Raw genomic sequence first — 72,089 nt, 5'->3', positions numbered from 1 at the left:
CCTCGCACTCTCCATCCAGTGCACCTCCATAGCCCAGCACGTCCTGTGCCTGCTCCCCGCACTATTCCTCCAGTGCGCAGCCATAACCGGTACAGCCAGAGTCTTCAGCGGCGGTCTGCAACCCAGAGTCTTCAGCGGCAGTCTGCAACCCAGAGCCTTCAGCGGCGGTCTGCAACCCAGAGCCTTCAGCGGCGGCCTTCAGCCCAGAGTCTTCAGCAGCGGTTGGCGGTCCAAAGCCTCCGGCGATGATCCATGGTTTGGTTCCTCCGGACATACAGAAGCGGGGGGATCAGCGGGCGGTGGGGGTACTATGCCCAGAACCAGAGCCGCCGCCATAGACATTAGTCACCCACCCTACCATCCCTTTGTGTTTTGTGTTTGTTTTTTTGGGGGGGATTTTGCATTTGGAGTCTGCACCTTTGGGGGGGGGGTACTGTCACGTCCTGTCCCTAGTAAGATGTCATTTTCTATAGTAGAGTAGGGCAAGGCGTGACAGGGGGTGTTTTGGGTTGTTCTATGTTTTCTATTTCTATGTTTAAGTTCTAGTTTGTCTATTTCTATGTTGGGATTGTTTGGGGTTGATCTCTAATTGGAGGCAGCTGATCCTCATTACCTCTGATTAGAGATCATATTTAAGTAGGGGTTTTTCTCATTGTTGTTTGTGGGTTATTATCTTTTGAGTAGTGTGTTTTTCTCTCTGCGTCACGGTTTGTTGTTTTTTGCATATTCAAGTATTTGGTGTTTTGCAACATTTCACAATAAATATAAGATGTGGAACTACGAACCCGCTGCATCCTTCGAACAGCCGTGACAGTTTCGAGGCTGACGTTTGGCAACTCGAACCTTCAGCTCCCTCCACAGATTTTCTATGGGATTAAGGTCTGGAGACTGGCTAGGCCACTCCAGGACCTTAACGTGCTTCTTCTTGAGCCACTCCTTTGTTGCCTTGGCCATGTGTTTTGGGTCATTGTCATGCTGGAATACCCATCCTCGACCCATTTTCAATGCCCTGGCTGAGGGAAGGAGGTTCTCACCCAAGATTTGACGGTACATGGCCCCGTCCATCGTCCCTTTGATGCGGTGAAGTTGTCCTGTCCCCTTAGCATAAAAACACCCCCAAAGCATGTTTACACCTCCATGTTTGACGGTGGAGATGGTGTTCTTGGGGTCATAGGCAGCATTCCTCCTCCTCCAAACACGGCGAGTTGAGTTGATGTCAAAGAGCTCCATTTTGGTCTCATCTGACCACAACACCTTCACCCAGTTGTCTTCTGAATCATTTAGATGTCCATTGGCAAACTTCACACAGCATGTATATGTGCTTTCTTGAGCAGGGAGACCTTGCGGGCGCTGCAGGATTTCAGTCCTTCACGGCGTAGTGTGTTACCAATTGTTTTCTTGGTGACTATGGTCCCAGCTGCCTTGAGATCATTGACAAGATCCTCCCGTGTAGTTCTGGGCTGATTCCTCACCGTTCTCATGATCATTGCAACTCCACGAGGTGAGATCTTGCATGGAGCCCCAGGCCGAGGGAGATTGACAGTTCTTTTGTGTTTCATCCATTTGCGAATAATCGCACCAAATGTTGTCACCTTCTCACCAAGCTGCTTGGCGATGGTCTTGTAGCCCATTCCAGCCTTGTGTAGGTCTACAATCTTGTCCCTGACATCCTTGGAGAGCTCTTTGGTCTTGGCCATGGTGGAGAGTTTGGAATCTGATTGATTGCTTCTGTGGACAGGTGTCTTTTATACAGGTAACAAGCTGAGATTAGGAGCACTCCCTTTAAGAGTGCACTCCTAATCTCAGCTCGTTACCTGTATAAAAGACACCTGGGAGCCAGAAATCTTTCTGATTGAGAGGGGGTCAAATACTTATTTCCTTCATTAAAATGCAAATCAATTTATAACATTTTTGACATGCGTTTTCCTGGATTTTTTGTTGTTGTTATTCTGTCTCTCACTGTTCAAATAAACCTACCATTAAAATTATAGACTGATCATTTCTTTGTCAGTGGGCAAACATACAAAATCAGCAGGGGATCAAATACTTTTCCCCCTCACTGTATGGGCTGACACTACACTAAAATAGATTCTCATAAGAAGGCAGGGATGAGGAGAGTGATTTGTGATGATTCTACTGATTTATATTTTTCAGTTTGGAGAGCAAAAGAGCCTATCAATCAAACCTGTAGGATGCATTTCAATTGTGTCATATTTTCTTTTCAGGCTGTAAAGCATCTCAAATGACAATTGGAGACATTTTAAGGTAACCAAAGGTGTCTCTCCTATGCCATGTCTCTGTCATTGTGTCTCTAGTCACAGAGCTAATTGTGGGGGCACCCGAGCCAATTAAAAACAAACTCCATAAACTTCTGCTGATTGCAGCAGGTGGCATATTGCAATAATGGAGTAGGTGACAGGCCAAGAAGGTCATATGGAAATGAAATACCACTGCACACTTATAGTTCCCAGAGACACAAAACAAAACAAATCAAAAGGCAACAGCAACTCTCTTAGACACCCATATGAATATTCCATTTTGACCATTGTGCTGCTATGGATCCTGTCTCTATCTCTTTCTCTCTCTCTCTCTCTCTCTACACAGTATTCTTTATTGGCTACAGGGAACTGAACCTGGAGGCTGTGGACCAAAGGCATCATGGAAAAAGCAAGGCTGCACTTCTCGCACACAAACCCCAAGGGCTCCAAGTCCCTGGAGAATTGTAGAATGCTGGGGAAAGGAGGGTACATTACATAAGTGCAGTTGCGGCTAAATATATTGGCAACCTTAGACTTTTCTTAAATAACCTCACTTGGGATTTGAACTCACAACCTCTCAGTTGCCAGTGACCTGAATTTCCTGCCAGACCACTGGTTTTGTGGGTTTGATTAAGATTGTTAAAAGATTAGAACCAATAGACATTGTGATTTGTCCCTATGGGGGTACACTTTTGGGTGCCACGTAGAACACTTAGATACTTTTTTTATCCTGTAGGGGAACAATTTGGGATATACACAGAACCCTGTCATGAAAAACCCTCTGGTTACAGAGTTATGCAATTTGTCCCTGTGGGGGAACCCTTATGTGTGCCATGTAGAACCCTTTGATTTGTCCCTGTAGGGGAACCCTTTTGAGTTTTATTTAGAACCCGATCATTAAGAACCCTCTGGTTCCAGGTAGAAGTAATAACAGCTTCTATTGTTATGCTCATAGGATACTTCATATGTGCTTATGGCACACAGTTAAAAATGACCTGTAAAATGACGTGTTGTTTACCTTACATGCACTGCACTTTGTTTGAAATGAAGGTCAGGGCAATGTGCTGGTGGGGGCTCATTAGCATATTTGGGGCCATGGTCTAAAATATGTTGTATTAGTGCCAACCATTAGTGGAAGTGTTGAACCACTTTAATTTTATTGTTATGTTGATGAAGGTTGAGGGCTACAGCGAGGCGCAACGGTGGTATGTACTGGGAGTTGCTGGTGCTGCTGCTGCTGCACATTTGTCCACGCCCAGTGCATACCACCATTGCTCCTCGCCTTTGCCCTCGACCTTCATCAACATAACAATATGCTGAAAGGTGCATACACTGCCACCTATGGTACTGGAACAGAACAGCTACCACTAACATAGATTTAGTGTAGTATGATTTGATCTTTGTCCTGTATTGAAGCTTTGCCTGTTTGATGCTTCATCAGTGGGGGTAGCCAGATTTCTTATAAGCGTCCGGATTAGTATCCCACTCATTGAAAGCGGCAGCTCTAGCCTTTAGCGCAGTGCGGATATTTCCTGTAATCCACGGCTTCACTGTGGGACAACGTTGTCGATTCACTTGTTAATGAAGCCGTTGACTGATGTGGTATATTCCTCAATGTGTCACGTCCTGGCCAGTATAAGGGTTAATTGGTATTGTAGTTTGGTCAGGACGTGGCAGAGGGTATTTGTTTTATGTGGTTAGGGGTGGTGTGTTTGTTGTAGGGCAGTTGATTTGGGTATTCCGGGGTTTTTGGGCACTGTTTGATTTTCATGTATTCTATGTTTACTCTAGTGTGTCTGTTTCCATGTTTGGGTTCATTGGGGTTGGGACTCTCAATTGAAGGCAGGTGTTGTCTATTTGCCTTTGATTGAGAGTCCCATATATGAGGGTGTGTTTGTCTTTTGTGGGAGATTGATTTTGCACTGCGTTTTTGGATAGCCTGCAAAACTGTTACCGTTGTAAGTACTGTTTATTGTTTTTTTTGGTTCAAGTGGATGCTTTACATGTTTTCTTAATAAACATGAGTGTCCACAATCCCGCTGCATTTTGGTCTTTTCCTCAACACGACGAAATCTGTGACACAATGCCACCGGATGAATCCCGGAAAATGTTCAAGTCTGTGCTAGCGAAACAGTCCTGTAGCTTAGCATCCGTTTCATCAGACCTCTTCCGTATTGAGCACATCACTGTTACTTTTTGTTTGAGTTTTTGCTTGTAAGCAGGAATCAGGAGGATAGAGTTATGGTCAGATTTGCCAAATGGAGGGCGAGGGAGAGCTTTTTATGCGTCTCTGTGTGGAGTAAAATTGATCTAGAGTTTTTTTGTCTCTAGTTGCACAGGTGTGTCGTGACTATCATTAATGTGATGACTGCAATTCATCGAATAATGACCAACTATGTTTAATTATTACTTGATTAAATGAATCATGTAACAATTAACTCATTAGGAATTTGGGGCACCACGGCAAAAGTTTATTTAATGAGTTACAGTTTCCCGGATTAACTCAAGAATATATCGATATCATGCCAGTCATCAATTAATCATTTCCTGATATCAGTCTCATTCTGAACGTCATTGACTTCGTAAATCTGCACGAACCCTAACCTGAGTGATGAATCAGCGATACACAAATTGGCTTAATTATTTATTTACTAACTAAATAATCAAAGATATACATTAACACGCACACACACACACACACGGTACAGATTATTGATTGCTAACATAATGCAATGAAAAGGCCCTAGTGGACTAACCCGATATGACGGCTTGTTACACAATGGAAAGTGGGTGGGGAAAGATAAAGAGCGGGAGAGACAAAGAGAGTGGACTTATCGCACATACATTTGTATATGGGAAGTAGTTCGATGCAAGTCTCTGGTTGTCCACCAGAGATCACAATGTCCTTCTTAGTTGTAGGCTGCTTTTGTTCTGGAGTGTTCTTAGAATGGATACATCAGATGTACCACACGGTGATGATAGGGCTCTATCTTCCCTCCCGTCTTGGTCAATTGTCCTAGGCTACTTTACATGCAGACCTGCAGACGGTGCATGTTTTGTTGTAGTCTTCAACTTCTTCACTCGTCGAGAGTTTCAGAGGGTCTTACCATTTTCTGGTCTTGTAGTTTTAACCATTTCAACGTGTGGACCACGTCCTCACGTTCTCTGGTCTGTATTTAAATTCTCAGCGAGTCCTTATAAGCACTCTGGCCTGAAAGGCGGTTCCATCATGTAGACACAAACTCTGACCTCATTAGGGGCGTGGCTTAGTTAGTGCGCAACAGACATGAAAAAACATTATCTCATTAGAAGACTAAAATCAAATTTCTATCTTTTCACAAATAGTTTCATATTTAATCATGTAACTTTTAAAACATTTAGATGTAAATCTGATATGTACCGTATGAAAGCTCTTAAAGTTATAATGTTCCCGTTATAATGTCTTTCTGATAATTTCAATCACAAAATAGACATTCATTTCCCATTTCTCATCATTATCAACATTCAGAAGATTGAATATATTGTCCCGGTGTCCATTGTTTGATGTTGAAGTTCTTGGGCGGTAAACTCTTCATAAGGCATACAGACATTCCGATCACCCAAACTAGGCCCCAAAGGGAATTTTCTGCTGCCTATGGTTTACGATCAAGTGAGGTGCCATAAAACCCCTACATCCATCCCTCTCCCCCTCTGTGGGAGAAAGAGAGCGCTGTAGAGCTGATCCACTGTAACCTGATCATTTGGATCCTCACAGGAGATTCATGACAGGTGACATGCTGGTAGAAATTAGGTCAAATGTATTTCAGTTTTCCTGCGTTATAGTCACCGACCAGTAGGACCACCGCCTCTGGGTGAACATTTTCTTGTTTGATTATGGCCCTATACCAGCCTTTCTTAAAGTATGGGTCGCGACCTATTAATGGTGGGTCACGATGTGTTAGAGTAAATGTAAAATGATTTCATGAATTACTGGAATATTTTTGGCCAAGTCCAACAGCGCTCTGTGTTCAGTGCACTCTCTGCTTAGCGGTGTCAGTTTGGCAGGTGCATGAGTGGGAGGGAGATAGCCGTGTGATTTGCGGATTACCAGATCTTTTTTCTGCAGTTTTCTTGAAGACCACTCCGCGACTCAAACGCTGCAGCGCTGTCATTCAGCCAATGACTTATCATTCCCACTTGCCGCTGCCTAAGTTGACTGAGCTCAACCGCCATGAAAAGCAAATACAGTGATGAGTTTCTCTCTCTTTCATACAAACTTTGAGAAATAACGAGGAGCGCCCACAATGTGTTTTGTGTGGGGAAGTGCTTAGTAATGAGTCTCTCAAAATGAACAAATTACAGTTTTTCTCAATTGCTAAAACACTAAAACACATTGGCTGAACAAAGTTCTCAGTTGCCTGGACTCATTTAGCTAATTATGCAGTCTGTTGTCAATACCTTAAACCATTTCACATGGTAAAACACAATTTGCAGATCTCACTTAGACTTTTCAGCAAAACTCTAAACACATTCTCATTCTCAAAACACATTCTGCACTCTAATGCACATGTCATCCATACTGGTAAACACAAGTGGCAACAATCAAATACAAAGAGAGAACACATGTCATTGATTGAACACAACCACTCAAAATTGATTTAACCTGTTTCAAATGATGCGACACAACCAATATAAGCCAGTTCAGAGAGCAGACAGGTTGTTGAAGGTGGGAAGGAGAAAGTCTGAGAATGGATAGAAGAAACAATGTGAGAGGACGAGGACGAGTGCCTATGCGAGGTGGGCGACGAGGAGGAAGAGGAGGAGGAGGGCAAGAAAGAGGAAGAGAAGGACGAAGAGGAAGAGGAAGATAAAGAATGGAAATATCTGATGAAATTCGAGCAACAGTTATAGACCATGTTCTTGTCCATGGACTGACAATGAGGGAAGCAGGACTTAGAGTGCAACCCAATTTGAGCCGATTTTCTGTGTTCACCATATTAAGGACATTCAGAGAAGAGAACAGGTACAGTATACTACTGTATTTTTGTAATTGCAAATTTACTGTACTACACTATATGCAGCTGTTTCAATAGACATTTGTAAAGTTAATCACTGTATGTGTTGTACTGCATGAATATGATTTGTAACTGCACAACTACTTTTTGTAGAATTGCAAGGCTGCCACATGCAGGTAGAAGGACAGCTATATTCACTTGGGAGCGAGACCGTTATAGTTGGCATGGTCCTTCAAGATAATGCAATACAACTCAGAGAAATCCAGGAACGAGTGATACAAGCCAACACACACTTCCAGGGAATCGACAGTGTGAGCGTTTCCACAATTGACCGTGTCCTCCATCGTAACAGGATGCGAATGAAACAAGTATACAGAGTACCTTTTGAGCGCAACTCACCAAGGGTGAAAGAATTGCGAGCTCAGTATGTGCAAGTAAGTGTACATTCAGAAGCATTTACTGTAATCCAGATTGTCTACAGTACTAACACATACTATGTGAATGACATTACTCTTCAGTACATACAATGTATGTGAATCAGAAGTGCATACAGTAGGCCTAATTGTACTCTACAGTATAGCACTGTCTCTATACGACTTACAAAAGTATATTGTATTTCTACACACACAATATTTGACGTGGAATCCTTGGACAGACCCCATGAGTTCATCTTTGTCGATGAAGCAGGCTTCAATCTAACAAAGAGGAGAAGGAGAGGCCGAAACATGATTGGACAGCGGGCCATTGTTGAAGTCCCTGGTCAACGAGGTGGCAATGTCACAATCTGTGCTGCTATCAGCAACCATGGTGTTCTACATCACCATGTTACACTCGGGCCATATAACACCCAGCACCTTCGAAGATTTAGTGCCAATCTAAGAAATATTTTATTTGAGCAGCAGGTTCAAGAGCAGCAGGGTCAAGAGCTAAATGAGAATCCCATTCCCACCTATGTGATAGTGTGGGACAATGTCAGTTTCCACCGAGCTGCTCAGGTAAGGGAATGGTTTAACATCAATGGGCAGTTTATGAACTTGTACCTCCCTCCATACTCGCCTTTCCTGAATCCGATTGAGAAGTTTTTCTCCTCTTGGAGATGGCAAGTGTATGATAGACAACCCTACACCAGAGTAAATCTGCTGCAAGCCATGGATTTAGCCTGTGGTGATACAGGTGAGGAATCATGTCAGGGCTGGATACGGCACACAAGAGGCTTCTTCCCCCGTTGCCTCAGGAGGGACAATCTTGCTTGTGATGTCGACGAAGTGCCTCTGGCCTGACCCAGCCCAAAGACAAGAAGACGCACATCGATCACATGTTTACTCCTTTGATTTTTGTCCCTTTTAGTATTGTATACTGTAGTACAGTGCATTGTAGGCTGTATACTGTACAATGGACAAGTTGTATGGCCCTGAACATTGTGCTTTCCATTTATTAACAGTACTGACTGCTCAATAGATTTTGACTGGTTGCAGGTTCATATCAACAAAGAACAAGAATTACAGTATCACAGAGACAAAGGACAAGTTTGTGAGATGCAGGGTACAGTACTGTATAAATAGGGGTACAAGGAGGAGGAAGAACAAAAAACAAAATTGCAAAGAGCAAAGCAGAGTAGTAATTTCTGATAAATTTTGAGCTACTATGATAGAACATGTTTTCGTTCATCAAAGGACAATGATGGAAAAATATGAATATTTTTTTAGATTACAAATTTACTTCTCCCTGAGATTTGTATGTCTTGAACAATGTGTTTTCTATTTTTCGGTGTATTGTTTACTGACTGCTTGAGAGTGTATATCATTTTGATCACTTTGTTTATGATTTGAGAGCAGTGTCTGATTTTGAACACAGGTAAAACTGTTTTGAGGCGAATGTTTCATTTTGCGAGAGGAGTCAGAGGTTATGTAAATAGCGCTTGGAGATGAGGTTTTGTGTTTAATGTTTTCAGGAAATGGAGCAAGGTTTCAGAAATTGTGTTTTAGCGATTGAGAAAAAAATGTAAAATGGCACGTCCTGACCAAACATCCACAGCATGACCAGTGTTTCCATGTTCTCGCAAAATTGGGCACTTTGAAAACGATGTCATGGGGGAAAATTGCACCGCGCCCGTCATGGCATTTCTCTTAAAAAAATGTGATATATAATGAACTATGAGTGAGTGAGTGAGTGAGTGAGTGAGTGAGTGAGTGAGTGAGTGAGTGAGTGAGTGAGTGGGGCCAGAGGGGTGTGTGCATTGAGAGCACTGGTTAAGAGAATGCTGCAGCAGAGGCAGCTGTGTCAAGGAGTAGTAGCAGCACATCGTGACAACTTTTTACCATTTGTTGGTAGGCTATTTAGATTGGTCATTATGGAGACACTCTTTTTCCATATAACATTAACGCGCTAGAACCGATAACGGCAACAAATCATTGGAAAATTACTTTTGGCGCACTAGAGCTCTTTAGATAAATTCGCTCTGAAATGAGGTGTTGGCCTTTTCAGGGGCTGTAGGCTACCTGCATCTAGCTCAGCAAACCATGGCAAAGTTGAATTACAATTTTAAACCCAGATTTTAGTCAGTATGCCTAGCCTATGTCTACTGAAATAAGTCAATCTAGCAATGAGACAATTCATAACGGTTTGTTGTCTTAACATCGGGCACAATTACCAGAAAATAACCTAACATTCGTTTTTGGAAGTTTATTCAAGTGTTTCTTGCACAGAGATTGAGATCCTCTGTCCAACTTTTATCTATAGTTATGCACATTTATTTAAGCAATAAGGCCAGAGGAGGTGTGATACATGGCCAATATAACCACGGCTAAGGGCTGTTCTTATGCATGACACAACGCAGAGTTTCTGGACACAGCCCTTAGCCGTGGTCTATTGGCCATATATCACAAACCCCCGAGGTGCCTTATTGCTATTATATACTGGTTACCAACGTAATTAGAGCAGTAAAAATAAATGTTTTGTCATATCCGTGGTATACGGTCTAATATACCACAGCTGTCAGCCAATCAGCATTCAGGGCTCCACCCACCCAGTTTATAATTACAATTATAAACTGGGTGGTTTGAGCCCTGAATGCTGGGAATGACAAAAAAAAAACACTTTTTACTATTCTAATTACATTGTTAACCAGTTTATAATAGCAATAAGGCTCCTCAGGGTTTTGTGGTATATGGCCAATATACCATGGCTAAGAGCTGTGTCCAGGCACTCTGTGTTGGGTGGTGCGTAAGAACAGCCCTTAGCCGTGGTATATTGGCCACATACCACACCTCCTTATTGTTTAATCATTGCACTTAAAACAAGTTAAATCAACATCCATTGAGAAAAAAAAATCTGGAGAGTTTAAGGGCGATTTATCTTTTGTTTTGCAACATATTCTTAACCATACAAGAATTATTACTTTGATGGAAAAACAAATTTTGCTTCTTAGCCTACGTCGTTAAAAATCATCTAGATATTCGTTAATTTGCTCGATAACATTATGGAAAAAGGGTTTCATGGATAAATGTGGCAACTCCTCTCTTGCTGTGATTTTTTTTTGGGGGGGGGCTAGATTTCAGGCCTTGTGTGCAACTTTTCAGAGGTCATTGGTCTAGAAATTTTAGCTGGACCTGGCAACACTGAGCATGACAGTAAACCCAGAGAGTTCTTTCAGAACAGGGCAGAATGCTTCAGGAAACAGTGCTTTGACAGTGGAAAAGTAAGTCAGCTAGCAAGGCATTGTTGTCATTTTATAGCAGGTGATGATCAGCAGAAATAAGGGAGTACTCTCTCATAGCAGTAGATGTTTCTCTTTCAAACAATCCCCTTGTACACAGATAATAGCTAGCTAGCTAGCTAAAGTTAGGCAAAGCAAGCTAGGTAACTACTGATAGTGCTGCCCTAAGTAACAGTACATATGAAGATGAAACATGATTAGGCCTATTGTTGAAATTATTGTTGAAAACAAGTCTAGGTTGGAACTATTGCTGTTAAAATACAAGTAAAAAAATGTATTCTGAAGTGGAATAAACAGATTGAAGCGAGATGCTTTTTGAGGAAAACCCACTCACACAGTTCTGGAACTCATCTACAGCAGGAAGTGGTATCCTGCCTGACTGAGAAAGCAATAGTTGTTCTGATCCAGTTTGGCAACACATACCTATGAGTCAGGGTTCTCAACTCTGGCATACTTAAAAAACAAATACAGAAACAGACTCCGTGCTGAGCATGACCTCAGGGTTGCACTGTCAACAAATGAGCCCAGAATAGAAATGCTTGTTGAAGCTTCAACCAGCCACACACCTCTCATTAGAGCTTTGTGTGTGTTTTCTGGTTTTCATCTGTGTGATGTGATCAATCAGTTTATTTCAGTTCAGAATGAAAATGATCTATTTTATTTTAACAGTTCCAACCTAGACAGTGTTTTAATGGGGAAAAAATAAACATGAATAGCTATTTATATTTAATTTAATTGTTATTTGACTGTATTGCATTTGTTTTAGGCTGGCATAAGGGCAATTAAATGTACCGATATTTACGTGTAGTTACATGTTTTCATAAGCTTGGGTCCCAGGAAAACACAGAATTTATATTTTGGGTCCCACGATGAAAAAGTTGAAGAACCCCTGCCCTATACAGCTCATTGAGTGCGGTCTTAGTGCCAGTATCAGTTTGTGGGGGTAAATAGACAGCTACAAAATATAGATGAATACTCTCTTTATCACATTTCAGGGAAGACCCAGATGCTGACAGTGTCGAAGTAACAAAAGGTTATTACTAGAACAGGGGTAGGCAAAATGACACATGAAAGGGTGATGTATATGGAGGGTACGGGGCAACAGAAGACGAACAGCAGAGGGGCTAATGATTTTGGAGATGGGAAAGGGCCGATAAACCGGGGGGAAAGTTTGCAGGACTCCACCCGGAGGAGCAGATCACAGGTGGCCAGCCATACCTTCTGCTTGAGATGATACTGGGGAAACAGGGTCCGGTGGCGGTCCGCTTGTCATCAATACCTGGAGGTCAGTCTTGAGAAAATACGACCGGGCTCTCTTCCAGGTACGGCGACAGCGGCGGACAAACATCTGGGCCAAGAGTATGCCGACCTCTTCCTCTTAACCCGGAAACAGCTGGGGCTGATAACCCATGGAACACTCAAAGGGCAAGAGACACGTGGCAGAGCAGGGAAGGGTGTTGTGGCCGTTTTTGACCGACACTAGTTGCTTGCTCCAGGTGGTGGGGTTGGCGGAGACCAGTGTCATGACGTTGCCCTCTTTGGGTTTTCTATGCACCATCCCCCTACCTCTGTCTCCCACACCCAGGCTGCTGTGGTCAGAAGAGGTCGTAAATTCCTATGAGAAGATCCTGCTTCATGGCCCCAGTATAGAGAGAGAGAGTGAGTTTTCATAGACCAAACAAAGGAATTCTTCTACCTCACAGAACTTGACAACTGAACAATATTCAGGTTCTGGAGAAGGTATAAAAGATCGGTGAAGAATCCAGCTACGAACTGGTCCGTTTGGTACAATTTTGTGACACTCATGAGAGACAATACGGCCACATTACCATAATCATGTTTATAGAAGAGTCTCAGGTATGAGCCTTACATTTAAATGGTTGTATAAAATGAATGAATAAGGATGGAACTGTTTGTGAAATTGTGTAATGTGATTTTGGACTGTTTAATGAAGGAAACTCCAATTCCCTTTGGAGTCTTAACTAAATTCGAGGACCGCCCATGAGCACAGTTATGGTCTGGCGTCATGGGACAGGCCCTTTTCTGCTCTTCTGAATAAAACCCCCACCGAGGTTTTCTATCACCAGACCGAGCTTACCTCAATTACGAGATGGCTAAAGGTTGGAGACCAGCTTACCTCTTGCTAAACTTTTAACCATACCACGTGGTTAAACTCTTAGACTATCGATACCAACAGAATAAGAACAAGTCTTTGATATTAATTACTAATCTGCAGCTAGGAATTCGGTATCATTGAACGTGAAGACCGACAACCGCCGAAAACAGCTATTCTATAACGACATGAATAAATGTCACTCTGAACTATCCATTCTAACCACGACAGAGAGAGAGAGGGCGGACAGACTCTCCAACAGAAACAAACTTTTCAACAGAGATCCCGACAACACTGAGCGTAAATATATATATTGATTGCAGTTGTTCCCGAATGAGTGAGCGTTCATGTGCAAAGGATTAGCATTTCAATTGTTATAATTATCAACTCTGTAGTGCCTTCTCAGTTGACCCCTCTTTTGTCTAACAAGCCGCCATGCCGGTTTAGCCCACTAGGGCACATTCCTCTATCATTTCTTTGTAACGATATCTACTGTTTGTTATGCATTTCTGTGAATTACTTAGTTAGTAAATAAATGATTTTAAGACAATTGATGTATGGATGACTCATAGTGAAGACTGTGTTCGTGCAGATAACCAACAATTTACGACGTTTAGAATGAGACTGACATGAGGTAAATAATACGTCATTAATCAGAAGACTAATTGTTCAGATAGTAAAATATCTGAAAGTTATATTACGAAAATTATAACTTTGTAATCTGAATATTTTCATTGGTGCCCCGACTTCCTAGTTAATTACAGTTACATGATTAATCAGGTTAATCGCGTAATAATAATTACAGAGAGTTATTTGATAAATATGTCTTCAGTTTTAATGATGCCAAAGACACGACACCAGGCAGCAAAGAGTAGTCTCCAGGTCTTGGTTGGCTCGCTCCGACTGGCCATTGGACTGAGGGTGGAAACCGGAGGACAGGCTGGCCGACGACCCAATGAGTGTGCCTTCCAGAACTAGGACGAGAACTGAGGACCCCGGTCAGAGACCATGTCCACTGGGAGTCCGTGCATCCGTAAGACGTGCTGCACCATGAGCTGGTCCGTCTCTTTGGTGGAGGGTAGCTTGGGAGAGGAACGAAGTGGGCGGCTTTGGAAAACCAGTCCACAACTGTCAGGATGGCGGTGTTGCCATCAGATGGGGGAAGACCCGTGACAAAGTTCAGGAATATGTGAGACCAGGGACGGTGAGGAACAGGCAGAAGTTGGAGTAGACCAGTCGGAGCTTGCAGTGGTGTCTTGTTCTGCGCACAAATCGTGCAGGAGGTGATGAACGCGGAGACATCAGGAATTATGGTAGGCCACCAAAAGCATTGTCGCACAAAGGCCAGGGTCTGACGGGAGCCTGGGTGGCAGGCAAGCCTGGAGGAGTGCGCCCACTCCAGGACCGAGGAGTTGACAGTGTCCGGAACAAACAGCCGGTTTGTTCTGGACACCGAACCCCCCCCCCCCCCCGGGGTTCGGCTGGGAACTCTGCGCCTCCCGGACCTGCTTCCCTATTCCCCAACTGAGTGCCGTCACCAAGCACGAGGTGGGAAGGATGGTCTCGGATTCCGGGGGTGTAGCCGTGGGGCTGACAGTGCATCCGGCTTGAGATTCTTGGATCCCGGTTGGGATGAGAGGGAGAAGTTGAACCAGGTGGAAAACAGAGCCCACCTAGCTTGCCTGGAATTGAGCCGCTTGGTGGTGCAGAGATATTCCAAGTTCTTGTGGTCTGTCCACATAATGAACTGATGTTCTGCCCCCTCCAGCCAGTGCCTCCACTCCTCCAACGCCATCTTCACAGCGAGATGCTCACAATTCCCCACATCGTAATTCCTCTCCGTGACAATGGCAGAAGAAGGCACAGGGATGTAACTTCAGGTCCAGGGCCGAAAGCTGGGACAGAACTGCCACCACTCCAACATCCGATGCATCGGCCCCCACCACAAACTGGCGGGACGTGTCAGGATGAACTTGTTTGAGGTCCCGGAATGCCCGGTCAGCAGCTGGGTACCATGTGAAAGGAACCTTCAGAGAGGTGAGTTCAGACAGGGGGGAAGCTAGGGTGCTGGCTTCCCCCCTGCCTGGAGCGGCTTGAAGGCTGAGGAGATGATTGGTAGCGGGTAGAGGTTCTTCACTGTGATGTCATTGAGGCCCCGTTAGTTGATGCCAGTGAAGCTGCCAGTATGTTACCGGCAGTTAATTGCCAGTGAGTTACTAGCAGTTAATTGCCAGTGAGTTACTAGCAGTTACTGGTTATTAAGTTAGTCTGAATTATACAATAACTTACTGAGAGTTGATTGGTAGTTAGGTAACCAAATTTCACAGTAACTTCCAGACAAGTTCAATTAAGTTACTGTGAAATGCTCAACGAATTCTTATCAGTGCAGCTCTTTAAAATAGCATGCCCAACATAACCATCAACCACTTAAACTGATACAACACTTCCACTGATGGTTGGCACAATCATATATTATTAGATCATGCCCCTAAACATGCAAATGCACCCCACCTACATTTAAAAAGCGCAGTGACCTTATGTTTAAAATATTTGCCAAAATGTTTTACCATTATACTAGATTGTCCACACATGTGCCCTAAAAGGAACCGACCAGTACCATGTGAGTTCCTATGTGTACCTCTGAAGGTACCTTATGTGTACCTTTGAACTTTTTGTACCACGGTGAACAACACTGTACCCTAACTGTACCCTAATTTTGAGAATGTGTAGATATACACTGAGTGTATTAAACATTAGGAACAGCTGCTCTTTCCATGACATAGACTGACCAGGTGAATCCAGTTAAAAACTGTAGTCTATTATTGATGTCACTTAAATCCACTTATATTGGTGTAGATGAAGGGGATGAGACAGGTTAAAGAAGAATGTTTAAGCCTTGAGTCAATAGAGACATGGATTGTGTATGTGTGCTGTTCAGAGGGTGAATGGGCAAGACAAAATATTTAAGTGCCTTTGAACGGGGTATGGTAGTACATTACCAGTCAAAAGTTTGGACACACCTACTCATTCAAGGGTTTCTGTATTTTACTATTTTCTACTCTGTAGAATTATAGTGAAGACATTAAAACTATGAAATAATACATATGGAATCATGTAGTAACCAAAGCTGTCATCAAGGCAAAGGGTGTCTACTTTCAAGAATCTCAAATATAACATCTATTTAGATTTAACAATTTTTTGGTTACAACATTATTCCATATGTTTTCTTTCATAGTTTCGATGTCTACAATGTAGAAAATAGTACAAATAAAGAAAAATCCTTTAATGAGTAAATGTGTCCAAACTTTTGACTGGTAATGTAGCTGCCAAGCTCACCGGTTTGGGTGTGTCAAGAACTGCAACACTGCTGGGTTTTTCACACTCAACAGTTTCCAGTGTGTATCAAGAATGGTCCTCCACCCAAAGGACATCGAGCCAACTTGACACAACTGTGGGAAACATTGGAGTCAACATGGTCCAGCTGTCACGCCCTGACCTTAGAGAGACATTTATTTTCCTCTAGTTTGGTTAGGTCAGGGTGTGATGTGGGGTGGGCAATCTAGTTCGCCTATTTCTTTGTGTTGAGCCGAGTATGGTTCCTAATCAGAGGCAGCTTTCTATCGTTGTCTCTGATTAGGACTCATACTTAGGCAGCCTTTTGTTTCCACCTTTAGTTGTGGGATCTTGTTTTTGTGTAGCTGCCTTTGAGGAGCCCCAGAACGTCACGGTTTCCTCCTGTTTTGTTGTTTTGGTGAGTTTTATTTTCATTAAAAAGATGTGTAATTCCATGCACGCTGCGCCTTAGTTTATTTATGATCGGGAGTTCGAAGATAGCGATCTTGACACCAGTGCCCCTGTAGAATGCTTTTGACACCTTGTAGAGTCCATGCCTTGATGAATTGAGGCTGTTCTGAGGGTAAAAGGGAGTGCAACTCAATATTAGGAAGGTGTACCTAATGTTTTATACACTCTGTGTATGTTCTTGCTAATAAAGCTGTACCTAGTGGCACTACTGAAACATTAATGCACTTCTCCCCAAAATCTGACAATTATTTACTTGATTCTGGACAACTTTTAGCAAAGTGCAGAAATGTATTCGTGCCTTTAAATCTGTGGCCAATCTGTCATGCCCACAGACCTTGTGGGGTAGCAGGAAATTCAGTTAATTAGGAACCAAGAAGTTGTGAGTTCAAATCCCAAGTGAGCTATATGCTCTAGTAACCAGCATTCAGCAACAAAGTCTCCTATTCAGGGCTCAAGCTGTTACCAAAACAAATGTTTTTGTGAAAAAAGTTACCTGAATGTCAACAGCATGCTAATTTAAATGATGGCCAGTCATTACTAGCCTGGTTCTGTATGGAATACAGGTACATTATGGGACATAGGTCAGGTCATATGGGACACGGGTCAGGTCATTCGTGCGACCAAATCATGTGCTGGTTCCATCAACCGAAAAGGTTGGTAGCATCAGTGGAAAAAGTTTGTCTAGAGCCCTGCTTTTAAACCAACAACACCTTAATTCAGCTAACAATAACATTTCATGGCAGAAAAGGAAAACCTGGTGGATCACAGCAGTAAAGAACCCTTCCTGATATGCAAAATACAATTGTTACACACATCACCCTCACCCCTGACAAAGAACCCCTCAATAAATAAAGAATAATTGGGGGGGTATGCTGGTCCAGCATGGTCTTCTAGCTGGTCAAGCTGGTCTGCAAAACCACACTCATGATTATCATAGTTCCCAGCATGCTCTATACACAAAGATAAATAATCTAAAATGTTCTAAACTAATTCAAACTGTTATTTAGATTTATTGCACCAGCTACTAAAACGATTGTTCCTGTTTCAATGGTTTACATACAGTAGTCTCATTTATTCATCTTTCTAACTCTGGTAGTAATTCTGAATGCAGATTGTAGAATGCATATTGTGGGTGAATAAAAGTTAAAATTGTTGGATATCTACACTCAGGCTGGATTCCAATAGGATTTTGACATCACCTTGCAAATTGGCATAATGACTTTATGCTGGTTTTGCAGGATTCAGATTAAATGATGGATTGCCTGTGTTACCACAGAAGGGGTTCATTTTTGTCTGTCCCATTCCCAGCTAGTTTACAAAGTGCTTTGTCGTCAGTACCTGCGACTGCTGGGTAGGGTAACCTCCATGATAATGTTATTTATTTTTATTGCATATGGTCCCGTGCTGGGTGCCACCCGGTTGCTAGGATGCATTTTACCACCTAAACCAATTGAGGCTCGTTGTAACAACATTACCTCAAAATGGTGCTGCCAATCGGGGTACGTCACTGATTGCCGGAGTTCTTGTACCCAGAGTGGGCTTGCAAACTTTTTGACCCGTGACCCCCAAAAAGGAGTGGTACAAAACCTGTGACCTCCGCTCACACACATGCACGCGCGAACATGCTCGCACAATTGCTGCACAAATATAGCCTGTCATTACAGATATAAATGGTGATGCACTTTCAAAATGCAAGCTAGTATACAGAAATAAACTGCGTTGTATACCTGCATTTGGAGCTGAAAGTCATTCATGTTAGCTGACATATCAACTAGGGTTGTATCATGTCACTTCTCTGCAGTCCAGAGCAAGCTAAATCATATGGCCTACTTGTAGAGGTGGTTGCAGGATCAGTTGGAAAGTATGTTCTGTCTGCATCGCACCATCACTTTGGAGGGCAGCCTGCCTGGAGAGTGCTCATTGCCAGCCGGGTAGCCCTGTTCTTCCTCACAAATATCTTAATAAATTCGCTAGACTGTTACACCTTCATCCCATAATATTGAAGGCAGTGCTATGTTAAAGCTGCTTATCTTTAGACGTATAGGCCTAGTTTGGGTGGCTACTGGCTACTGGCTATCTGAAAATGATCAGGCAAAACTGGAGGAAAGGAAGTTCTTTCTGGTGTAGATATGCGTGCCCACCCAATTCTGATGACTGGTCATTGGTCAACAATCAAGAATTGCACATTGTTGTTTCTGAAGCATGGATATGAAATGAACTACAACTTGAGGGCAGTTGGTTCAGAACAATAACAAATTAAAATATATATATATATATATACTGCTCAAAAATAAAGGGAACACTTAAACAACACAATGTAACTCCAAGTCAATCACACTTCTGTGAAATCAAAATGTCCACTTAGGAAGCAACACTGATTGACAATAAATTGCACATGCTGTTGTGCAAATGGAATAGACAACAGGTGGAAATTATAGGCCATTAGCAAGACACCCCCAATAAAGGAGTGGTTCTGCAGGTGGGGACCACAGACCACTTCTCAGTTCCTATGCTTCCTGGCTGATGTTTTGGTCACTTTTGAATGCTGGCGGTGCTTTCACTCTAGTGGTAGCATGAGACGGAGTCTACAACCCACACAAGTGGCTCAGGTAGTGCAGCTCATCCAGGATGGCACATCAATGCGAGCTGTGGCAAGAAGGTTTGCTGTGTCTGTCAGCGTAGTGTCCAGAGCATGGAGGCGCTACCAGGAGACAGGCCAGTACATCAGGGGACGTGGAGGAGGCCGTAGGAGGGCAACAACCCAGCAGCAGGACCGCTACCTCCGCCTTTGTGCAAGGAGGAGCAGGAGAAGCACTGCCAGAGCCCTGCAAAATGACCTCCAGCAGGCCACAAATGTGCATGTGTCTGCTCAAACGGTCAGAAACAGACTCCATGAGGGTGGTATGAGGGCCCGACGTCCACAGGTGGGGGTTGTGCTTACAGCCCAACACCGTGCAGGACGTTTGGCATTTGCCAGAGAACACCAAGATTGGCAAATTATCCGTATCCATAGCCAGCCCTGTGCTCTTCACAGATGAAAGCAGGTTCACACTGAGCACGTGACAGACGTGACAGTCTGGAGACGCCGTGGAGAACGTTCTGCTGCCTGCAACATCCTCCAGCATGACCGGTTTGGCAGTGGGTCAGTCATGGTGTGGGGTGGCATTTCTTTGGGGGGCCTCACAGCCCTCCATGTGCTCACCAGAGGTAGCCTGACTGCCATTAGGTACCGAGATGAGATCCTCAGACTCCTTGTGCGGTTCCTCCTAATGCAAGACACTGCTAGACCTCATGTGGCTGGAGTGTGTCAGCAGTTCCTGCAAGAGGAAGGCATTGATGCTATGGACTGGCCCGCCCGTTCCCCAGACCTGAATCCAATTGAGCACATCTGGGACATCATGTCTCGCATCATGTCAGAGCCCCAAGTCCAATGGGTATACCCTCTGGTGTGTTGATGTTAATGTGTTGATGTTCTCCGTATCCATAGCCAGAATGATTTTGCAGTGTATGGTGATGGAACAGGTTTCCTGTTATATTCATCAGAGGTGTTGGGAGGGTGAAGTCTGTGAATCCCCAAAATAGTAATTACACAGATGCTTAACAAAACATGCACACAACAGTATTCATACTTTGGTTTTAGTGGTGAATGTGAATGAACAAAAACTGAAAATGGGATTTTCATTGACGAGGTAAGGGAGGAGGATGGTTCATGTGCTCTGCATTACATACCAATACCAATTGACATACCTTTGTATGCCTCCTCGTCTGTATACCTGCAGGCACAGACACAAAAGTGAGCAGTTCAGTCATCTGCACCCAATACAGCTAGCCTTCAACATATTATTATAGCATACATATTCTTACCTCTTTGTTGATTTGATATCCATTGAATTTGTGTCCATTTCTTTTATTTAACCTTTATTTAACTAGGCAAGTCAGTTAAGAACAAATTCTTATTTACAATGACGGCCTACCCCGGCCAAACCCGGACGACACTGGGCCAATTGTGCGCCGCCCTATGGGACTCCCAATCACGGCCGGATGTGATACAGCCTGGATACGAACCAGGGACTGTAGTGACGCCTCTTGCACTGAGATGTAGTGCCTTAGACAGCTGCACCCCTCATAAAACAATATCAATTTAGATCATACAAGGGACAAACCTTACCTTAAATTGAGATCTCTCATTTTTTTTGTTAAGCGTCTGCACCTGCTGTCCTTTCAAATTCAAATCCAAATGTTTCAGTTGGGCAGTTAGATTCCTGCATGAACCCCCAACAACTAAGGAAGTCTCTCGATGAACCCCACCTTCTATGGGGTTCTTGGAAGAACCTTTTGGGGGCAATTTTCAGTGCCAAGAACCCTTAGGTTCTTCAAAGAACTTTGTTCTTGCATAATCGCATTTGCCGTCACTTTCGAAAAAGTGTTTTCCCGCTAATTGATTGCATTTTGGAACATTCACTCTAATAGCCTACTGCCGTGTGTGCATTGCTGCGCTTATAATGTGAAGAAATAGCCTAATAGTTTATCAACATTTTAAGCTAAACCTTATGATCTGTTGTATAAGCTTTTTTTTTATTGACTCTAATGTTCGTATTCATTTGGGATCTATCGCATCCCACACTGTCCCAGAGTATGTTTGGAACATTTATTTATTGCACAGAAGGACAAGTTGACAAATAGAATAGGTAAACTTTTGTACTATGGGGATAGTAGATTGACATAGGCTAGTGCTTTTGCTGTTCGTTAGGGCTAATCATTTTGTTGGCTGACGAAAGGTAAACGTGGACAGTTCTAACATCTTCAATATGCGCCTCAGAATTCGATGAGGGACGCGTAGTTGCGTCACTGATGTGTCTGTCTTCATTCACTTGTAGCCTACTTCTTAGCTGAGATGCCTGTGAGAAGGACCCGATCACTTGACAGGTATTGGCTACGTCTGAGAGAGCCATGTGAGGAAGAGGTGCTTCGGAGCAAGGTAGCCAGGAATTATAATGATTATTTTCAGCCCAAGGGCACAAAGGCCACTTTGGCCGCAAAAGGCATTCATTTTTTTAGGGGGCATTACGGCCACACAAGGGGGATGCCACTGAGAAATTCGAGGCCTGGTGAGAATATTATCAAGTGCTGGTCAAATTGTGAATGAGAGACTGAGGAAGTGTGTGCAGCTTGCAACTTTTTTCAAATCATCATCAGAGCCTCATCATTCAGCCTTAGAATGTATTACGAATCAAAACATATTGCCCAATATTTGTATCACAACTGAAGTTGCATATATGCATATTGGAGGACCAGTTTCATAACCGCTCAACACAGAAAAGCCGCATGTGTGCACTTCCTATGAAATCGTTTGGAGAAAATATCCTTTCTATTTTTAAGCTCTGTTCAATTGTATTCTTCATATTATAAAATAATATAAAAAACAATGCCACAGAATTCTAAGCAAATCTTGTCTGCTAAATGAACTAGTGTAGCCCACAGCCATATGGCATAGCCAGATCAGGACCTAACATAAGGGTTACTCATAGTTCTACTCTGTTCTTCTGAAATAGACAACATTTTCTTCATATCATGCTTCTTTAGACCTGTCTAAAATAAATAATGGATATATTGTGATGGTGTAGGCTACATTAAATTGAATTATTTGACTTTTTAAAATGTAAATGTTCCAAAGGTCTGCATCAGTGGCTTGTAGGCTATGCGTGGAGGCCAGGAGATGCTAAATGTGTTTATGTTAATTAACGGTCAATTACCGTGAGACCGACAGTTATTTGCTTGACAATCACCGGTTGATTAAATGTCCTGACCGCACAACATAACAAATACTTCAGCACACAACAAGTCTGTCCATTGTGTTGCTTCAAGCACAGACAGTATAGGGGGAATAGTGAACAATTATGGGCACTAGCCTTGTGAGTGTTGGTTCCAATGACAAATCCAATGTGCCACTATATGAGGAATCTCATTAAAGTCGAGGATGCTTGAACAAATAGCACAGACCACCCAACTTACCTCAGTAATTAGAGAGTATTATGGAGTGCTGAGTAAAGTGTTCAGTTCCGTATGAAGCTATATAAGATTAATACAGTCATATTGCAGCTGTAAAACACGGCGAGATGAAGACGGCTGAGAAAGGTTCATCTAATTATGTTGACAGGGTCGTAATGAAAAGACAGCCAGCATGAGATTCTTCCAGATTGGAGGTTTGAATTCAAAGTCCACTTAAATTGATCTGTCACTGGACATTCGAAGTATGTCGAATGCAATTGAAGGGCTTTATTTTTGACTGCCTTTCAGTCAATTGAGTGTAATTGCGTAATTTATGTTATGTTTTTCCATGCGCAGCAGCAGGTGAGAACATTTAATGAGAGCTGAATCACACCTCGAAACCAGCATCACTTCATTCATATGGGATCATCCTTTTGATAGCCTTTTGATTCTGGGGGTTTGCAGCCGGAAAACGTCATGCTCTGAAACGTGTAAATGTTGCACACAAGGACGTGCTCCATCCACAAGCATTGCACATAGACTTGTGTACAGGAAATCAATAGCATTCATCTGTGACTGGGGGGGATGAAGCCATTAGAGAGAATGTACACTGGGGAAAGCTTCTCACTTATGGGCAATTACTATACTGCTGGCTCCATAGCATTGCTCTGAATCGACTGAAGCCTCATATCATGATGGCCACTGAATTATTTTCCATTACAGGCAATGACACCAGTTGAGAGCTGTGAGAGGTACTAGCATGTGTATGGTATGCAGCATGTAGAAGCGCTATCCCCTAAGGGACAACCATTGTGCCTTGACCTTCACTGCCAAATTCTCTTCCAAAATGGCTTTTCCCTCATACACAGGCAAAGTCCCTTCTAAATCTCTAAAATCACAATACAAAACCAAAAGCCTTTGGCTCAGTGGTGTAGATAGTTTGAGTATATTCATTCTTGCTCAGAGATAAACCTGAAGAAATGCGGAATATTTTTGCCTGCCTATGCAAGCAAACAGTATTTCAACCACATTAAATATGTACCCAAGATACACTGAGGGCTTATCAGAAATCTTTTTCTCAGCTTTTAATTTCCTTAAAACCGGTCAAACTGATGACATTTGGACATTTTGCACAGGACCAATCTTTCCACTGTTTTGGAGTTATTGCATAATCTCCCCAGTTCCTAAATGAAACCGACAACTTTACCGGTGTTAACTAGATTACTAATGCATTAATTCTATCAATGTAAGACATTACTCTGGTGAACACTACTTTATAGTCTTCTGGGGCAGCAAGTTATGACAGAAGAGAAGCTGCATGTATCTAACTATAGCTGACAAACAAATGCCCTACCAAATGTCGGAAATTACAATATGGCCCACCAAATGTCGGAAATTAGAATATGGCCCACCAAATGTCGGAAATTATAAGCAGAAATGTGTCTAAATTAGGGGTGAAAGTAGCCAGTAGACTATACAGTCCAGTACAGAGTATCAGCAAAATACATTTTTATGGAATTATGCTGGATCCAACTGCGCACGTAGCCTACTTTTTGAAGTGATTTGTTTGACAATCAGATGAAAACATCATCACACAACTCCCATGATATGCGAAACTGAGCCGGCGCAATACGGCAAAATGTGAACGGGATAAGATGTTTACATGCCACAATACCCCATCTAAGATCAGCATATCCCAGGCATCATATCCAGGTTTCTCATAACCGGGATTCAAGCTTTTTCGGGTTATTGTAAACAGTATATGATGTTTATATGAGACAACTCAAAGACAGAATACTTCAGTATCCTGAATAATAGCGGGATATTGGTGTGCATGTAAACGTGGTCACTGTAACTTGTCAGCCATAGTCAGACCAGGCAGGTTTAATAAAGGCTGAATGAAAAACAATTCCCTGGTGGATCTCAATTACCGTGTGCCAGCAGGACTCATTAACACACATACTGTATATCCATGAATTTACACACCCCTCGCCACGATTACTGAACCTGCTTGGCCACAAATGATATGCAAAGCCCAAAAGCCTTGACATTAAATAAGTGATTCCATTTGACCTTTTTGACAGTAAATGAGAACTCTTGTCCAAGACAGTGACATGGCCAGCTTCTTCTTTGATTCAAGTATCAGAATATTCTCTGGGTATGTCTTGAGTTCTTGTCAGCGTGAAGCAATTCCACTAGGTGGCCCTAGTATCAACCAGGTTGTGATTAAAAAGCAATTGCTAAACCTTATCATAATGACTGGAACCAGGTAAAGGTAAAGGCACCTATTTTGCAACAATTTATTTTGTTAAAATGCTTCCTTTTTTTGCTAGTATGCTAGGCTAGCTAATGCTAAAGCAGCCCACTGGATTCCACAACACTTCCGGCAGCAACTAACCCCAATGCTAGGGACACATTTTCATGTAATCCACAAAAAACAATGTTTTTCTTATACTGGTGTTGTGATATCCGTTTGATCCGTTGATATCCGTTTGATCCGTAATGCAATCAAACAGGCAAAACGTTAGTATAGAGACAAAGTGGAGTCGCAATTCAACGTCTCAGACACGAGACGCATGTGGCAGGGACTACAGACAATCAGGGACGAAAAAGGGAAAACCAGCCACGTCGCGGACACTGATGTCTTGCTTCCGGGCAAGCTAAACACCTTCTTCGCCCGCTTTGAAGATAACACAGTGCCACCGACGCAGCACCCTACCAAGGACTGTGGGCTCTCCTTCGCCGTGGTCGACGTGAGTAAGACATTTAAGAGGGTTAACCCTCGCAAGGCTGAAGGCCCAGACGGCATCCCTAGCCGCGTCCTCAGAGCATGCGTAGACCAGCTGGCCGGAGTGTTTACAGACATTTTCAAATATTCAATCTCTCCCTATCCCAGTCTGCTATCCCCACATACTTCAAGATGTCCACCATTTTTCCCGTACCAAAGAAAGCAAAGGTAACTGAACTAAATGACTATCACCCGTAGCACTCACTTCTGTCATCATGAAGTGCTTTAAGAAACTAGTCAAGGATCATATCACCTCCACCTTACCTGACACCCTAGACCCACTTCAATTTGTTTACCGCCCCAATAGATCCACAGACGATGCAATCGCCATTGCACTGCACACTGCCCTATCCCATCTGGACAAGAGGAATACCTATATAAGAATGCTGGTCATTGACTATAGCTCAGCATTCAATACCTTAGTACCCTCCAAGCTCACCATTAAGCTTGAGGCCCTGGGTCTGAACCCCGCCCTGTGCAACTGGGTTCTGGACTTCCGACCTTCACCGAGGTGGTGAAGGTAGGAAACAACACCTCCACTTTACTGATCCTCGACACTGGGGCCCCAAAAGGATGTGTACTCAGCCCTCTCCTGTACTCCCTGTTCACCCATAACTGCGTGGCCACACACGCCTCCAACTCAATCATCAAGTTTGCAAATGACACAACATTAGTAGGCCTGATTACCAACAATGACAGCCTACAGGGAGAAGGTGAGGGTGCCAGGAAAATAGGAGCTGATCGTGGACTTCAGGAAACAGCAGAGGGAGCACGCCCCTATCCACATTGATGGTACCGCAGTGGAGCAGGTGAAAAGCTTCAAGTTCCTCACTGACGATCTGAAATGGACCACCCACACAGACAGTGTGGAGAAGAAGGAGCAACAGCGCCTCTTCAACCTCAGGTGGCTGAAGAAATTTGGCTTGGCACCTAAAACCTTCACAAACTTTTACAGGTGGACAATTGAGAGCATCCTGTCAGGCTGTATCATCGCCAGGTACAGCAACTGCACCACCCATAACCGCAGGGCTCTCCAGAAGGTGGTGCGGTCTGCCCAACTCATCAGCGGGGGCAAACTCCCTCCCCTCCCTGACACTTTCAGCACCCAATGTCACAGGAAGGCCAAAACGATCACCAAGGACCCGAGCCAATGCCTGTTCACCCTGCTATCATCCCGAAGGCAAAGTCAGTACAGGTGCATCAAAGCTGGGACCTGAGAGACTGAAAAAAAGTTTCTATCTCAAGGCCATTAGACTGCTAAACAGCAATCACTAACTCAGAGAGGCTGCTGCCTACACTGAGACCCAATCACTAGCCACTTTAATAAATAGATCACTAGTCACTTCAACTTCTTGGTGACAGGGGGCAGTATTCAGAAATTCAGATTAATAACATGCCCAAATTAAACTGCCTGCTACTCAGGCCCAGAAGGTAGGATATGCATATTATTAGTAGATTTGGATAGATTTGGATAGACAACATTCAAACAGTTTCTAAAACTGTTTGAATGATGTCTGTGAGTATAACAGAACTCATTTGGCAGGCAAACACCTGAGAAGAAATCCAACCAGGAAGTGGGTTGTAGTTTTTCAACTGATTGTCTTTCCAAACTACAGTGTCTGTGGGGTCATTTTGCACTTCCTAAGGCTTCCACTAGATGTCAAGTCTTTAGAACCTTGTTTCATGCTTCTACTGTTACTGGGCAGAGAATAAGAGCTGTCTCAAGCCAGGGACCAGTGAGTTGTTTACTGCGCCCTCACGCAGGCGCGCCGTTCTTCTTTTTCCTCTGTAATGAATACGCTATTGTCCGGTTGGAATATTATCGAAGATTTATGTTAAAAAGACCCTAAGGATTGATTGTAAACATCATTTGACATGTTTCTGCGAACGGTAATGGAACTATTTGACTTTTCGTCTCAGGTTTTGCGCTCATGCATTATGCCTTTGGATTAGTGATCTGAATGAGCAAACAAAACGGAGGTATTTGGACATAAGTATGGAGTTTATCGAACAAAACAAACATTTCTTGTGGGAGTCCTGGGAGTGCATTCCGACGAAGATCAGCAAAGGTAAGTGAAGATTTATAATACTATTTCTGAGTTTAGTTGACTCCAGAACGTGGCGGGTAACTGTATAGCTTGCTTTGATGGCTGAGCTCTGTACTCAGAATATTGAACAATGTGCTTTTGCCGTAAAGCTATTTTGAAATCTGACACAGCGGTTGCATTAAGGAGAAATGTATCTATAATTCTTTCAATAACTGTTGTAAATTTTATCAACGTTTATGATGAGTATTTTTGTAAATTGATGTGCTCATTCACCGGGAGTTTTGGAGGCAATACATTTTCTGAACAGCACGCACCAATGTAAAATGGGGTTTATGGATATAAATAATAACTTTATCAAACAAAACATACATGTATTGTGTAACATTGAGTCCTGGGAGTGTCATCTGATGAAGATCATCAAAGGTTAGTGATTCATTTTAGCTGTATTTCTGTTTTTGTCAAATCAAATCAAATCAAATCAAATCAAATTTATTTATATAGCCCTTCGTACATCAGCTGAAATCTCAAAGTGCTGTACAGAAACCCAGCCTAAAACCCCAAACAGCAAGCAATGCATGTGAAAGAAGCACGGTGGCTGGGAAAAACTCCCTAGGAAAAACTCCTGAGAAAGGCCAAAAACCTAGGAAGAAACCTAGAGAGGAACCAGGCTATGAGGGGTGGCCAGTCCTCTTCTGGCTGTGCCGGGTGGATATTATAACAGAACATAGTCAAGATGTTAAAATGTTCGTAAATGACCAGCATGGTCAAATAATAATAATCATAGTAATTGTCGAGGGTGCAACAAGCACGTCCGGTGAACAGGTCAGGGTTCCGTAGCCGCAGGCAGAACAGTTGAAACTGGAGCAGCAGCATGGCCAGGTGGACTGGGGACAGCAAGGAGTCATCATGCCAGGTAGTCCTAGGGCTCAGGTCCTCCGAGAGAAAGAAAGAAAGAAAGAAAGAAAGAGAGAATTAGAGAGAGCATATTTACATTCACACAGGACACCGGATAAGACAAGAGAATACTCCAGATGTAACAGACTGACCCTAGCCCCCCGACACATAAACTACTGCAGCATAAATACTGGAGGCTGAGACAGGAGGGATCAGAAGACACTGTGGCCCCATCCGATGATACCCCCGGACAGGGCCAAACAGGCAGGATATAACCCCACCCACTTTGCCAAAGCACAGCCCCCCACACCACTAGAGGGATATCTACAACCACCAACTTACCGTCCGAAGACAAGGCCGAGTATAGCCCACAAAGATGTCCGCCACGGCACAACCCAAGGGGGGGGCGCCAACCCAGACAGGAAGACCACGTCAGTGGCTCAACCTACTCAAGTGACGCACCCCTCCCATGGACGGCATGGAAGAACACCAGTAAGTCAGTGACTCAGCCCCTGTAAAAGGGTTAGAGGCAGAGAATCCCAGTGGGAAGAGGGGAACCGACAAGGCAGAGACAGCAAGGGCGGTTCGTTGCTCCAGCCTTTCCGTTCACCTTCACACTCCTGGGCCAGACTATACTTAATCATAGGACCTACTGAAGAGATAAGTCTTCAGTAAAGACTTAAAGGTTGAGACTGAGTCTGCGTCTCTCACATGGGTAGGCAGACCATTCCATAAAAATGGAGCTCTATAGGAGAAAGCCCTACCTCCAGCCGTTTGCTTAGAAATTCTAGGGACAATTAGGAGGCCTGCGTCTTGTGACCGTAGCGTACGTGTAGGTATGTACGGCAGGACCAAATCGGAAAGATAGGTAGGAGCAAGCCCATGTAATGCTTTGTAGGTTAGCAGTAAAACCTTGAAATCAGCCCTTGCCTTAACAGGAAGCCAGTGTAGGGAAGCTAGCACTGGAGTAATATGATCAAATTTTTTGGTTCTAGTCAGGATTCTAGCAGCCGTATTTAGCACTAACTGAAGTTTGTTTAGTGCTTTATCCGGGTAGCCGGAAAGTAGAGCATTGCAGTAGTCGAGCCTAGAAGTAACAAAAGCATGGATTAATTTTTCTGCGTCATTTTTGGACAGAAAGTTTCTGATTTTTGCAATGTTTCGTAGATGGAAAAAAGCTGTCCTTGAAGCAGTCTTGATATGTTCTTCAAAAGAGAGATCAGGGTCCAGAGTAACGCCGAGGTCCTTCACAGTTTTATTTGAGACGACTGTACAACCATCCAGATTAATTGTCAGATTCAACAGAAGATCTCTTTGTTTCTTGGGACCTAGGACAAGCATCTCTGTTTTGTCCGAGTTTAAAAGTAGAAAATTTGCAGCCATCCACTTCCTTATGTCTGAAACACAGGCTTCTAGCGAGAGCAATTTTGGGGCTTCACCATGTTTCATTGAAATGTACAGCTGTGTGTCGTCCGCATAGCAGTGAAATTTAACATTATGTTTTCGAATGACATCCCCAAGAGGTAAAATATATAGTGAAAACAATAGTGGTCCTAGAACGGAACCTTGAGGAACACCGAAATTTACAATTGATTTGTCAGAGGACGAACCATTCACAGAGACAAACTGATATCTTTCCGACAGATAAGATCTAAACCAGGCCAGAACTTGTCCATGTAGACCAATTTGGGTTTCCAATCTCTCCAAAAGAATGTGGTGATCGATGGTATCAAAAGCGGCACTAAGATCTAGGAGCATGAGGACAGATGCAGAGCCTCGGTCTGACGTCATTAAAAGGTCATTTACCACCTTCACAAGTGCAGTCTCAGTGCTATGATGGGGTCTAAAACCAGACTGAAGCGTTTCGTATACATTGTTTGTCTTCAGGAAGGCAGTGAGTTGCTGCGCAACAACTTTTTCTAAAATTTTTGAGAGGAATGGAAGATTCGATATAGGCCGATAGTTTTTTATAATTTCTGGGTCAAGATTCGGCTTTTTCAAGAGAGGCTTTATTACTGCCACTTTTAGTGAGCTTGGTACACATCCGGTGGATAGAGAGCCGTTTATTATGTTCAACATAGGAGGGCCAAGCACAGGAAGCAGCTCTTTCAGTAGTTTAGTTGGAATAGGGTCCAGTATGCAGCTTGAGGGTTTGGAGGCCATGATTATTTTCATCATTGTGTCAAGAGATATAGTACTAAAACACTTTAGTATCTCCCTTGAGCCAAGGTCCTGGCAGAGTTGTGCAGACTCTGGACAATGAAGCCCTGGAGGAATACCCAGATTTAAAGAGGAGTCCGTAATTTGCTTTCTAATGATCATGATCTTTTCCTCAAAAAAGTTCATAAATTTATTACTGCTGAAGTGAAAGCCATCCTCCATTTGCGAATGCTGCTTTTTAGTTAGCTTTGCGACAGTGTCAAAAAGAAATTTTGGATTGTTCTTATTTTCCTCAATTAAGTTGGAAAAATAGGATGATCGTGCAGCAGTGAGGGCTCTTCGATACTGCACGGTACTGTCTTTCCAAGCTAGTCGGAAGACTTCCAGTTTAGTGTGGCGCCATTTCCGTTCCAATTTTCTGGAAGCTTGCTTCAGAGCTCGTGTATTTTCTGTATACCAGGGAGCTAGTTTCTTATGACAGATGTTTTTAATTTTTAGGGGTGCAACTGCATCTAGGGTATTGCGCAAGGTTGAATTGAGTTCCTCGGTTAGGTGGTTAACTGATTCTTGTCCTCTGACGTCCTTGGGTAGGCAGAGGGAGTCTGGAAGGGCATCAAGGAATCTTTGGGTTGTCTGAGAATTTATAGCACGACTTTTAATCTTCCTTGGTTGGGGTCTGAGCAGATTATTTGTTGCAATTGTAAACGCAATAAAATGGTGGTCCGATAATCCAGGATTATGAGGAAAAACATTAAGATCCACAACATTTATTCCATGGGACAAAACTAGGTCCAGAGTATGACTGTGGCAGTGAGTAGGTCCAGAAACATGTTGGACAAAACCCACTGAGTCGATGATGGCTCCGAAAGCCTTTTGGAGTGGGTCTGTGGACTTTTCCATGTGAATGTTAAAGTCACCAAAAATTAGAATATTATCTGCTATGACTACAAGATCCGATAGGAATTCAGGGAACTCAGTAAGGAACACTGCATATGGCCCAGGAGGCCTGTAAACAGTAGCTATAAAAAGTGATTGAGTAGGCTGCATAGATTTCATGACTAGAAGCTCAAAAGACGAAAACGGCATTGTTTGTTTTTTTGTAAATTGAAATTTGCTATCGTAAATGTTAGCAACACCTCCGCCTTTGCCGGATGCACGGGGGGTTTGGTCACTAGTGTAACCAGGGGGTGAGGCCTCATTTAACACAGTAAATTCATCAGGCTTAAGCCATGTTTCAGTCAGGCCAATCACATCAAGATTATGATCAGTGATTAGTTCATTGACTATAACTGCCTTGGAAGTGAGGGATCTAACATTAAGTAACCCAATTTTGAGATGTGAAGTATCACAATCTCTTTCAATAATGGCAGGAATGGAGGAGGTCTTTATACTAGTAAGATTACTGAAGCGAACACCGCCATTTTTAATTTTGCCCAACCAAGATCGAGGCACAGACACGGTCTCAATGGGGAAAGCTGAGCTGACTACGCTAACTGTGCTAGTGGCAGACTCCACTAAGCTGGCAGGCTGGCTAACAGCCTGTTGCCTGGCCTGCACCCTATTTCATTGTGGAGCTAGAGGAGTTAGAGCCCTGTCTATGTTCGTAGATAAGATGAGAGCACCCCTCCAGCTAGGATGGAGTCCGTCACTCCTCAGCAGGCCAGGCTTGGTCCTGTTTGTGGGTGAATCCCAGAAAGAGGGCCAGTTATCTACAAATTCTATCTTTTGGGAGGGGCAGAAAACAGTTTTCATCCAGCGATTGAGTTGTGAGACTCTGCTGTAGAGCTCATCACTCCCCCTAACTGGGAGGGGGCCAGAGACAATTACTCGATGCCGACACATCTTTCTAGCTGATTTACACGCTGAAGCTATATTGCGCTTGGTGACCTCTGACTGTTTCATCCTAACATCGTTGGTGCCGACGTGGATAACAATATCTCTATACTCTCTACACTCGCCAGTTTTAGCTTTAGCCAGCACCGTCTTTAGATTAGCCTTAACGTCGGTAGCCCTGCCCCCTGGTAAACAGTGTATGATCGCTGGATGATTAGTTTTAAGTCTAATACTGCGGGTAATGGAGTCGCCAATGACTAGGGTTTTCAATTTGTCAGAGCTAATGGTGGGAGCCGTCGGCGTCTCAGACCCCACAGCGGGAGGAGCAGAGACCAGAGAAGTCTCGGCCTCCGACTCCGACTCGCTTAACGGGGAGAACCGGTTGAAAGTTTCTGTCGGCTGAATAAGCGACACCGGTTGAGCATTCCTACAGCGTTTCCCTCCAGAAGCCATGAGAAAGATGTCCGGCTGCGGGGACCGTGCGAGGGGGTTTATACTAACGTTACTATCTGTACTTGCTGGTGGCACAGACGCTGTTTCATCCTTTCCTACACTGAAATGACCCTTGCCTAACGATTGCGTCTGAAGCTGGGCTTGCAGCACAGCTATCCTTGCCGTAAGGCGATCGTTCTCCTGTATATTATGAGTACAACGACTGCAATTAGAAGGCATCATGTTAATGTTACTTAGCTTCGGCTGTTTGAAGTCCTGACGAACCATGTCCAGATAAAACCTCCGGGGTAGGAAAGTTGAATGAAAAAAAAAGTTGAGTGAGGGAAAAAGTAAAAATATACGGTAATGAAAAAGTAAAAACCGTCAGGTAGCAAAGTAAAAACGCACAACAGCGTAAACAAGTCTGCAAGTTTTGTGACCCCTTTCCTTGCTTGGAAAATGGCTGTGTGGTTTTTCTTGTTTAGGCGCTGTCCTAACATAATCTATTGTTATGCTTTCGCCGTAAAGCCTTTTTGAAATCGGACAATGTGGTTGGATTAATGAGAAGATTATCTTTAAAATGGGATATAATAGTTGTATGTTTGAGAAATTTGAATTATGAGATTTTTGTTGTTTTTAATTTGCCGCCCTGCTATTTCACTGGCTGTTGAATAGTGTGTCCCGCGGGTGGGACGCTAGCGTCCCACATGTCCCAGTTAAACAATGTCACTTTAAATAATGCCACTTTAATAATGTTTACATATATTACATTACTCATATCATATGTCTATACTGTATTTTATACCATCTATTGCACCTTGCCAAAGCCGCTCGGCCATCGCTCATCCATATATTTATATGTACATATTCTCATTCACCCCTTTAGATTTGTGTGTATTAGGTAGATGTTGGGGAATTGTTAGATAACTTGTTAAATATTACTGTATTGTCGGAACTAGAAGCACAAGCATTTTGCTTCACTCGCATTAACATCTACTAACCATGTGAATGTGACCAATAAATTTGATTTGATTTTGATCAGACTGTTAAATAGCCATCTGTAGCACCTTAGAGGCTGCTGCCCTATATACATAGACTTGAAATCACTGGCCACTTTAAAAATGGAACACTAGTCACTTTAATAATGTTCACATATTTTGCATTAATCATCTCATATGTATATACTGTATTCTATTTTATTCTACTGTATCTTAGTCTATGCCGCTATGACATTGTTCGTCCAAATATTTACATTTTCTTAATTACATTCCTTTACTTTAGATGTGTGTGTATTGTGTGTACTGTTGTGAAATTGTTAGATATTACTTGTTAGATATTACTGCACTGTTGGAGCTAGAAACACAAGAATTTCGCTACTCCCGCAATAACATCTGCTAAACATATCTATGTGATATTTTGGGCCATTGAAGGAGAATCAGGTAGTGTCTACTAACACAAGATGGCGCCAAAAGAGAAGGTCTATATCTTATGAGATCCAACCCGACTTCGCTATTTAGTGACTTATTTTGTGCTTATCTTTACTTTTTTGTATATCAGATCATTTACTATCCTCAATTTCGACTTACTCCAGCTGTTCCCTTGTTCACACCGGACCATACTCCTTTGTTACATGGGCTACCAAAATGTTGCAGGTGTAGACGAAGTCGATGGGCTGGAGTACTGGTCTGAGATGAAGAGAAAAATCGACCGGCACTCCCCTCCATTTTATTGGCAAATGTCCAGTCACTCGAGAATAAGATGGATGAGTTTCGTTTGAAAGTCTCCTTTCAACCTCTTCCCCCTCAAGAGGCTGAAAAGATTTGGCATTGGCCCTTGGATACTGAAAAAGTTATTCAGCTGCACAATCGAGAGCATCTTGACTGGCTGCATCCCCGCTTGATATGGCAAATGCACCGCCCTCAACCGCACAGCACAACAGAGGGTGGTGCGGACAGCCCAATACATCTAGGACCTCTATTTTAGGCGGTGTCAGAGGAAGGCCTGAAAAATTGCGAAAGATTTCAGCCACCCAAGCCATAGACTATTCACTCTACTAGAATCTGTCAAATAGTACCCGAAAAGTATATCTTGGACCAACAGGCTCAGCGACAGCTTCTACCCCCAAGCCATAAGATAGAGCAGGCAAGCTAGTTGTTTACATGCATGATGGACAAACAAGTGTAGCCTATGGTGCAAGATGTGACTGAAATTTTTCAGGTTGGGAGAGAGCAAGAGAGGGTTGAGGAGGAGGCTTGAAGCGCTGGTTATCTTGTTATGACATGCAATATATAAATTAGGTCCACAGAATTATACCTAGGAGGAGAGGATTCTATGGAGGAACTTTGAATGTCCTTTGAGCTAGCTAGCTAAAAAGCTTGTGTGTGCAGAGCGGCACTAGAATTAAAAACATGTCTTACCTTTTTGTAGTTAATAAATCCAACATTAAATGTGATAACTAGGCCTGTAGTATCCTTAACTAGCAATGAAAGAGTTAATCAAACATCTCAGGGCAGGTAGCCTAAACAGGCACAGACAAAGATTTTCAGCTTGCAGGCAGACACAATGAGTGTCTGAGTGATAAATTAAGGGCTTTACATAGTTGCTTTGTTGCATTTCAATGTGGGACAAAAAAGAAAATGCCTGGAACACAAAAGGACGTTATTAACTGGATCCCATGCTTTTAAAACAACAGTTCTGTGGATCACTTTCATTCTAGGTTCCGTTTTTATTCCTTGATAAATGTTTTCTGGTTCCAACCTCTGACTGGTACTGGTACTCCTTGTATATAGCTTAATTCTTGTGTATTTTGTTACTATTTGAAATGTTCTTATATTTTTTACTCTGCATCGTTGGGAAGGGCTTGTAAGTTGTCACGGTTGTCGTATGGATCAGACCAAAATGCAGCGGGAATATGTATACTCATCTTCTTTTTATTTTGAAGAAGGAAAAACAAATAAATACGTATACAAAATAGAACAAAACGAAACAGTCCTGTCAGGTGCACAAACACTAAACAAGGAACAACTACCCACAAAATCCCACAGAAAAACACCCCTCTTAAATAGGACCTTCAATTAGAAGCAACTAGGAGCAGCTGCTTCCAATTGAAGGTCAACCCCATAAACTAAACATAGAACTAGACAAACATAGAAATATACTAACATAGAACATAGCCCAACAAACCCCAAAACACTCTAAACAAACACACCCCTGCCACGTCCTGACCAAACTACAATAACAAATAATACCTTTACTGGTCAGGACGTGACAGTAAGTATGCATTTCACAAGTCTACAAACGTTGTATTCGGTGCATGTGACAAATACATTTTAATTTGATTTAATTTAATGTGGCCAGATTTTGGGGAGTAACAAATAACAAAATGTTTCGGTTTTTTTTGTGACCAACTTTTTTTTTGTGAGGGACTCAGATCACAGACAACCAATAATATTCAAAAAGCACATAGACAAAGAATCGAAAGATAGTATAAAATAAAAACTTGCATTCAAGACTAAACAACAAACATCACAATTTTTAAAAATTATAATCATGAATTAAGAAGTCAATAATTGTTCTGTTCGTCAATTTCCCCTTTCTCTCCCCCTTCTCTGTAGGTGTGAACCATTCCTACTCCCCCACTCCCTCTATCCACCCCCCTCCCTTCCTAAAATGTCTCCCCTCTCCTTCCCTCCCTCCCTTCCTACCTGCCTGCCCCCATGGGCTGATAATGTGGACATATCTATGCATAAAACAAAACACATCATAGATAACTCATCTTATGTTTTTATATTTGTTTGTGGAACCAAGGTTAACCTGGTTCTGAAAACATAGAGAGACTGAATACATTGGACTGAGCTCATGCATTAATAACCCTCAACTCAATATGCAAATAAATTCCTCTTACCCAATACTCTTTTGTGTCTTCGTAATATATGAGAAACCAGTGGAAAGGACAAAAGGAAACCAGATCCTTCCTCATGGGCCCTATACTGTAACGGTTAACCCAATCAATACCCACAGAGAGACAGTATAGTCTCATGTACATGCTCTGGAGCTGGATGGACGACTAATGAAGTGTGAAGAGATTTGGATTAATCCACACAGAAATAGTTTCAAAATGTGTGTGAAAATAACATGCAGGGAAATATACATCTATGTGGCCAAGAGTGAAAATATCTAGGTACATTTTTTTTTCTCCCCCATCAACATAAAGGACATAATATAAAAAAATGAGACCTTAGTTGATGTAACATAGCCATGGTTTTAAACCTGGAGCAATCTGAATTAGCTAGAAAGACGAGCGTATTTTAGAATGTGTAAATATGTTTCTCTGTGGGAATGGGGAATACATAGAAAACATACAGTGCCTTCAGAAAGTATTCATACCCCTTATTCTATATTTCTTTGTGTTACAGCGTGAATTCAAAATGTATTAATATTTTTTTTTCAGCCAGTACCCCATACACACAGTACCCCATAATGACAGTGAAAACATGTTTTTAGAGATTTTTGCTAATTTATTGAAGATGAAATACTGAAATATCTCATTTACATAAATATTCACACCCCTGAGATGATACTTTATAGAAGCACCTTTGGCAGCGATTACAGCTGTGAGTCTTTTTGGGTAAGTCTCTAAGTGCTTTCCACACCTGGACTGCACATTATTCTTTTCAAAATTCTTCAATCTCTGTCAAATTGGTTGTTGATCATTGCTAGACAACCCTTTTTAGGTCTTGCCATAGATTTTCAAGTAGATTTAAGTCAAAACTGTGGCTTGGCCACTCAGGAACATTCACTGTCTTCTTGGTAAGCAACTCCAGTGTAGATTTGGCCTTGTGTTTTAGGTTATTGTCTTGCTGAAAGGGGAATTTGTCTCCCAGTGTCTGGTGGAAGGCTTACTGAACCATGTTTTCCTCTAGGATTTTGACTCCATTCTGTTTATGTTTTATCCTGAAGAACTCCCCAGTCCTTAACGATTACAAGCATACCCATAACATGATGCAGCCACTACTACACTTGAAAATATGGAGAGTGCTACTCAGTGATATGTTGTATTGGATTTGCCCCAAACATAACATTCAGGGGAAAAAATCTTGTTTTGTCACATTTTTTGCAGTATTACTTTAGTGTCTTGTTGAAAACAGGATGCATTTTTTTAAATATTTTTTCCCTGTACTGTACAGGCTTCCTTCTTTTCACTCCATCAATTAGATACGTTTTGTGTAGTAAGTACAATTTGTTGATCCATCCTCATTTTTCTCCTATCACAGCCATTCAACTCTGTAACTGTTTTAAAGTCACCATTGACCTCATGGTGAAATCCCTGAGCGATTTCCTTCCTCTCCATCATCTGAGTTAGGAAGGACGCCTGTATCTTTGTAGTGACTGATGTATTGTTACACCATTCAAAGTTTAATTAATAACTTCACCATGCTCAAAGGGATATTCAATGTCTGCTTTTTTTTACCCATCTACCAATAGGTGCCCTTCTTCGGGAGGCATTGGAAAACCTCCCTGGTCTTTGTGGTTGAATCTGTGTTTGAAATTCACTGCTCGACTGAGCAGTTGTATGTGTGAGGTACAGAGATGAGGTAGTCATTCAAAAATTATGTTAAGAACCATTATTGCACACAGAGTGAGTTCATGCAACTTATGTGACTTGTTAAACAAATGTTTACTCCTGAACTTATTTAGGTGTGCCATGACAAAGGAGTTGAATACTTCGTGACTCAAGACATTTCAGCTTTTCATTTTTTATTAATTTCTAAACATTTAGAAAAACATATTTGCACATTTTTGGGGCATTGCGTGTAGGTCAGTTACAAAGAAATCTCTATTTAATCCATTTTAAATTCAGGCAGTTACACAACAAAATGTGGAAAAAGTCAAGGGGTGTGAATACTTTCTGAAGGCACTGTAGGTATAGCAGAAAAAAAGAAAAGGAAATTGGGGGTGGGGAAGTAATACTCTATTAGGAAACTATTATAATGGGGAAATTACATAAATACTGCACATTTTTCTAATGTAATTCAAAACGTCCAGAATTCATAGCTCGCATGCCTGCATGAATGGCTAATGAACAGTATAAGGTGAATTAATTCATTTAAAAACATTTTTATACACAGACGGAATAGACGATTTGCATGTCAAACTGAAAGTTCTAAGGTCAATTTCATTTTCAATACCTGGGGGCATTTTGTAACTTTCTAATGGAATTAATTTAATATATGCTATGGAGGAGTTTGGGAATAAGTTGCAGCGGATTACTTTCCACACACCTCTTCTGACCCCAGTGAATATTGTTGTGTGGGAGAGGATGACTACCTTCAGCTCTCCTCATAAATATTGTATTCTACACCATTTAGTACTCCAGTAGGGGACTCCTAAATAAGTGAGATGTAGATTAGTTGTGATTTAAGGCACTAAGTGCATTCAGTGCCAGGAAAAACCAACTTGGAATGTTTTTGTCATAAATTCAGTAGATTTGGAAACAACATCTACATATTTACAGAGGTGGATGCCTTATGGCGATAAGGAAAAGGTTCTGAAATATTTAAGTATATTCACAAATAGCCACGCTCTCACATGACTGCCACACAAATCTCACTGTGTTCGTGTCATTCTCACATTAATAAAAATGTACACCAAAAATGAAGATAACACTTTATATTAAGGTCCCTCATTAATCCATTTAGTAACCGTTTGTAAAGAGTTTACTTACCATTTATAAATCATTGTTGCTAAATGTCAATAAACAATCTTTAAATAGTGTTTAGAAATGAGCAAAGGACTATTTTTAATGATTTATTAATGATTTGTAAGGTAATTAAAAAGGTGTTTGATCATAGTATATTCACCATTTGTAAATTGTTAATAATGTACTACTAATATACTTATAAACTACGTATAAAGGAGTTATTGTCAACTCAAATTATTATTTATAAGGCATTTGTTAATGGTTCGGTAAATGCTTTGTCTCACAATTGACATACATATTTATAAATGTATTTAAATATGTCATGAATGGGATATTTATTCATTGTTAATGAGTGCATTTGTAAATGTGAGTACATGCACTTAATAATACATCAGTTGATAATTCATGTAGATCCTTATTCATTTACTAATTATTAATAAACTATTTTGCAGCCCCTAATCTAAAATGAGCACTATATATACTTTAGATATGTTTATAAATGACTTGTTACTCGTCGGACATCTTTGCACGTGCGATAGAACAGCAGAGTATGTACTATTCTTTTTTTTACCACGACACTGGTGCTCATATTCTCCGGCGTTGTTTCCCCTAATGCAGATCTCAGCTTTAAGAAACATTTTTATCAAGAAAATATCATTCAGAATAACAGATTAGCATATTTTGAGTTTAATTGCGCTACTGTGCTTAGTTAGCCGAAGTTCGACATGAAGTTCAGTCTGCCTTCAAGTCGAATATGCCAATATGTTTTCACCGTGGTGACGGGTGAGGGATATGGCTTGAGAACACATCTCAATCCTGGGATGGAAGGAGTCGCTGTATTCCTAATTATCCAAGCCGCAAAATCGAGAAGATTGAAATACTGCTCGTTTTTTATTAAACTGCCTTTTTTTCATCAGCATGCTAGGCTAGCTAATGCTAAACCAGCCCATTGGATTCCACAACACTTCCGGCAGCAACGAAACGCTAGGCATCACATTTTTCATGGAACCCCCACAACTTCTTTGTGTTGTGTACTTCTTTTACCATTGCATTTTTTAGGTACTTTTTTTGCCATTTGGTGGAGAAGCAGGTATTTTTTTTTAAATAAAGGAGAGCCGCACACCCTAGGAGCTCAGACGCAAAAATGTAATGTCCAACGTTTCGACAGACAAGCTGCCTTCATCAGGGTATAATCACAAACACTGCGGGGTGACTCGTTTATATAGTGTCAAAAGACACACACAGGTGTCTGTAATCATGGCCGGGTGTGGCCTGATATCATTGGTTAATTCTCATATATTAAAATAGCATACAAAAAACATAAATGGATAGCGTACGATCATAGATACAATTTGGCTACATAGGCCGACAAACATTTACAATAGCAAAATCACAATAATCACAAGAATGGCTTCAGATCAAAGTCTACGTTGAGACCGAAGGGAGCATGGGTCTTTAAATTAAAGATCCAGGCAGCCTCTCGGAGAATCAGGTATTGTCTACTGGTGTCAGCTTTTGGGAAGTAACAAATCATTTATAAAGTATATATAGTGCACACTTTAGATTAGGGGGATGCAAAATTGTTTAATAATTAGTAATTGTTTATAAGGAGTTATATTAACCATCAACTGATGTATTAGTAAGTGCATACACTCACATCTACAAAAGCTCTTAATTAATAAATTAATGAAACTATTTACAATTAATAAATATCCTATTCATGACAAAATATAAATCCATGTAGAAATATGTATATAAATGGTCAAACCATTAATCAATCATTAACAAATAACTTATAAAGAACTGGTTTATAAGTACATTAGTAGTACATTATACATACTATGATCAAGCACCTTATTACTTATCATATAAAAATTGTTCATAATATAAAAAATTATAAATAACAAACAGGTTTCCAATCCACATATCAACACTATCAGATGTATCTAGTGGTTCGAGGTGTCCTAAATACATCCCCTATCCTGCTCCCTTCAGGAGAGGGGCTTGTTGTTTCTGTCTGAGTGTAGGTGGCTGGAGTTTAGACACTTCATGCTGGAGAGTGAGTGGGAGGAGCTCAGCAACAGCAAGCCCACTGATCTCACCAAGTTAAAAAGGCTTAAAAGATAACATTTGACTCTGTTAAAATAGCAATATAGAGTCAGAGTGTCAAAGAGAAATTGAATGCAAATGGCTAGCCAAAGAGGAAATGTAATTATGGCTTTTTTGTTTGACATGTTTAAATCCACAGTCTGTTTTTGGGGAATGGCACAATGTGTGATTTTGAAATGGGTAGAAGCTCAAAGTACTTGGACATAACACAGGAGGAATGGTGGAAAACTACAAGTGTGGTATCTCAATTTGATCACTCTGTAGTCAATGAGAATTTCAAATGAGTGTTGTGATTTACATAAATTCACTGAAAACCTGCAGTTCTATTTCTCTCTCGCTGGTTCAAACGCTAATGCAACAGACATAATACATGTCATACTACCGTAGGTCCTACTACTGCGACATTCAAATGTACAACAACCTTTGTTTTATATAGCTTAATAACACAAGATAGATATTGGTCTCCACTATGACATACAAGTGTATCCGAAATGCAGCCGTAGGTCACACCTAAACAAAGCAGACGGTAGCCTATGAAAACTAATTTCCTGTAAAAAATTATTACCTTTTTGAAAATAATCAAATCCTTCTTCTACAGGATTATTTTACTCCTGAAATGAAACTGGTCAAATTAAGATCCGATATCTGTACACTGTTGTTTTTGTCTCGTGTTTGAACATGAGCAGTCTAAAACTGCTACAGTGTGCTGCATATGACATTGGAAACCTATGACTATTGACATATTTCAACTAATCCAAGCTGACTGCATTGACTCCAGGTCCCGTCTTCTCCTCTGCTGTGATGGTAGGATGGGAGCGTCATGGGGATGTCATCCAGACAGGACAGGTAAGCATCCCTGGGCTGATGAGGAGAGGAGGCGGGCGTTTTGATTTCTCACTCTGCAGCTCGCTATAATTCAACGCTTCACATGCTAATCCTTCAGCCGTGCCTTTTTCAGCTTCAAGACTGATACAGCTTCTGGCTTCAAGACATGCCCCTTGACAAGGGATATGTGACAGTTTGAGGTTATATTTGGTTTACTGTATACTCCCTCCCTCAGCATACTCCTATACTGATGTGAATTATACATGGTGAAATTAACAAATGTACAGCTCTCCTGCTATCTCTCTCAGAATGACCTTCTTGATCCAAATCAGTCAGGTTTCAAGGCTGGTCATTCAACTGAGACTGCTCTTCACTGTTTCACAGAGGCTCTCCTCACTGCTAAAGCTAACTCTCTCTCCTCTGCTCTCATCCTTCTAGACCTATCTGCTGCCTTTGATACTGTGAATCATCAGATCCTCCTCTCCACCCTCTCCAAGTTGGGTATCTCCAGCGCGGCTCACTCTTGGATTGCGTCCTACCTGACAGGTCGCTCCTACCAGGTGGCGTGGCGTGAATCCGTCTCCGCATCACGTGCTCTCACCACTGGTGTCCCCCAGGGCTCAGTTCTAGGCCCTCTCCTATTCTCGCTATACACCAAGTCACTTGGCTATGTCATATCCTCACATGGTCTCTCCTATCATTGCTACGCAGACGACACACAATTAATCTTCTCCTTTCCCCCTTCTGATAACCAGGTGGCGAATCGCATCTCTGCATGTCTGGCAGACATATCAGTGTGGATGACGGATCACCACCTCAAGCTGAACCTCGGCAAGACGGAGCTGCTCTTCCTCCCTGGGAAGGACTGCCCGTTCCATGATCTCGCCATCACGGTTGACAACTCCATTGTGTCCTCCTCCCAGAGTGCTAAGAGCCTTGGCATGACCCTGGACAACACCCTGTCGTTCTCCGCTAACATCAAGGCGGTGATGCTATACAACATTCGCAGAGTACGACCCTCCCTTACACAGGAAGCGGCGCAGGTCCTAATCCAGGCACTTGTCATCTCCCGTCTGGATTACTGCAACTCCCTGTTGGCGGGGCTCCCTGCCTGTGCCATTAAACCCCTACAACTCATCCAGAACGCCGCAGCCCGTCATTGTTCAACCTTCCCAAGTTCTCTCACGTCACCCCGCTCCTCCGCACACTCCACTGGCTTCCAGTTGAAGCTCGCATCTGCTACAAGACCATGGTGCTTGCCTACGGAGCTGTGAGGGGAACGGCACCTCCGTACCTTCAGGCTCTGATCAGGCCCTACACCCAAACAAGGGCACTGCGTTCATCCACCTCTGGCCTGCTGGCCCCCCTACCTCTGCGGAAGCACAGTTCCCGCTCAGCCCAGTCAAAACTGTTCGCTGCCCTGGCACCCCAATGGTGGAACAAGCTCCCTCACGACGCCAGGACAGCGGAGTCAATCACCACCTTCCGTAGACACCTGAAACCCCACCTCTTTAAGGAATACCTGGGACAGGATATAGTAATCCTTCTAACCCCCCCCCCCCCCCAAAAAAAAGATATAGACTATTGTAAAGTGGTTGTTCCACTGGATATCATAAGGTGAATGCACCAATTTGTAAGTCGTTTTGGATAAGAGCGTCTGCTAAATGACGTAAATGTAAATGTATACACCTGGGCAAGTGATGACAAATCATCCATGCGATATAGATAGTGGAACTGGAATGCTGACACCACTCCACTGATATCCAGGACAACCACAAGCAAAAAATAATCAACAAAGTCAGTCCTTGAGGTCATTCCTTAATTCAATGCTATGTTCCTACCACAATTAAGACACATACAGTGGTGAAAAAAGTATTTGATCCTCTGCTGATTTTGTATGTTTGCCCACTGACAAAGAAATGATCAGTCTATAATTTTAATGTTAGGTTTATATGAACAGTGAGAGACAGAATAACAACAAAAATATCAAGAAAAACGCATGTCAAAAATGTTATAAATTGATTTGCATTTTAATGAGGGAAATAAGTATTTGACCCCCTCTCAATCAGAAAGATTTCTGGCTCCCAGGTGTCTTTTATACAGGTAACGACCTGAGATTAGAGCACACTCTTAAAGGGAGTGCTCCTAACCACAGCTTGTTACCTGTAAAAAAGACACCTGTCCACAGAAGCAATCAATCAATCAGATTCCAAACTCTCCACCATGACCAAGACCAAAGAGCTCTCCAAGGATGTCAGGAACAAGATTGTAGACCTACACAAGGCTGGAATTGGCTACAAGACCATCGCCAAGCAGCTTGGTGAGAAGGTGACAACATTTGGTGCGATTATTCGCAAATGGAAGAAACACAAAATAACTGTCAATCTCCCTTGGCCTGGGGCTCCATGCAAGATCTCACCTCGTGGAGTTGCAATGATCATGAGAACGGTGAGGAATCAGCCCAGAACTACACGGGAGGATCTTGTCAATGATCTCAAGGCAGCTGGGACCATAGTCACCAAGAAAACAATTGGTAACACACTACGCAGTGAAGGACTGAAATCCTGCAGCGCCCGCAAGGTCCCCCTGCTCAAGAAAGCACATATACATGCCCGTCTGAAGCTTGCCAATGAACATCTGAATGATTCAGAGGACAACTGGTGAAAGTGTTGTGGTCAGATGAGACCAATATGGAGCTCTTTGGCATCAACTCAACTCACCGTGTTTGGAGGAAAAGGAATGCTGCCTATGACCCCAAGAACACCATCTCCACCGTCAAACATGGAGGTGGGAACATTATGCTTTGGGGGTGTTTTTCTGCTAGGGGGACAGGACAACTTCACCGCATCATTTGACGGGGCCATGTACCGTCAAATCTTGGGTGAGAACCTCCTTCCCTCAACCAGGGCATTGAAAATGTGTCGTGGATGGGTATTCCAGCATGACAACGACCCAAAACACACGGCCAAGGCAACAAAGGAGTGGCTCAAGAAGAAGCACATTAAGGTCCTGGAGTGGCCTAGCCAGTCTCCAGACCTTAATCCCATAGAATATCTGTGGATGGAGCTGAAGGTTCGAGTTGCCAAACGTCAGCCTTGAAACCTTAATGACTTGGAGAAGATCTGCAAAGAGGAGTGGGACAAAATACCTCCTGAGATGTGTGCAAACCTGGTGGCCAACTACAAGAAACGTCTGACCTCTGTGATTGCCAACAAGGGTTTTGCCACCAAGTACTAAGTCATGTTTTGCAGAGGGGTCAAATACTTATTTCCCTCATTAAAATGCAAATCAATTTATAACATTTTTGACATGCATTTTTCTGCATTTTTTTGTTGTTATTCTGCCTCTCACTGTTCATATAAACCTACCATTAAAATTATAGACTGATCATTTCTTTGTAAGTGGGCAAACGTACAAAAACTTTTTTCCCCCACTGTACCTAATTAAAGCACAGAATTAAGGCACACTTAAGGCAAAGAACAAATGTGGGTTAAATACCACATCTTAAAGGCTACTCATGTAAAATTCATTTAAAGTGAGTTTTTTGGTTCTTCTGTTTCCCTTTAGATTTAGTCTGTCTAGTTTTCTTCTGGGGTGGAAATGCGGGGAATACGCCTGTATTTTGGGAAGAAACTTGATTTCACTGAAAGAACTTTGGTGTACTTTGCCTCAAGCTAAACTGGCAAAATGATCTACATTTTTAAGAGTAGAGAGTAAAGACTGGTATCCTCTTCAACTTTGCACAACTGCTCACGTAAGCTGTACTGTCGGGCTCTGTCGGGAAAAAGGTTGCCTACGCTAAAATAAGTCTGCCTCATCAACTTCTTATCATCTTATGCAAGAAAACATATCATCCCATGGCTGCTCTTATCTACACTGAACAAAAATATAAATGCAACATGCAACATTTTACTGGGTTACAGTTCATATGAGGAAACCAATCAATTGAAATTAATTCATTAGGCCCTAATCTATGGATTTCCCATGACTGGGAATACAGATACGCATCTGTTTGTCACAGATACCTTTTAATAAAAAGTAGGGGCGTGGATAAGAAAACCAGTCAGTATCTGGTGTGGCAACGATTTATTTGCCCCATGCAGCATGACACATCTCCTTCGCATAGAGTTGATCAGGCTGTTGACTGTGGCCTGTGGAATGTTGTTCCACTCCTCTTCAATAGCTGTGTGAAGTTGCTGGATATGAGTGAGTTTGCAGCCCATGGAAGAACTGGGATTTTTTCAGCTTACAGGAATTGTGTACAGATCCTTGCAACATGGGGCCATGCATTGGGCTCCCGAGTGGCGCTGCTGTCTAAGGCACTGCATCTCAGTGCTAGAGGCATCACTACAGACCCTGGTTCGATTCCAGGCTGTTCCAGGCGGATGAATGGCACGACAATGGGCCTCAAGATCTTATCGGGGTACCTCTGTGCATTCAAATTGCCATAGATAAAATGCAATTCTGTCCATAGCTTATGCCTGCCCATACCCCACCGCCACCATGGAGCACTCTGTTAACAACGTTGACATCAGCAAACCGCTCGCCCATACAACGCCACACACAATGTCTGCCATCTGCCTAGTACAGTTTAAACCGAGATTCATCCATGAAGAGCACACTTCTCCAGCATGCCAGTGGCCATCGAAGGTGAAAATTTGCCCACTGAAGTTGGTCACGACGCCAAACTGCAGTCAGGTCAAGACCCTAGTGAGAATGACAAGCACGCAGATGAGCTTCCCTGAGACAGTTTGTGCAGAAATGTTTGGTTGTGCAAACCCACAACTGTTCGGATGGTTGGTCTCAGACAATCCCGCAGGTGAAGAAGCCAGATGTGAAGGTCCTAGACTTGCGTGGTTACATGCGGTCTGCGGTTGTGAGGCAGGTTGGGCGTACTGCCAAATTCTCTAGAATGACGTTGGAGTCGGCTCATGGTAGAGAAATGAACATTCAATTCTCTGGCAACAGCCCTGGTGGACATTCCTGCCATCAGCATGCCGATTGAACGCTCCCTCAAAACTTTAAACATCTGTGGCATTGTGTTGTGTGACAAAACTGCACATTTTAGAGTGGCCTTTTATTGACCCCAGCACAAGGTGCACGTGTGTAATGATCATGCTGTTTAATCAGTTTCTTGATATTCCACACCTGTCAAATTGATGGATTATCTTGGAAAGGAGAAATGCTCACTAACAGGGATGTAAACCAATTTGTGTACAACATTTGAGAGAAAGTTGCTTTTTGTATGTAAAAATTCAGGGATATTTTATTTCAGCTCATGAAACATGGAACCAACACTTTACATATTGCGTTTATATTTTTGTTCAGTGAATAATCTTTGTCTATCAAGGATTATATCAAACACCCTCCCTGACACTGGCAACTCTTGTCTGAACCCTTGGTTGGAAAAACTACTACTGGTCCGATCTGGTGAAAAGCCATTTGCCCTGCTCTATTGTGTCTTGAAATAGGAAGGACAGATTCATATTTTATGTTGTTACACGCAGTTGACTTGACACATTTAGCCTCATGATTGCTTCCCATCTTGTACCAAATATGAAACTCCTGCTCTTTCCATGACATAGACTAAGCAGGTGAATCCAGGTGAAAGCTATGATCCCTTATTAATGTAACCTGTTAAATCCATCTCAAACAGTGTAGATGAAGGGGAGGAGACAGGTTAAAAAGGGGATTTTAAGCCTTGAGACAATTGAGACATGGATTGTGTATGTGTGCCATTCAGAGGGTGAATGGAGAAGACAAAAGATTTAAGTGCCTTTGCACGGGGTGTTGCAGTAGGTGCCAGGCTCACCGGTTTGAGTGTGTCAAGAACTGCAACGCTGCTGGGTGCTTGACTCTCAACAGTTTCCAGTGTGTATCAAGAATGGTCCACCACCTGAAGGACATTCAGACAACTTGACACAACTGTGGGAAGCATTGCAGTCAACATGAGCCAGCATCCCTGTGGAATGCTTTGACACCATGTAGAGTCCATGCCCCGACGAGTTGAAGCTGTTCTTAGGGCAAAAGGGATGCAACTCAATATTAGAAAGGTGTTCCTTATGTTTAGTACACTCAGTGTATATACGATAATTGGGATTTTAAACAAAATTACAAAATCATCACATTTTTACTGTCTAGAATTGGCATGTGGTTGGGGCTGATATTGAAAAGTTCCAATTGTTCATTGAGAAGCGAGGAGACGTAACGTCTAAAATGTATTGAAACTGTGGAAATCACTTGCCATAATGTCACCAAATGGATTTAATAACTATTCAAACCCCCGTTGCTATATAATTAGCGAGTGGATGTGCCCATTGCCTCCTGAATAGCATGAATCAATTAGTCAGTCATTTATATGCATAACTTGTATGATTTTTCAAGGCCTTCTACTTGGCTGAGTGAGTTTTTTTGGTTCTATTCAATCAGACATCCTGCATTCTCAGCAAAGAGACACACATTTACTGCCGCTAATGAGGACTGATAGCAAACTTTTAACATACTTTTGATATCTGCACTGTTTTTCAGAGGAAGAAAGTTTGGGAACCTCTGGTGTAAAGTAACTAAGTAAAAATGCTTTGAAGTGCTTTAGTAGTAGGTTTTCTGGGTATATGTACATTACTATTTATAATGGTCCAATTCACGCACTTATCAAGAGAACATGTAGTCATCCCTACTGCCTCTGATCTGGATCACTCACGAAACACAAATGCTTCATTTGTAAATGATGCGTGAGTGTTGGAATGTGCCACTGGCTATCTATAAATAAATTAAAAACAAGAAAATCGTGCCATCTGGTTCGCTTAATATTAGTATTTTTAAATGATTTATAGCATTTTCTTTTTGATATTTAAGTACAGTTTGGCAACTACATTTACCTTTGATACGTAAGTATATTTAAAACCAAATATTTTTTAACTTTTACTCAAGCAATATTTTCCTGGGTGACTTTCACTTTTACTCGAGTCTTTTTCTATTAAAGGGCAACTCCACCATTTCTCATTTTCGTTATCTCCAGCACAATACCATTGTCTACATATGTGAAAACGGCATATTTCTAGGTTTTGTAGGGGGAATATAATTAAAAAGTTATACCCTATGACAGATTTGCGCATAGCTGCAGGAAGTAGGGGTGCTGAGGGTGCTGCAGCACCCTCTGATAAATCACAATAAATAAAAAAAATCATAAAAATAATTTATTAAATAATAGAAAAAAAAATGTTGCAATAGGCTTTTATTACTGTTGACAAAAAAATAGACCTCAGCAAAGCACCCCACCCCTCACCCACCAAAATAATACTGCAAAAATGTGTTTAAGAAGAAAACAATTTGGCCTGATTACAAATCATTATGTTTGGGGCAAATCAAACACAACACATCACTGAGGATCCCTCTTCGTATTTTCAAGCATGGGGGTGGCTGCCACTCATGTTATGAGTAGGCTTGGTATCGGCAAGGACCAGGGAGTATTTTTTTGAATTAAAAGAAACGGAATAGAGCTAAGCACAGGCAAAATCTTACAGGGAATCTTGTTTCAGTCTGGTTTCCAGCAGGCACTGAGAGAAAAATGCGTCTTTCAGCAGGACAATTAGCTAAAACACAAAGCCAAATATACACTGGAGTTGCTTACGACATTGAATGTTCCTGAGTGTCCTAGTTACAGTTTTGAAAATCAACTTGAAAATCTATGACAATACTTGAAAATGGTTGTCTAGCAATGATCAACAACCAACTTGACAGAGCTTGAATGTTTTAAAGAATAATGTTCAAATATTGTACAATCCAGGTGTGGAAAGCTCATAGAGACTTAACCAGAAAGACTCACAGCTGTAATCGCTGCTAATGCTAATGACGATTCTAACATGTACTCAGGGGGTTGAATACTTAAATAGATTAGTGTTTTTTATTTTCCATTAATTAAAAAATAAATGTTCAAATTTTTACTTCCACTTTGACATTACAAAGTATTTTGTGTAGATCGTTGACAAAAAATTACAATGAAATCCATTTAATCCCACTTTGTAGCACAACAAAATGTGGAAAGTCAAGGGATGTGAATACTTTCTGAAGGCACTGTAGACACTGGTATGGTGCTGTTGATAATGAATATGATGTTGAAACGTGCCAGAAATGTCCTCTCTTAGATATTAAGCAGTTCTGGATGGGTTTCGACTAACATTTTGGTGTACAAAGCGCTCTGTGAATGCTGTAGGGTCCCGTGCCGTATAGTGCCAAAAAGCCCCATCTGTCTGCCATGAAGGTCGGCAGTGTATGAGTTCATTCTTATTCAACAAAAGTGGTGCAAAATTGGTTTGGAAATGAATTAAATGCTTTCTAAATGTAGTAACAATCACATTTTAAACAACTTACTATAAGATTTCAAATTTCTTATAACTGTAAAATAAATATGATCATACTTGGTGACAGTACCATATTGGCACTGTTTCATATTACTGAAGGACAGAGAAATTTCTCCTAAATGTCCACCGAGCGGTGCAGAGACACCCTTTAATGAAATGTGTGCAGACACTTTAGGGCAGCACAGGGTCACCTTCACCTTGGTGATGAGGGTATCCAGAGGAAGTCCCAGCTCCACAGACTCACTGGCAGACAGCCTGCCCTGTGTATCTGCAGCATGTTCGCCACAGACACCAAGTGGAGGGTCACCTTGAAGGGCACTCCCACCCCTGCCATCACCTGCCAGGGTGAAACGGAGAGGGCAAAGATGAGTGAGGGCAGTAGCAGGTAGAGCACAGCGAACAAGCGGTACATGGTCATGCACTGCCCTAAAGTCCTGGCCATATGGGTGGGCAGGCGGGTGATGGGCGCAGGGAACCACAGCAAAATACCCAATATGTTGAAAAATAAATGACACAAGGCAACCTCTAGAACAGACCAGGGTAATATGAGAGCTATGACGAGATAATACTGGGACAGAAGACCCTGTAAACACACAAACGCCTGTAAAAAAAAAAGAATACAAAAACAACAGCTACGTGAAGGATTAGTTTTATACCTTGAAAACTGCAGCCAGCATGCCAATGCAGCCAGCTTGCCAATGCTGCCAGGATAGCTGTGGGGGTTGTCCCAATGTTTGACCCCAGTGTCAAAGGGTATGCACGCTCAATGCTGATAACACCAATACCTGACAGCACAAGACATCACAGTACAATGTCTTGTCATCACAGAGCCATGTAATGGGACTGAAACTCCATAGAGTAGATCTTTGTTTAGTATAGAAATCAGATGGTACGTTATCTAGTTCTAGTTAGGGAATTGCATTGGCTCCCGCTGTGAAACAACTGTCAATTCTGAGATGAGATTCTTAGTGATTTGCTGTCTGAGAAAGACCTGCACAGCGGATCCCAAACTCCAGGAGATTAACCAGCCCAGTAATTGGGATTCCATGGAGCCACAGCTCCCTACCATGCTCCACTGGAGAGTCCAGCAACTGTGCAGTTAATTATTGCTGATCTCAGAACGCTGAGGCAGATGTGTTCCCCAGAGAGTGTCGGGGATTAGAAAAAAAGCATGACTAAAAGCATGAAATGGATCCTCCACTCTCTGAAGTCACCAGACGCACATTATTAATTCATATTAATATGACCGCTTGTTTCTCCTGTAAGCATTTCATCACCAGAATATTCTTATAAACAAAAAGAGCCAAACAAGAACTGCATTTTTCAATTGGGTGAATGTCCCACTGACTTTGAGAGGTCTGAGAAAGCTTTGCCATGCCAAAGCTTGAAGATTAAGTACTGCCACTTCTGCAGGAACTCAAATGTGTGTCACCACCTCAGAGGAATTATTAATTTAGTAATAGAATACCATAGTAGCTTTGAAGATTCCAGGGCACATATTATTAAAGCATCTCAGAGTAGGAGTGCTGATCTAGGATCAGTTTTGTATTTTAGATCATAATGAATAAGATCTGTGAGTCAGTATGTTAGTGTGTCAGTATTTGTAGCTCTCACCTATGAGAGGAGTGATGGCAGAGGAGAACACTAAACTCCTCTGGACCATGAAGGTCATGCCAGCCCCCACCAGGATGGCCGGGTAACCTGCCCGCCAGCCAAACAGGTAGGGGGAGTCTGGAGAGGGGGAGAGAAGGGGATTCATATTACTTTCTGTATGTGAAGTTTCTGTAATGAACTTTCAGGGGAAATATGTGGGATGCTGGTGTTGTTGTTATTTTACATCCTGTATAATCTAGCTCTGTGTTTACAGATTTATTTAAGCTTTGCTTATACTTAAGAGATTTCCCCATACAACTTAAATGTAGCTATGCTTACTAAATTAGTATGTCAGCTATATTGTAGTGCTTATGTAAAAGCTCTGCAGAGCCTCAAATAAGCTTTGCAGAGCCAATCAACGCCACCTCAAATCGGCACCATGTCAAATAGATATTCACTGCAATCATACACCACAGTGATTCCAAAAAAAAGGCAATGCTTCAGTGCCTTCGGGAAGCATTCATATCCCTTGACTTATTCCACATTTGTGTTACAGGCTGAATTAAAAATGGACTGAATAGATTTTTTTCCTCACCCATCTACACCAGTGGCGGTCGGTGACGTTTAAGATGAGGGAAGATGATTATTTATTTTTTATGAGCATTGCCTTCTTTCTATTACAGCATGTTGGATGACTGTCATTCATTTTCCATTCACCCAGCTCAATGGAACATGTTTCCCTATTTTTATTTTTATGAAATTCAATGAGGAGTATGGTCCTCCCGTTCCTCCTCTGAGGAACCTCCACTGATTGGCACACAATACCCCATAATGACAAAATGAATACATGTTTTTCGAAATTTTTGCAAATGTATTGAAAATGAAATTTACATAAGTATTCACACGCCTGAGTCAATACTTTGTAAAAGCACAGTTGGCAGTGATTATAGCTGAGTCTTTCTGGGTAAGTCTCTAAGAGCTTTCCACACCTGGATTGTGAAATATTAATTAGAGCTCTGTCAAATTGGTTGTTGATCCTTGCTAGTCAACCAATTTCAGGTGTTGCCATAAATTTTCAAGTAGATTTAAGTCACAACTGTTACGCGAACACTCAGGAACATTCACTCTCTTCTTGGTAAATATATTTTTAAAAAAATAAATAATGTATGCATTCACTACTGTAAGTCGCTCTGGATAAGAGCGTCTGCTAAATGACTAAAATGAAATGAAATGTAAGCAACTCCAGTGTAGATTTGGCCTTGTGTTATAGGTTATTGTTCTGCTGAAAGGTGAATTCCTCCCAGTGTCTGGTTTTCCTCTAGGATTTTGCCTGTGCTGAGCACCACTGGGCGTTTCTTTTTTATCCTGGAAAATTCCCCAGTCTTTAAAGCATACCCATAACATGATGCAGCCACCACTATGCTTGAAAATATGGAGAGTGGTACTCAGTAATGTGTTTTATTAGATTTGCCCCAAACCTTATACTTTGTACTCAATTCAAAAGTGAATTGCTTTGCCTCATTTTTTGCAAACAGGACGCATGTTTTGGATTTTTTTTAAATTCTGTACAGGCTTCCTTCTTTTCATTCTGTCAATTAGGTTAGTATTGTGGAATAACTATGTTGTTGATCCATCTTCAGTTTTTTTCTATTACAGCCTTTAAACTCTGCAATTGTTTTAAAGTCAACATTGGCCTCATGGTGAAATCCCTGTGCGGTTTCCTTACTCTCTGGCAACTGTTAGGAAGGACGCCTGTATCTTTGTAGTGACTGTGTGTATTTACACACCATCCTAATTGTAATTAATAACTTCACCATGCTCAAAGTGATATTCAATGTCTGCTTTTTCAATAGGTGCTGTTCTTTGCAAGGCATTGGAAAACCTCCCTGGTCTTTGTGGTTGAATCTGTGTTTGAAATTCACTGCTCGACGGAGGGACCTTACAGACAATTGTATGTGTTGGGTACTGTCACGTCCTGACCAGTAAAGGGGTTATTTGTAATTAGAGTTTGGTCAGGACGTGGCAGGGGGCATTTGTTTTATATGGTTTTGAGTGTGTGTTTAGGTAGAGGGGTGTTTGATTTATGTTTCCGGGGTTTTTGGTTTAGTTCTATGTTGTATAGTTCTATGTCTGTTTCTAGGGTGTTTATTTCTATGTTTAGTAATTGGGATTGGGGCCTTCAATTGGAGGCAGCTGGTTATCGTTGCCTCTGATTGAAGGTCCTATAATTAGGAGTATATTTGTTTTGGGAATTGTGGGAGGTTGTTTTGCACTTCTAGGGTTAGCCTGCAATCTGTTATGTTGTCAGCCGGTTTCTTGGTTTTTGTGAAGTGTTCGTGGTTATTTAAAATAAACGTCAAAATGAGCACTCAACCCGCTGCGCCTTGGTCCAATTCATACGATGGCCATTACAGGTACAGAGATGAGGTAGTCATTCAAAATCCATGTTAAGGGATCGGTGTCCCTAAACAGGGACGGTTGTTGCTAACGTGCGCTAATGTGACTAGAATGACGTTGTAAGTAACAGCCAACTTTCCAGGACATAGACATGTCTTATATGGGCAGAAAGCTTAAATTCTTGTTAATCTAACTGTAGTGTCCAATTAACAGTAGCTATTACAGGGGAAAAATACCATGCTATTGTTTGAGGACAGTGCACAACAACAAAACACGGCAACTGGTTTGATATATTCACCTCTGAAGGTAAATAATGTACTTACATTCAGTAATCTTGCTCTGATTTGTCATCCTGAGGGTCCCAGAGATAAAATGTAACAGTGTTGTTTGATAAAATAAATGTTTATATTCAAATGTAGGAACTGGGTTCTACAGCCTTCCCTGTAGAGCATGGTGTTTGCAACGCCAGGGTTGTGGGTTCGATTCCCAAGGGGGGCCAGCACAGGGAAAATAAGAAATAATGTATAAAACAAAATGAAATGTATGCATTCACTACTGTAAGCTGCTCTGGATAAGAGTGTCTGCTAAATGACTCAAATGTCATGTAAATGTACAGTTTGAACCCTTGCTGTCTCTGAGACAGGGGACTGGAACTGACAGGTTTGATCAGGGATATGTGGAAGGTGGCGTGTCTCTTGAGAGAGGCTGGGAGTGTCAGGTGCACAGCAGAGGGGTTCATGATACACTCAATTTCAAAAGGACCAATGAATTGGGGGAAAAGTTCTTAGAAGTCCCCTTCAATGGCATGTCCTTTGATGAGAGCCATATATTTTGGCCTGGAGTGTAGACTGGGGCTGAGGCATGGCGACAGTTGGCTTTGGACTGGGTCCTGGTGGAGGCACTAAGAAGGGCAGCCCGGGCCTTCCTCCAGGTGTGACGACAACAGCATGTATGGTCATGGACTGAAGGAACCGCCACCTCGACCTCTTGGGCGGGGAATAAGGGGGTTATCCGGTTGAGGATAGGGGGCAGTATTTTCACGGCCAGATGAAAAACGAACCCAAATTAAACTGCCTACTACTCGGGCCCAGAAACTAGAATATGCATATTATTAGTAGATGTGGATAGAAAGCACTCTGAAGTTTCTAAAACTGTTTGAATGATGTCTGTGAGTATAACAGAACCCATATGACAGGCACAAACCTGAGAAAAATCCAACCAGGAAGTGGGAAATCTGAGAATTGTAGTTCTTCTTTTGAATCCCTATCGAAACTACAGTGTCTGTGGGGTCGCGTTGCACTTCCTAAGGCTTCCATTGGCTGTCAACAGCCTTTAGAAACGTGTTTCATCCTTCTCCTGTTACTGGGCAGAAAATAGGAGCTCAGTCAATGAGTGGACAAAGGGCTTGGTTATGCGCGAGCCTGCGAGCGCGCCGTTCCTTCTTTTTCTCCTGGTATGAATACGCTATTGTCCGGTTGGAATATTATCGCATTTTTACGTTAAAAATACCCTAAAGATTGTTTGTAAACAACGTTTGACATGTTTCTAGGAATGGTAATGGAACACTTTGACTTTTCGTGTCTTGAATTACGCCTTTGGATAGTGATCTGAACGCACGAACAAAACGGAGGTATTTGGACATAAATATGGAGTATTTTGAACAAAAATAACATTTCTTGTGGAAGTAGGAGTCCTTGGAGTGCATTCCACCGAAGATCAGCAAAGGTAAGGAATGATTTATAACACTAATTCAGAGTTTTGTTGATGCCAGAACTTGTCGGGTAGCTGTATAGCTTGCATTGATGGTTGAGCTATGTACTTAGAATATTGAACAATGTGCTTTCTCCGTAAAGCTATTTTAAAATCTGACACAGCGGTTGCATCAAGGAGTAGTGTATCTATAATTCTTTAAATAATTGTTATATATTTTGTCAACGTTTATGATGAGTATTTTTGTAAATTGATGTGCTCATTCACTGGAGGTTTTGGTGGGAATAAATTTTCTGAACATCACGCGCCAATGTAAAATGCTGTTTTTGGATATAAATATGAACTTGATCGAACAAAACATACATGTATTGTGTAACATGATGTCCTAGGAGTGTCATCTGATGAAGATCATCAAAGGTTAGTGCTTCATTTTAGCTGTATTTTGAGTTTCTGTGACACATCTCCTTGCTTGGAAAATGGCTGTGTGGTTATTGTTTGTCTATGTACTGTCCTAACATAATCTAATGTTTTGCTTTCGCTGTAAAGCCTTTTTGAAATCGGACAATGTGGTTACATTAGGGAGAAGTGTATCTTTAAAATGGTGTAAAATAGTCGTATGTTTGAGAAATTGAAATGATTAGATTTTTGATGTTTTGTATTTCGCACCCTGCTGTTCCATTGGATGTTGGCTAGGCGTTCCGCTAGCGGAACGTTTGTCCTCAACAGGATAACCCAGAGCACACTCGAAGGGTGACATACCTGATGAGGCATTGGTGAGGGTGTGGGCATATTTCACCCAGGGTAGCTGAGCACTCCAGGACGAAGGGTTAGTCAAAGTTGTGCAGCTAAGGGCAATCTCCATCTCCTGGTTGGCCTGTTCGGTCTGGCCGTTGGTCTGGGGATGATATGCAGATGAAAGACTGACATTGATACCCAGTGCTGAACAGAAGGATCTCCATACCTGGGATGTGAACTGGGGTCCACTGTCAGAAACGATGTCAGTAGGAATGCCATGCAGACGAAACACATGGGACACCAGCAGGTCTGCAGTCTTCCTAGAGGACAGAAGCTTGGAGAGGGGAATGAAGTGAGTCGCTTTGGAAAATCTGTCAATTATGGTGAGGATGACTAAGTTACCGTTGGATGGGGGAAGGCCAGGGACGAAGTCCAGAGCTGTGTGACCAAGGCTGTTGCTCATATACTAGTGAAAGGCCCTGCAAGCTCCGAGGTTGCCATTGTAACACTCGGGGATCAGAACAAACAGCTCACGGGGCAGAGGAGAGGGACTCGGGGCTGGTTGCAAGCTCTGGGCGAAGGTTCGACCCTGCAGGTCCGAAAGGCTCTGTGAAAACTCCTTGATGTGCTCCAGAAGGGTTTTCAGGGCTTGGTCATGTTGCTCGAGCTGGGTGCCTTGGCTGGCGAGGGTTTGGTGGAGAGGATCTGTGTCTGTTGGGTTCATATCTAGGCCAGATCGTACTGTTACGCGGAGCAGAACATGTGAACCCAAGATCAGACTCAGACGAGGAGACTGGGATGAGGTAACCAAGGTATTTATTGAAACAGGGAAGATGGGGTGCAGACCAGGGCAAGCTCGGGCAGGTTGCAGGAAGCCAGGTGTGAAGGCTGAGGCTGGAGTGAGGGGAGTATGGACTGAGTAAGCAGGTCCGGAGAGGTCCGGAGAGGAGAGGAATCCAAGGACGCAGTGGAGTGGGGGGTCCAGGACAAAGTAGCAGGACTGACGAGACATGGGACTGGAGACAGGAGACAAAGTCAGAATGAGCAGAGATTACGTTCTGGTAGCATGGAAGTGGCAGGGCTGAGTATTTGTAGAGGCCTTGATTATGGAACAGATTGCAGCTGGTTGGGATCTGCTCTGCCTCCAGCAAACCTGTCGCCGCCCATACAATCACACACACACACTGAGAGGAAGAGGGAGAGAGCACTGGGGGAGTGGCAGGATGAGAAGTAGAGGGCGTGGCAGGAGCAGACATAACAATCTGGTTGTATGGCCTTTCTCTTGCATTTCGAAGATGATGGCAACATTTTATTTTTGAAAACACATGTTTTTTTGTTTGTATTATCTTTTACCAGATCTATTGTGTTAAAGTCTCCTACATTAATTTCACATTTCCACAAACTTCAAAGTGTTTCCTTTCAAATGGTGCTGTATCAAGAATATGCATATACTTGCTTCAGGTCCTGAGCTACAGGCAGATTGATTTGGGTATGTCATTTTAGGTGGAAATTGAAAAAAAGGGTCTGATACTTAAGAGGTTATTAACACTATTATTGCACATAAAGTGAGTCCATGCAACTTATTATGTGACTTATGTGCAAAAATATACTCCTGAACTTAGGTTTAGGTTTGAAATAACAAAATGGCTTGAATACTTAATGACTCAAGACATTTCAGCTTTTCATTTTCTATTAATTTGTAACAATTTCAAAAAACATATGTAATTCCACATTATGGTGTATTGTATGTAGGACAGTGACCAAAAATCTCAATTTAATATCAGGCAGTAAAACAACAAAGTGTGAATAAAATCAAAGGGTTGTGAATAATTTCTGAAGGCAATGTATGTTTTCTAAGATCAATCTTCCAGTCACACTTGATCATCTGGATGACATTGGCCACCTGGCCTTGAAGCAGAGAGTTGAGTAGATTGACCAACAGCACCAGACAGGTACACAGGAGCAGCAGATTGAGGCCTACTGCCAGTTCTGACAACGGCGAACCCACTAACGCAGGTATTCCTAAACTGGGGTACGCGCAATGCCGTCAGGGATACGCCAAATAAAAATGTGATTCACATAATATTTTTTTTAAATTAATATATATTTTTTTTAAATACAATTCTTGATGTTTTCAAACAGTCCGTTTATATTTTCCAACGGGGCTATACATTTTGGTGAGGTTTTTTTCTCGCCTAGCCTCGTTTCACTGCCCCAGTTTTTTTTTAACAATCTAGTGTTCAGCGAAATAACAACACAATGTCAAATAGAGGTAGCCTAGTCAAATAATGAACATCCAATCACATTAACAGTTGGTTTAATTTAATTTTTACTCTAGACCCTGATTTGATGAACATGTCAAGACTGTTTCAAGGACAGCTTTTTCCCATCTACGTAACATTGCAAAAATCAGAAACTTTCTGTCCAAAAATAATGAGGAAAAATGTATCCATGCTTTTGTCACTTCTAGGTTAGACTACTGCAATGCTCTAAAGCACTAATTAAACTTCAGTTAGTGCTAAACACGACTGCTAGAATCTTGACTAGATCCAAAACATTTGATCAAATTACTCCAGTGTTAGCCTCTCTACACTGGCTTCCTGTTAAGGCTAGGGCTGATTTCAAGGTGTTACTGCTAACCTACAAAGCATTACATGGGCTTGCTCCTACCTATATTTCCGATTTGGTCCTGCCGTACATATCTACACGTATGGTACAAGACGCAGGCCTCCTTACTGTCCCTAGAATTTCTAAGAAAACAGCTGGAGGCAGGTCTTTCTCCAATAGAGCTCCATTTTTATGGAATGGTCTGCCTATCCATGTGAGAGAGGCAGACTCAGTCTTGACCTTTAAGTCTTTATTGAAGACTCATCTCTTCAGTAGGTCCTATGATTGAGTGTAGTCTGGCCCAGGAGTGTGAAGGGGAACGGAAAGGCACTGGAGCAACGAACTGCCCTTGCTGTCTCTGCCTGGCCGGTTCCCCTCTCTCCACTGGGATTCTCTGCCTCAAACCCTATTACAGGGGCTGAGTCACTGGCTTACTGGTGCTCTTCCATGCCGTCCCTAGGAGGAGTGCGTCACTTGAGTGAGTTGAGTCAGTGACGTGATCTTGCTTTCCAGGTTGGCACCCCCCCCCCCCTCGGGTTGGTGCCGTGGTGGAGATCTTCGTGGGCAATACACGGCCTAGTCTCAGGATAGTAAGTTGGTGGTTGAAGATATCCCTCTAGTGGTGTAGGGGCTGTGCTTTGGCAAAGTGGGTGGGGTTATATCCTACCTGTTTGGCCCTGTCCGGGGGTATCGTCGAACGGGGCCACAGTGTCTCCCGAACCCTCCTGTCTCAGCCTCCAGTATTTATGTTGCAATAGTTTATCTATGTCGGGGGGCTAGGGTCAGTCAGTTATATTCGGTGTCTTGTGTGAATTTAACCTCCCTGGGCAAGGTGGGACGCAAGTCAACAGCCAGTGGAATCGTGTTGCGTGAAATACAAATACCTCATAAATGCTATAACTTCAATTTCTCAAACATATGACTATTTTATACCATTTTAAAGACAAGACTCTCGTTAATCTAACCACACTGTCCGATTTAAAAAAGGCTTTACAGCGAAAGCAAAACATTAGATTATGTCAGGAGAGTACCCTGCCAAAAATAATCACACAGCCATTTTCAAAGCAAGCCTATATGTCACAAAAACCAAAACCACAGCTAAATGCAACACTAACCTTTGATGATCTTCATCAGATGACACTCCTAGGACATTATGTTATACAATACATGCATGTTTTGTTCAATCAAGTTCATATTTATATCAAAAACCAGCTTTTTACATTAGCATGTGATGTTCAGAACTAGCATACCCACCGCAAACTTCCGGTGAATTTACTTAATTACTCACGATTAACGTTCACAAAATACATAACAATTATTTTAAGAATTATAGATACAGAACTCCTTTATGCAATCGCGGTGTCAGATTTTAAAATAGCTTTTCGCTGAAAAATTGGATTACCTTTGCTGTTCTTCGTCAGAATGCACTCCCAGGACTTCTACTTCAACAACAAATGTTGTTTTGGTTCCAAATAATCCATAGGTATATTGAAATAGCTCCGTTTTGCTCGGGCAGTATTTTCACGGCCGGATAAAAAACGTACCCGATTTAATCTGGTTATTACTCCTGCCCAGAAACTAGAATATGCATAGAATTGTTTGATTTGGATAGAAAACACCCTAAAGTTTCTAAAACTGTTTGAATGGTGTCTGTGAGTATAACAGAACTCATATGGCAGGCCAAAACCTGAGAAGATTCCAAACAGGAAGTGCCCTCTCTGACCATTTCTTGGCCTTCTTTAGCCTCTTTATTGAAAACAGAGGATCTCTGCTGTAACGTGACACTTTCTAAGGCTTCCATAGGCTCTCAGAAGGCGCCAGAATGTTGAATGATGACTCTGCAGTCCCTGGCTGAAAAACAGTAGCGCATTTGGATAGTGGTCGATCTGAGAACAATGAGACGGGCGCGCACGTGCACGTGAAGAGTCCATTTTACATTTTCAGTCTTTGAACGAAAACGACGTCTCCCGGTCGGAATATTATCGCTATTTTATGAGAAAAATTGCATAAAAATTGATTTTAAACAGCGTTTGACATGCTTCGAAGTACGGTAATGGAATATTTTGACATTTTTTGTCACGATATGCGCCGGCGCGTCACCCTTCATTACCCTTCGGATAGTGTCTTGAACGCACGAACAAAACGCCGCTATTTGGATATAACTATGGATTATTTGGAACCAAACCAACATTTGTTGTATAAGTAGAAGTCCTTGGAGTGCATTCTGACGAAGAACAACAAAGGTAATCCAATTTTTCTTATAGTAAATCTCAGTTTGGTGAGTACCAAACTTGGTGGGTGTCAAAATAGCTAGCCTGTGATGGCCGGGCTATCTACTCAGAATATTGCAAAATGTGCTTTCACCGAAAAGCTATTTTAAAATCGGACACCGCGATTGCATAAAGGAGTTCTGTATCTATAATTCTTAAAATAATTGTTATGTTTTTTGTGAACGTTTATTGTGAGTAATTTAGTAAATTCACCGGAAGTGTTCTGTGGGAATGCTAGTTCTGAACGTCACATGCTAATGCAAAAAGCTGGTTTTTGATATAAATATGAACTTGATTGAACAAAACATGCATCTATTGTATAACATAATGTCCTAGGAGTGTCATCTGATGAAGATCATCAAAGGTTAGTGCTGCATTTAGCTGTGGTTTTGGTTTTTGTGACATTATGTGCTAGCTTGAAAAATGGGTGTCTGATTATGTCTGGCTGGGTACTCTCCTGACATAATCTAATGTTTTGCTTTCGTTGTAAAGCCTTTTTGAAATCGGACAGTGTGGTTAGATAAAGGAGAGTATTGTCTTTAAAATGGTGTAAAATAGTCATATGTTTGAAAAATGGACGTTTTCGGATTTTCGAGGAGTTTGTAATTCGCGCCACGCCCTATCATTAGACATTGGAGCGGTGTTCTGCTAGCGGAACATCTAGATGTAAGAGGTTTAACAAGGACAACACACAGGTCTTTCCATCATTGTATGATTTTTTGTGTGCAAATGAACTCAAGCTTACAGATAATGTCAAATGTGATATAGCGAAGCACCTGAGTGAGTTGGGTGCACAATTACGCAGGTACTTTCCCAAAATGTATGACACAAACATCTGGATTCGTTTAACTAAAGAGCAAAATGATTTATTATTATATTATTATTTGTGCCCTGGTCCTATAAGAGCTCTTTGTCACTTCCCATGAGCCGCGTTGTGACAAAAACTCACACTCATTCTTCTGTTTAATAAATGTATCGTACAGTGTGTCTGAATGGCTCTTGCGGAGCAGAAAGCACACAGCTTGAAATAATACTTTTTAAATGTTTGTTCATGTTTTGAAAATAACTTTTTAGTTATCAGATTTGATTTTTACAATGATGGCAAAAAACAACATTTAAGAGTGCACTGACCCTGGTGCTAGAGGGGATACGCAGCTGGAGGTTGAATGTTTGAAGGGGTATGGGACTATAAAATGTTTGGGAACCACTACACTAACAGATGCCTGCCTTGGGGCATCAGCAGAGCAGAGAACTGGGTCAGTCATTCTATTCTGCTACTTTCTTCTGTAAAGACCGTCACTAGGGCCCCCAGCCCCAGGACTGTACTGGAATCAGCATGACTTTCACATATTTCCATGTGATAGAACTTTGACACTCGATCAATTCTAAGAATTAAATTACATTGACCTGCATTTTCCTATATTTACAAGTAGTCACTTTCTGTGTTGCCCAGGTTGCTGCATTGCTTTGTATTGATGTACAGTTGAGGGATTAAGGAGGAGCGAAACATCTGTCTTTGAAACCAGCTGGTGACTTCAAGTATATTACACATCAAGAGAGGCCATTGGCTAACCGTAAGGATGTGGTTCTTAGACCGCACCCTCACCAGACTCATGCCCTCGTCTCCCGTGGCAATGCCTGTGATGACAAACTTATCCAACTGCAAGGAAGAATAGGAATAAAACATATTGCAAAGTGATCAAAGGAAGCAGGAGTGATTCACAGCCAAGCTCATTACTCAAGTCTTTCTAGTTTCCTGGACATTTGAGCAAAGTACAGACTGTTTGGCCCACACATTAACCCCTGCAATACCTGGATGATGAGTTTGCTGAGTGGTTCAGTGATGACCTTGAACAGCTCCTGGGACTCCTCTCCAGAGCTGATGTGGAAGGTGTCCACCATGGCCTGAGACAGTCTCCTCAGCAGGCCTGTGGCTGCCTCTAGTGGCAGTAGGACCAAAACTTTCAAAAAGCCATGCAAATGCCCTGCAATGAGCAGACCATGTTACTGCACATCATGCATGATGCCAAACTGTAGAGGTACTTGATTCAGAGTTTTTCTAAGGCAGGGCTCGCCAATCCTGTTCCTGGAGAGCTACCGTCCTGTGGGTTTTTGCTCCAACCCTAATCTAACATTTTGATGAGCTGAATCAGGTTAGCTACAACTGGGGTTGAAGTCAAAACCTACAGGAGGGTAGCACTCCAGGAACAGATCTAACACCTAAGGCATTATGGGACAGGAGGATACACAACCATTTCCGGTGGTGGAAAAAGTACCCAATTGTCATACTTGAGTAAAAGTAAAAAATATCTTAATCAGTTGCGATTTTAGCATGTCAATTTTGGTGGGGCAAAACAAATGTTTGGGGGCGATGCATGCCAGCAAAGCCACAACACAACACTAAGCAATACATTAGTTGCATTGTAATGGTGACAAAACGGTGCCCACAAACTGTTAGGGCCTACATGAAGCTGTCCCAACAGCAGAGCTTTTTTTTCAGCACCACGGAGTGAATCCTTACCACTGCTACACCTGGCAATCAGCGGAGCCTTGTTTGGCAGAAAAACTGTTCATTCAGCCTCATTTACTGCCTTTTATAAAAACATAGCTGATATGGCTGACTTGCTTAAACAAATGGGGTTTCTATTGACAGTTGAGATTTACAAACTATGGCATAAGGGAATGATGACCGGATAAGAGGCAATCCTTAATTTTGATTAAACATTAATGAGCGAGCTAAGATGGACGTAGCCAATATGCATGCTCTTCATCCGATCGCTGCCCGCACCCGCCCGCCCGACTAGCATCACTACTCTGGACGGTTCTGACTTAGAATATGTGGACAACTATAAATACCTAGGTGTCTGGCTAGACTCTAAATTCTCCTTCCAGACTCACATTAAGCATCTCCAATCCAAAGTTAATTCTGCCATCCGTTTTGTCACCAAAGCCCCATATACTACCCACCACTGCAACCTTTATGCTCTCGTTGGCTGGTCCTCGCTACACATTCGTCGCCAAACCCACTGGCTCCAGGTCATCTATAAGTCTTTGCTTGGTAAAGCCCCACCTTATCTCAGCTCACTGGTCACCATAGCAACACCAACCCATAGCAAGCGCTCCAGCAGGTATATTTCACTGGTCATCCTCAAAGCCAACACCTACTTTGGCCACCTTTCCTTCCAGTTCTCTGCTGCCAATGACTGGAAAGAAATGCAAAAATGACTGAGGCTGGAGACCTATATCTTCCTCACTAACTTTAAGCATCAGCTGTCAGAGCAGCTTACCGATCGCTGCAGCTGTACACAGCCCATCTGTAAATATGTCACGCCCTGACCTGAGAGAGCCTTTTTATGTCTCTATTTAGGTTTGGTCAGGGTGTGATTTGGGTGGGCATTCTATGTTTTTGTATTTCTTTGTTTTGGCCTGGTATGGCTCTCAATCAGGGACAGCTGTACATCGTTGTCGCTGATTGGGAGCCATACTTAGGCAGCCTGTTTTCCTTTGGGGTTTTGTGGGTAGTTGTTTCTGTTGTGTGGTTTGCACCTGACAGAACTGTTGGCGTTCATTTGGTTCTTATGTTCCAAGTGTTTTGTATTATTAAAACTTCAATATGAACACTCACCACGCTGCATCTTGGTCCCCTCTTTCAGACGATCGTTACAGAACTACCCACCACAACTGGATCAAGCAGCGTGCTCGGGAGGAGATGGACACCTGGTCTCATCAGGAGTGGATTGGGAGGAGAGACTGGACTTGGGGCCAGGTGAACGACAGATATCGGAGCCTACCCGGGAAGAACGAGAGGCAGCCCCCAAAAAATGTTTGGGGGGGCACACAGGTAGTTTGGCTGGACCAGGGGTGAGGCCTGAGTCAACTACCCGTGGATTTTGTAGTAAGCATGTGCCTGCCTCTCGCACTCTCTCTCCAGTGCGCCTGCCCAGCCCAGTACGTCCTGTTCCTGCTCCTCGCACTAGCCTTGTAGTGCGCACTCCCAGTCCAGAACCTTCGGCGACAGTTCCACGTCCAGAGCTTCCGGCGACAGTTCCCCGTCCAGAGCTTCCGGCGACAGTTCCCCGTCCAGAGCTTTCGGCGACGTTTTACAGTACGGAGCTTGCAGAGACGGCCTACAGTCCGGAGCTTGCAGAGACAACCTACAGTCCGGAGCCTGCAGAGACGGCCTACAGTCCGGAGCCTACAGAGACGGCCTACAGTCCGGAGCCTACAGAGACGGCCTACAGTCCGGAGCCTACAGAGACGGCCTACAGTCCGGAGCCTACAGAGACGGCCTACAGCCCGGAGCCTCCAGTGCTCCCCCACAGCCCGGTCTATCCTGTGCCTCCTCCATGGATCAGACCTCCAGTAGGTCTCCCCAGCCTGTTGAGTCCTGTGCCTGCTCCCAGAGCCAGGCCTCCTGCATGTCTCCCCAGCCTGGTGAATCCTGTGCCTGCGCCCAGAGCCAGGCCTACTGCAAGTCCCGCCAGTCCGGCGCAGCCAGAGCGGCCCGCCAGTCCGGCGCAGCCAGAGCGGCCCGCCAGTCCGGCGCAGCCAGAGCGGCCCACCTGTCCGGCGCAGCCAGAGCCGCCCGCCTGTCCGGCGCTGCCAGAGTCTCCCTCCAGTCCGGGGCCCGCGGCGAGGGACACTGCTCTAGAGGCGCCACCAAAGTGGGGTGAGCCAGTGGTGGAGCGGGGTCTGCGTCCCGCTCCAGAGCCGCCACCGCGGAGAAATACCCGCCCAGACCCTCCCCTATAGGTTCAGGTTTTGCGGCCGGAGTCCGCACCTTTGGGGGGAGGGGGGATACTGTCACGCCCTGACCTGAGAGAGCCTTTTTATGTCTCTATTTAGGTTTGGTCAGGGTGTGATTTGGGTGGGCATTCTGTCCTTTATTCTATGTTCTTTATTTTGGCCTGGTATGGCTCTCAATCAGGGACAGCTGTACATCGTTCTCGCTGATTGGGAGCCATACTTAGGCAGCCTGTTTTCCTTTAGGTTTTGTGGGTAGTTGTTTCTGTTGTGTGGTTTGCACCTGACAGAACTGTTGGCCTTCGTTTGTTTCTTATGTTCAAGTGTTTTGTATTATTAAAACTTCAATATGAACACTCACCACGCTGCATCTTGGTCCCCTCTTTCAGACGATCGTTACAAAATAGCCCATCCAACCAACTACCTACCTCATCCCCGTTTTTGTTTTTCTGCTCTTTTGCACCCCAGTATCTCTACTTGCACATTAGTATCTGCACATCTATCACTCCAGTGTTAATGCTAAATTGTAATTATTACGCCTCTATGGCCTATTTTTTGCCTTACCTCCCTAATATTCTACATTTGCACACACTGTACATAGATTCTATTGTGTTATTGACTGTACGTTTGTTTATGTGTAACTCTGTGTTGTTTTTGTCGCACTGCTTTGCTTTATTTTGGCCAGGTTGCAGTTGTAAATTAGAACTTGTTCTCAACCGGCCTACCTGGTTAAATAAAGGTGAAATAAAAAAAGATATATATATATATATATATATATATATATATATATGTAAACATTTTGTTATGGTACAGCCTTATTCTAAAATGTATTTTTTAAAAATCCTTATCAATCTTCACACAACACTCCAGAGCAAAAACAGGTTTTTAGAAGTTTTTGCAAATTTGTTTAAAATAAAAAACAGAAATAACTTATTTACGTATGTATTCAGACCCTTTGCTATGAGCTCAGTTGCATCCTGTTTCCATTGATCATCCTTGAGATGTTTCTACAAGTTTTGGAGTCCACCTGTGGTAAATTCAATTGATTGGACATGATTTGGAAAGGCACACACCTATCTATATAAGGTCCCACAGTTGACAGTGCATGTCAGAGCAAAAGCTTGAGAAAAAAGCTCCGAGACAGGATTGTGTTGAGTGACAGATTTGGTGAAGGGTACCACAACTTTTCTGCAGCATTGAAGGTCCCTAAGAACACAGTGGCCTCCATCATTCTTGAATGGAAGAAGTTTGGAACCACCAAAACTCTTCCTAGAGCTGGCCGCTCAGCCAAACTGATCAATCGGGGAAGAAGGGCCTTGGTCAGGGTGGTGACCAAGAACCCAATGGTCACTCTGACAGAGATCCAGAGTTCCTCTGTGGAGATGGGATAACCTTCCAGAAGGACAACCATCTCCATCAATCAAGCCTTTATGGATGAGTGGCCAGACAGAAGCCACTACTCAGGAAAAGGATCATGACAGCCCGATTGGAGTTTGCCAAAAGACACCTAAAGGAGTATCAGACCCTGAGAAACAAGATTCTCTGGTCCAATGAAACCAAGATTGAACTCTTTGGCCTGAATTTCAGGTGTCACATCTGGAGGAAACTTGACACCATCCCTATGGTGAAGCATGGTGGTGACAGCATCATGCTGTGGGGATGTTTTTCAGTGGCAGGGACTGGGAGACTAGTCAGGATCGAGGGAAAAGGAACGGAGCTATGTACAGAGAGATCCTTGATGAAAACCTGCTCCAGAGTGCTCAGGACCTTGAACTGAGGCAAAGGTTCACCTTCCAGCAGGATAACAACACTAAGCACACAGCCAAGACAACACAGAAGTGGCTTTGGGACAGGCCTCTAAATGTCCTTGAGTGGCCCAGCCAGATCCCGGATCTCTGGAGAGACTTGAAAATAGCTGTGCAGCGACGCTCCCCTTCCAACCTGACAGAGCTTTAGAAGATCTGCAGAGAAGAATGGGAGAAACTCCACAAATACAGGTGTGCCAAGCTTGTAGCGTCATACCCAAGAAGACGCAAGGCTGTAATTGCTGCCAAAGGTACATCAACAAAGTACTGAGTAAAAGGTCTGAATACTTTTGTAAATGTGATTTTTCCGGGGGTTTAAAAAAAAAATTTGTTGCAAAAATGTGTAAAACCCTTTTTTTGCTTTGTCATTATGGGGTATTGTGTGTAGATTGAGGGGGGAGGGAATATTTAATACATTTTAGAATAAGGCTATAACGTGACAAAATGTGAAAAATGTCAAGTGGTCTGAATACTTTCCGAATGCACTGTAAACCCAAACATTGACCACACACCCTCTCCACGGATAGCAGGCTAGGGATTGCTTTGCAACACTTGCAGTTAAGCACTGATTCCTTCCAAACCACTCATTGTTGAATTTGTGATTTCCAACTTGTTGTGAAATGTTAATGTCCAATGGCCGATAATCACCAATAGTTGTATCTATAATTTATCTTGATAATATGACAAGGATTGAAAAGGATTTGCCAGTAGATTGCTAACTTGATGCATAATGATGACTGCTTGTCTAGCTTGCTAGCTAAGATTTTGAAGGCATGATGTTTACATGATCAGTCCAATCACAGCTACGGTAGATATAACGTGATTTGATGTCATTTTATTTGTGGCCAATGACCTTGAGCCTTCTTGGATGGGCACTTCTAATGTCAGTCTATGGCAGCACCCAAGGGGCTTGAATATTTTAGCTCTCCCTGTAGATTTGGTGGTGACGTAGTGTCCCCATGAGTGACAGAACACTGAGCCAATCACGACGCAACTAGAGAACATTACCAACCCCTACGCTCTGTATTTTCTGCTGGCTGCCCCACCACCACAGAAAGCACTGAGCTAGGCTGAAACACCTGTAGTTTGGAGCTGCCTTACTCAATAAAGCAAAAATGAGACCATGTTTGTATGCGGCTTTATTAACTCAATTATACTTTTTTTACACTGTTTGCAAACTGATACGTGAAACATGTTGTTTCTTTTGCTAAACGGGTGTGGCTCAAAATAGGTGGGGCTCTGCTCCAGCTGCCCTGAATGATGGGTCGCCACTGACTCAAGTAAAAGTGAAAGTCACCCAGCAAAATACTACTTGAGTAAAAGTATTTGGTTTTAAATATACTTCAGTATCAAAAGTCAATGCAATTGTTAAAATATACTTAAGTATCAAAAGTAAAAGCGAAAGAGTAAATTATTTCACATTCCTTACATTAAGCAAACCAGACTGCACTATTGTTTACATGCGTTTTTTTACAGATAGCCAGGGGCACAGTCCAAAACTCGGACATAATTCTCAAACAAAGCATTTGTGTCCCAAAATTCGAATCCCATGATGATCGAGATGGCGGACCTCACATTGAGTACTGCACAAGCAAGTAGTACAATAAACCACTATTCATCTATATTACAAAGTATATTTTTCAAAGGCAACACATCAACAAATACCCTTTCATCTTGTATTGACTTAGGTCAGTTGCTCCTCCTGAAATCCAGACCTATTGTGCAGTAGAGAGCAAGTTTGCAGTATAGTACAGTTGAGGTTGCGCACGCGCGTGTGTGTGCGTGGTGTGTGTGTGTGCCACACAAAGCGCCCTCTCACTCTTAAAGGAGAAGTTTTATTTTTTCTTGATGCAGGTCTTTAATGTTGTACACATGAAATAGTGTCATCTCAAATTTTATCCGCAATGTTATATTCCCTGTTGAACAAGTTTCTTCTCACTTAACCATGGAAACAAACAATCATTCTGAATGTTTAACTTTTCAACATTATGCCTGGAGTGTTGCAAGTGTAAATCCCCTCTTTCACTTTCCATGTGCTTTTGTGAGTGGGGATTCAGGCCAGGTTTTTGCAGGGTCTGGAAGGATGTCACATTCCAGGTGTGACTGTTGTCTCAGGTCTTTCCTCTCCACCAGAGCACATGATGAGTCCTGGAGGGGCATGCTGTCATGGACACGTGTGAGAGGCCTTTCCTATTATGGAAGAATCTCTTTCCAGTTCGAAATTAATAGAAATGACATTAGTGACCACAGTAAAGTCAAATTACATCTGCCTGTGAAAACTATTTCTCAAAGCATGGACCCAACAGAATCAAATCAAATCAAATGTATTTATATAGCCCTTCTTACATCAGCTGATATCTCAAAGTGCTGTACAGAAACCCAGCCTAAAACCCCAAATAGCAAGCAATGCAGGTGTAGAAGCACAGGTGGCTAGGAAAAACTCCCTAGAAAGAACATAACAAACATAACAAATATGATAATAAGCCATTTGGACTGAGGTCTGGTAAAATAATAGAAATGTGATTTTGTATACAGTAGCCTGTGTGAGTCAGCATTGCATGCATTCTTGTACGAAGGAGATTTCCAGTCATTTAAAGGATATAGGTTTTTGTATCACATTCCTCCATTATGCTAATTGTTCTCATTAAGAAATCTTTCAGTGCAATATATGGTTGCATTTGCTCTTAACTTTAAAAATAAGTTTTCATGAATGTCTACCTCAATTAGGAGGCCCCTATACAGGAAGGAGCATTTTGTATGGATCTACCGCTTTTGAAATGCAGATTAAAACGCTGCCACAAAACTGTTTTTGCAAAGCGTAGAGGCATTATAAAGCCTGGTGGTCCATGAAAGGGTTAGAGCCTGTCGTCACTGTCTTTATTGCTGCTGAGGAGGCTGATCATCAAGCTGTTAGTCTTCCACTTAAATAATTCAAAGGCTTTACATCTGTGGGTACAAAAAGTACTCTCCAATGCCACTCAAACTCTCTCTAATCCCTTTGATTCAAAATAAATATCTACATAGCCCATGCTAGCTTAGATCCTAAAAATAACAGGGGCCACAGAGTTAACAGGGGCCACAGAGAGAGAATCTAACATTGGTTAGATTAGTGACAGCTAGTAGATAGACTTGTCTTACCGTCTTATTCTCAACACTTTACCACCAAACAATTACAGAACACTCCTCTATTGACAGTGTGTGAAGGAGA

The 72,089-nt window shown here is 42.4% G+C and overlaps 1 protein-coding gene across 1 annotated transcript; it reads right to left on the bottom strand.

Annotated features, from left to right (window-relative positions):
- Nucleotides 1-14,054: 14,054 nt before the first annotated feature.
- On the bottom strand, nucleotides 14,055-71,041 carry LOC115153775 (sodium-dependent phosphate transport protein 2A-like). The gene is made up of 9 exons (XM_029699351.1): nucleotides 70,972-71,041; nucleotides 64,146-64,318; nucleotides 63,929-63,993; nucleotides 59,334-59,483; nucleotides 52,636-52,784; nucleotides 51,687-51,806; nucleotides 51,266-51,573; nucleotides 14,896-15,107; nucleotides 14,055-14,208 (listed from the first exon to the last, which is right to left on the bottom strand). The coding sequence occupies exons 1-9, from the start codon at nucleotides 71,039-71,041 to the stop codon at nucleotides 14,055-14,057; spliced, it is 1,401 nt and encodes a 466-aa protein (XP_029555211.1).
- Between the last annotated feature and the right edge of the window lie 1,048 nt (nucleotides 71,042-72,089).

Source organism: Salmo trutta, chromosome 19, assembly GCF_901001165.1.
Source record: "Salmo trutta chromosome 19, fSalTru1.1, whole genome shotgun sequence".
In the NCBI taxonomy this organism is placed as follows: domain Eukaryota; kingdom Metazoa; phylum Chordata; class Actinopteri; order Salmoniformes; family Salmonidae; genus Salmo; species Salmo trutta.
This window is presented reverse-complemented; position numbering and strand designations above follow the sequence as displayed.

What these genes read in the sequence shown, in the direction of transcription:
- LOC115153775 (XM_029699351.1), bottom strand. Translation starts at nt 71,041, where the DNA reads ATGCCCCTCCAGGACTCATCATGTGCTCTGGTGGAGAGGAAAGACCTG. An exon ending in AATGTCATCCAGATGATCAA is followed by an intron (nt 52,785 to 59,333) that starts GTGTGACTGGAA and finishes ACATACAGAAAG; the next exon opens with TAATATGAATCCCCTTCTCT. An exon ending in ACAGGGCAGGCTGTCTGCCA is followed by an intron (nt 15,108 to 51,265) that starts GTGAGTCTGTGG and finishes ACCTCTCTGAAG; the next exon opens with GTTCCTTTCACATGGTACCC.